Below are 72,089 nucleotides of genomic sequence, written 5' to 3' on the forward strand. Positions count from 1 at the left end.
CCACGGGCTGTGCCTAGCTTAATTAGCTTCATCTGTGATTTATATGAGGAGTGACAACCATACCAATAAATTAAGGTAGAGAACGATAGAATGAACTAAACAGTTGCAAGCCAAATAGAGAACCTATTAAAGCATCAGAGCAATAATTGAAGGGCAAATTTGGGAAATTTGTTCCTTGGAAATATTTGAATGTAAAATAGGGAAAATTACTTCCATGTAAGTTCAAAATCCTTGCTCACATCCCCAAGTTGTCGCTGAACATCCTTTCTCTATTGTTGGGATTCAGGGCTTATTCAGGGTAACAAGCATCACTGAAAGTAAGAAGCTTGCAAAGAAAACGTAATGCTTTAAATGATTAGAATAATATACTTTTAATCACAACGGGCAACAATGGTAATGATCTAAAATAAATATAAGGTCTAGAGGCCTAACCTCTATTTCAAGGAGATATAACGCGTTAAGAGGAATTTCAAGTCTAAGCATTAAACTAGGGATGAGCATCATGAGCCATACACGAGCAATCCAAAGAGTAGTTAGCAATGCTTTCTCTTTCTTTTTTCATTTTTATAAATTTTTGGTTGACTAGTTGTACAGACTATTTCCAACAGCAGAATGTCAATACCTACAGTGGACTTCACTGCTATGCATTAGATGTTGAAAGCCCACTTACAAACATTAGAATCAACAAAAACCAGCAACTTATTCAACTCCTTTGCAAGATGAGAAGCATAAAAATATCCCAAAAAGTATAATTCCAATTCCTACAACATAACATAGCTATCAAAGACTATATGCAAAGGAGAAGCAACAAAAAGTATGGATTTGAAAATCAAACAAACAAAACGGAAATTAAGGAAAAAATATATCATCTACCATATCAGGGTTTTTCTCTCTAAGATAGATCTTGATAAACAGGCAGAGCTCCCTTCTTCTTCTTCTTGGACAGCAACACCATTCTACACCACATTCTTCCACAACCCAATACACTGCTTCAACCAGATAAAACAAATTGTCTGTTGTTGGACAATCGGTCAATGTGGTCCGGAGAGAGATTGTGTTTGCCTGTGGTTGACGGCGAAAATGGGTAATTAGCCATAATTTCCCAACTATTCAGTTAGTGGGCCCGATTCCGTAAGTATATCATTTAGTAACATCTCGAGTCTCAAAGACTCGATTTTGGGCTATAAATCGAGTCTTTGAGGCTCGATTTTTTTGTTGTCATCAGATTTGAGTTGGCCATTTTTTCCACGTGGAAATCGAGTCTTAGAGACTCGATTTATATATCGACCCTTATATCCTCGATTTGTATGTGATGTGTTCATCCACGTGGAAGTTGATCTGTGGGTGCCACCTAGAAACCGAGTCTCTGAGACTCGATTTCTAATAGAGTTTTTTCAAAAATAAATCAAGTCTAACGCCTCTCTCTCCCTCTCACTCTCGCACATACCTCTCCACTCTCTGTCACTCACCCTCTCACTCTCTCTCTCTCACGCCTCCCTCACACCCTCTCCACCCTCTCACGCTCGCACCTCTCCACCCTCACATAGACACCCTCTCACACTCGCGCCTCTCAACCCTGACACAGACACCCTCTCATGCCCGTGCCTCTCTCATTCTCATGCCTCTCTCTCTCACCCTCTCCACTGTCACTCAGTCTCCACTCTCAAGCACCCTCTCCACCCTCAGTCAGTTCTCTCAGGTATGATTTTCTTATTGTGTGATTTTTTTCATGTGGGTTTGTGGTTTTTGTTCCAAAATTATGATTGATTTGATTGTTTCGTGTGTTACTCTGTTTAGTTCCCAAGAAAATGCGAGAAAAATTTATTTGGAATTTTGTGCTGAGATTGGTGTTTGTTTTTGTAGTTTATTTGGAATTTCAAGGAATGGGTTAGAACTATTTTTGGTTCAATCATGAGTTTTGCTGTGATTTTTTTTTTCCACTCTTTTTATTGTGTTTCTGTTGTTTGGTTGTAATTGGGTGGTTGGTTGATTACTAGGAAAAATTATAGATCATGTACTTATTTTGTAAATAGAACCTCAAGCTTTTACAACTTTACATATTAGAAATGTGAAACCTTAATATCAACCATTGGAACATTTATGTAAGCTTTAAAGTTGAGCATAAAGAATTAAAGGCATTTTAGGAGACTATGATGGCATGTATCTTTTTTATTGGGGAAAACGAATTTGAATTTAAATTCTTTTTTATTGAAAGAATTGGACAATATTATTGAATTACAAAACTCTTGAAGGTTGAGACTGTGATGATGTATTTCAATTGGTTATTAATCATTCTATTGGATATTAGATATGTATATTAATTTTTAGATGGTTTTCTTATAATGATGATAATAATCACAGCCAAGGTTTATTTTGAAGCCTACAAAAATACAAAAATAAATTAAGGGTATTACTATTTTAAGGAGTTAAATCTAAAAGTTAAAGGGAAGCAACAAATTGTAATTCAAATGACTTTATCATCTCACTAAGTACTAATAGAATTGTAATTCAAATTACTTTTATCATTTCATTAATAACTAATAGAATTTATAAGCTACCAAATAACATTATCTCCTGATTTAATTGAAAGGACCAAGTGGAAAAATGTAGGCTTGAATGTTCACTACATGAGAGAAATTATAATTCTAGCAAAGGCACTTAAGACATGAGGCTGGATTTGGCTATGGGCATTCATTTTGGGTTTTTATTTTTTGCTGAATGAATAATTATTTATTGAAACAAAAGTTACTTTTTTTAGACCTTAACACTTCTCTAAGTTATATATTTTTGAGAATCAAAGCTTTTAGAAATTAAAGAACTAAACATAGTACAACATAAAGTTCACTTAATTAAATTGTGGACAACAAAATTAGGGGTTGTTTAGGGGGTGTTTGGTGAGTGTTTTCAAACAACAATTTTCAGTTTTTTAACAACATTTTACGTATTTTTATACACTTTTTCACTCACACGTATTTCTACAAAAGTTTTTAAACAACAATTTTCAATTTTTAAATACATGTACCAAACGGACCCTTAATGTCTCTTCCAATAATAGAAATGGACAAGCTAAAATTTTGGGTCTTGTGTATTTGTTGTTTTATTAGACGAATTATGAAATTTGACTTTTCTTTTTTTTTTTTTAATATTTTTTTTCTCAAGCTAATATAAAATGTAGCAGTACAAAGAAGAAAAACATCACAACTCTCACAAGCCAAGCCACAGCCCACAAGTAGTTTTTTCAACCATGGTCAGAAAGATTACTTCATTGATGGGTTAGATTAACTACTTCTATCTCTCTCTCTCTCTCTCTCTCTCTCTCTCTCTCTCTCTCTCTTACATGGTTGGATATTAGCTGAATAATATACAAATTCTATTTTTCAGAAAACCTTTTACTAAAATTTTAAAAAAAATTCTGAGCTTTATAAAAACACTTTCAGGACCCAAGAGTTTTCCTTCCCCCCCAAGCTTTCTTATAACACGCAAACTCTTTTCTTCTCTGTCTCTGCCTCTGCCTCTGCCTCAGTTTCGTTTCAGTCTCTCTCTTTCTCTCTCCAATTCTTTCCCAACACTTTCATTCTTTGTTTCTGGACTATTTTACCCTTCTTCTAGTATTCTATGCCAACTTAGTTCCTGTGGTTTTAGCTAAAATTATATACATCTTCTCAATGAAAAAGAATTTAAATTCAAATTCGCTTTCCCCAATAAAAAAGATACATGCCATCATAGTCTCCTAAAATGCCTTTAATTCTTTATATTATCCTTAAATATGTGTTGGAAGCTATTGATTCCCTTGGTCTCACCTTAAATATGTGTTGGAAGCTATTGATTCCGTTAGGGTATTGATTCCCTTGGTCTCACCTTATTGGCAATATTATTTATCCAAAATAAAAATCATAAATCTCTGCACATTTGAAGTTTCTCTTCTTGGTGTGAAGATGTTTTCCGTTTTCCGTTATCCCCAAATTAATGGAAGATAGAAGAAGTCTATTTCATCTCAACTTTTGAGGATATAGTTGTATAGACAATAATTTGGATTTGGATTTTTATTATTTCAAGTTATTTATATCTCCCACTTTCCAAGATTTTCTTGGCAGTAGGATCTTGTTAGGACCAAAAGTTGTGGAGAAGGGAATTAGCAACTCAAATAAATTTAATAAAGAAATTTTGTGAGTCATGGTACTCACACATGGTGCATGCCAAACCTCTAGTTAGTTAATAGACTAACAATTTCCTAACTAGGTTCTCTCCTCTATTGACATTGCCTGAAGAGTAAACTTGATTCCTTTAACACATATCATATTAGGTTCCTTGTTGATATATATATATATATATATATATATATATATAGTTTTAGGACTTGTGTTTGCAGCTTTAAATGTTTCATGCTTTCATTTATATTCAGGTTTGTTCTGATGCAAGCTTGCTTATGTGTAGGCCCATTAAAGGAAGAAGCAGTAGCAACAGCAGCCGCAGTAGTTTGCCACTGCTGCCTCATAAACCATAGGTAAGCACTGCCTCTCTATATCCTCAAATCCCCCTTGCCCTCCCCTTCCCACTCCTCCCCTGCCTTTCCCCCTCCCAACCTCTAAAAAAAGAATCTGAGTTATGTATGATGTAATGTTGAGGTGGTATTGAATACCCGACCCAAGATATTGTGGCTGTAATATGCTCCTGATTATAGCATTTAGGTTTGTCTCAGTTATGGTGACCATTAGGTTTGTCTCATTTATGTTGGAGGCAATGTTAAGCACTGGTTATTTGTTGTTTATTTTTTCAAAAATTATTTAAGCTAAACATTCTGATGGAAGAAACAACATGCAAAAGCTGTATTCTTGCTTTTATGAATGCTACATGTACAGTTTGTATGATTAATATAGTTAGTAAGATTGCGGAAACATGCAGATCCTTTATTCAAACATGAGCTGATGATCTCCATTGCCCTTCTCTCTAGCTGTTTGAAGAATCAAAAATTATACTGGCCCTTGTCAGGTTCTTGAATGACTTGTTTTATTAGTTGATTGTTCATCCACGGGTTTTTCAACAAGAGAGAATATAGTGTCACATATGGTTCATTGGTGTTGCTGTTGGATGTTCAAAATATAAGGTGATTTTAGTTCAACCATCTAGTTTATAGGTTTTCGGAAAAACCCTTGGGTTTCACTGGTTTAGTTGGGTTAGTTGCATTCCTGGTATTTTCAACTCCATTGGTCATATCCATTGGTATGGCCAAGGTTGTTAAATCGAGATCTTACGTAAGATCAACGGAAGGGTTCAAGAATTGTATTGTAGGATCAAATCAAAAATCATAAGTTCTTACTTTTTGTTGAATAATAATAAAAAAAGAACAATAATAGAGACTCCGTATGTTGAATAAATCATTAGAATTAAGAAATTCTCCATGAAAAAAAAAAATTTTAGTTTAATAGTGTAATTATACCTACATTGGTGCATCTATAACAAATTCTTCATTTAAGAATTGCTATATATAAAAAATAAAGTCCATTTGTGCATTGGGGATTTTATTATTTTTAGAGAAGAAAGGCAAGTTGAAGTTTATGGAAAAGGTTTGGCTTCAACAAGGAATATGACGCGTTTTGTCATGTGTAATATACAAGACTCATTTGGTTGGTTGAGTTAAGTGAATCATGTGCAATGCACATGATGATATGGATTAGTGTCATCTTTTTATTGATGGTTGGTGCCCAAGACTCCAAATATGTTTGAAGCCAAACTTTGTTCAAATTTTATTAAGACAACGAGATTAGATATAGAAAGAAAGATCTGGAGAGAACTTTTTCATCCAGACAAACAAATCATTACCTTCCTTAGCTCTTCCTGCTAAAGCATGCGTGTCCTTTGCATTGTACATTATACAAATGAGAGTGGTAAAACCTTGTACAAAGACTTGAGCTTCACTAATGATTATGTTGCCATATAGAGTAGAGCATAGTGGTAGTTTTCTTCATTTCATGAATTTTAACATCTGAATCACCTTCAAACTCCACAGGATCAACACCAATATCCATAGCAAAAATAACCGCTCAAATGTTAAAAGTCATGAAATAAAGTCATGGATATTGGTGTTGAGCATGTGCCTGAATTGGGAAGTTAATTGTTTAGTTAGTGGTGGTTAGGCAAACAGATTGTAATTTCTGTACTTGACCCCTATACACTCCCTGTGTACTAGGGTGTCCCTTTTTGATATCAATAAATCTTCTTACTTATCAAAAAAATAAAAAAATTGTTTGTTAGGACATCGATTGTACTCAAGTAGCCTAGTTAAATAAGGCTAGCTCTTGTTTGTAAAGCACTCAAGCAAGAACAAATAATAAATCCATTTGAATTGAAGGGTGTATGATAATTTGACCCATTTGAAGAGGGGTGGTTGGATTGAAGGGTGTATGATAATAAATCCATTTGAATGGAAATAAATTTATTTCTAGACTGCTTGAATGATGCATGATAAATTAGTAGCTCCTTTTTGCTGATAGTTAATTGTCAATACTACTATTTTAAGTCAAAGAATCTCACTAGATTTATACGAAGGCTATCAATTGTGGAGCTTTTCTTTTAGATTTTTTTGGGGTCTCTTGGGTTTTACTTGAGAAATTGCTTAACCTTTTGTTTGGTTGGAGGAACTGGTTGGGTAAGTATTCTTCAGATATTTGGAACCTAGTGCCATTATGTTTGATTTCGATTATTTGGAGGGAGTGTAACAGACGTATGTTTGAGGATTTGGAGAGCACAGGGAGGGGACCATGTTTTAGCCTCATTTGTAGGCACTTTGTTTGATTGGTCTCACGCATGGGGTTTCACGACTAGTGACTCCATTCCTGTGTTTATAGTCTCTTTCTTATTGAACATAAATTTTTTTTTTTCTTGTGTAATTGTTTTGGCTGCTTTGTGCTTTTTGTATGTAGTCTTTTTTTCAATAAAATTATTCTTATAAAAAAAAGGCTCTCCTAAATATTACAATCTGAAATTCATCATGTATATTAAAATGCCTGTCTAGAAATTTATTTCCCTTTCTTCCTTCTTTATATAAGCATAGAAATGATGTTTCTCTATATATATACATATTTGAGGTGCCATACCAAGCATTTTTTACCTTGCAGGAAAAGGCTTGAAAAGGCTTCACAACATAAGCTTTTAGAGAAGGTAATTTGTTAGGACATAAGTGTTTCACTTGTTAGGAACATATGTCACTACTTTATGTAATTGGCTTATCCTTTGACAAAACGTACTTTACTTGTATTTAGGTAGATTTAGGATGTGTTTAAATACTTCAAGAAACCATATTTCAAGATCAAGTGTTGAAGCCTTCAAGTCTATCCAAGAAAACAAGTTGATAGTGCAAATTCATTCAAGCTCGACAGCTGACTCGACAGCTACATCTATCGAGCTTAAGAAAGCTGTTCAAAGACTGGTGTGCTCGACACCTGCTCGACAGCTTCTTGACACCTCCTATCTGTCGAGGTTTAAGAATTTCATAATTCTATCTGATTTTCTTGGAATCCGTGAATATGTCTTTGGGTTTTCTTTTCTCCTAACCCTAGACATATAAAAGGATTGTTTTAAGGGCCGTTAAACAGTTCACAAGTTACACAAGCATTGAGCAAACTCTGTTCAAGCAAATTGTGACTGGAGACGAAGTTTTTGCCCTAGTTCATCTCTTTCTCTTGAAGAAGTTGTTGTGTATGTACACTGTAGGGTTTTGTGACCAAGCATCTTCTTGATCTTCATCGTGTGGATGAACTGAAGAACTTTGCAACCAACAATCTTCTTAGTTGGTGATTGAAGTCACGTACTGGGATCCACGCAATTGGTTAGTCACGTACTTGGGAGTCGTGCATCAGAAAGGGGAACTATCACTACAGAACAAGTCCAATTGGGTATTGGGGTAAGGTTTCAACTATAGGTTGGTAAGGTACTTGAGATTCCTTTACTTGTAACCGCTTGTTGTGATAATAGTGGAGTTTCGGGAGTGGTGATCTGAAAATCACCCGATGGGGTTTTTACCATTAGGTTTTCCCCATTCGTAAACAAATCACCGTGTTATTTATTTTCAGCTGCATAATTAGTTTATTGGTGATTTGTTTGTGCTACCACGCGTTTGCATGATAAATTGATTAATTAACAACTTGACTAATTAATTAATTAATTTCTATCACAATGGGTCATTCAATTTGTGGCCTATCATAGTTGCATAGTGATATTGCAGGTAATGAGGATACTATGTTGCCCCATTTCAAATCTTGGCTGCCATGTTTGCTTTGTTACCTTTGTTCATCTGCTTTACTATATATTGCTGTTATTGAAGATTTTTTTTTTGTCTTGGTATTTAAAATTTGCATTATATTGTCTTATTTTTAACATCTAATTCTTCACTTCTTCTTCATAGTTTTCACATGAATCTACACAGGCAATGCTGCAATGTTGAAATGTTTTTATGATTTCTTACATTATGTTTGGTAGGATGAAGTGTAGAAATGAGATTTTTTGTAACTATTAAAATATATATTACTTTGGGGATTTTGGTAACAAAAAAATTTTGTTCTAAAGTTGGAAGGATACCAAATTTGCTATTGAAAAAAAAATCTTGCAGTCTAGAATAGTAAGTTGCTTTTCAACACAGTACCTATGTTCTTGAATTGAAAATTTTAATGCGTATTAAAATACACATATTTTAATAGTAGGAGGCCTTGAAGACAGTACCATCACACTGTGCATTATAAGAATTTGATTAAATGTACGCTAGGTTAATCAAATTCTAGAGCTCTGTCAAGATTCGACTTCAATCCATCTGTTTCACAATGTTCTTTGATATTTCTCATTTTTTAATATTTTTTTTTATTATAGTTCCTGGCATGGTGTTTATGGTGGTGGTGGTGTGATGCCGTGATGGTTTGATCTTAGGTTTTTTATTTTGGTTTGGCAGTGGTGGTGCTATGCCATGATAGATTGATCTAGTTGTCTAATTTGGTGCGGTTGTGTTGTCTTTGGTGGTGATGGCAACGGTGGTTGTCTTTGCAGTGGTGGTAGTTGTGCTCGGGTTTAACCTTGGGTTTCATGGTGGTGTTGTCTTTGGTGGTGGTGTATAGTGGTGGCTATCTATGCTGAGAGGAGAGAGAAAAAATAATTCTAAAAATTGAAGTAAAAAATAGAGTATTGAGTCTGACGTGTGTGCATTAAAAACATAGATAGCTAAAAAAAAAAAAAAAAAAAAAAAAAAAAAAAAGTAGAGTTTCTTGGATTAGTTTAGCTAAAAAATCTGAGGAGGCTGATGTAAATGCGCTTAGGCGTATACTCTTTTGTTCGTTGATATATGAATCTTATTGCTAATTTTTTTTACCCTTCAAGAAATGTTTACTTCTACAGCTTAAAATAGTTGTGTAAAGAATTTTTTTTTTTTTAATTGTAGTTCTTTGTTATATTATAATTAACTTTAACAAACAAAGTTTTTTTCTAAACTAGTTTGAAAATAAACTCTTCAAACTTTTTATATATCTTTATATTGAATGTAAATTTAAAAAATATAACTGTTAGATTGAATGTTCTTATTATATCATTCATGCTTGCAAAATTTCAAGAAGATCAAAGATTAATTGCTATTTTATCAAACAAATGTTAAAATTTCAAATTTTTGTGATCTAATATTGTATATAAAAAATCAATTTATTGATCGAATAGTAAATAAAATTCAATTTGGACGAAATTTGATATGTATGTTAAGAACATGAGAAATATGAAATTCAACGGTTAAAATTTTAAATTTAATACCAAAAAATAAGTTACATGAGAAGTTTGAAGAGTTTCACTGACAACAAAAATCTCAATGTGTAAATGGGACCTTACACGTTATGATTTATGAACCAAAGAAAAAGCACCTACAACTGATAATGAAGCCACCAAAAATATCGTAACATTTTATATAGTAGTATTACTACTAGTTTGTTTTTTGTGTTATGAGTTCAGTGGGTGTAAGAAAATAATATATTAAAATATTTTTGGTAGTTTATAGCATCACCTACCTATTTGGATTTTCCATGATATGAATACTCTGCAATATTGTTGGCAATTGATTATGTGACACATGTTTGAATGTTGATAACCATTGAATCAAGCCATAATAAAAATCTTAATTGACAAATTGTTTAGATTTATTGCTTAATTGGTTCAGAAATAGAAATTTGATTGCTTTATGTCACTAAGCAAAATCCACGGAAAAAAAAAAAAAAAAAAAAAAAAAAAAAAAAAACAGTGAATTAGGAATAATGGTGGGCAAAAATGGCCCATTACCATCAATTTTGGAAATAATTTGCTCAGAAACACTGTTTCCGAACTATATAGCAATCTACCACTTTTTCGGGCCTATAGCGGCGTTTTCCTGAAAAAAATTTTTATAAGTCCCATAACAGGTTCAAGGGGCCCTATAGTGGCGTTTTTAAGCCCTATAGTGACGTTTTTGGGCCTATAGCGGCGTTTTCCTGCAAAATTTTTTTTGTAAGTCCCATAACAGTTTCAAGGGGCCCTATAGTGGCGTTTTTAAGCCCTATAGTGACGTTTTTGGGCCCTATAGCGGCGTTTTCCTGCAAAATTTTTTTATAAGTCCCCATAACAGGTTCAAGGGGCCCTATAGTGGCGTTTTTTAAGCCCTATAGTGAGGTTTTCGGGCCCTATAGCGGCGTTTTCGGAAAAAGTGGTATTTCCCTAATTATTTCCGAAACAGTGCTCTGTTGCTAAATATTTCAAAAATTAATGCTAATGGGCCATTTTTGCCAATAATGGTGTGTGTTATGTACTTAAACAGTGAAAATTATTTGCTTTTTTCCTTTGAACAAGCAAGAGTATCTTGTTCTTGAGAAGAAACTTGGTATGTTCAAAAAACGATTTCACCATTTAGAAAACACCATAAATTTATATATAGAGTAATACAGCAAAGACAAGGTCATCAAATGCTCTAACAAATTCATCATCAAATCAGCCTATAATGGAAGACTATTGTATAGTCTATGACTCTATTGTACAGTCCGTGACTCTATTGTACAGTCTGTGACTTTCAAATCAGACCATATCATCCACCCAATCTTAAGCAAAGCTCTTAGTCAACACGTTGTTGAGCAGATTAAAGAATTTGCGAATTCAGATTGATATTGTTGCTTATCTTCAAATCCACTACTACCACCATAAGTAGTTTCCCTTTTTACTGCAAAAGATTTAGTCCTAGCAAATATCATCAGTCCAAATTAACAAATTTATATAGTCCTCACTTAAAATCAGTATGTGTGGTATAGTCAAGAGCGTTTCGTACATAGCAACTGTCCATTTACCTCAAACAATCAACTTCCCAAGCCCAACAACCCACCAAATATGCTCCTCGTTTTCTCCCCTTGGTCTAGGCACAAGGAAAAAAAAATGCAGTACTTTGATCACCCAATGCTAGGTCTGGATTCTTTTAGACTACTTACTATTCAGAAAATTTTCAAACAAAAATAGTAACCTACATTCCAACTATATACCACATTACAATGCAGGGACAGAATTTCAACAAGACAATCCGGCATTTCGTAAACTCTGAAAGTGATACAGAGAGAGAAAATGGGAGCATTTAAAACTACACAAGTAAATAGATTAGTTAGTGGATTCACACAGATAGATTGGAAACAACCAATCAGCTGGAAGGTCTTATGTCTTTGAAACATAAAACAATGAAGCCAGCTGACAAGCTAAAAAATTCCTGTTGTTAATGTTCTATTAGAGATCTTACAATCATCTGAAGTGGCTCATTGTTTGCCATACAAAGCTCTAGAAGGTCGATGAGAAATTTACGTACTAATGCCTATAAATATTAATTTACAAGCCCAAACAAAAAGCCTTGACATAGGTTCTACGTGCTCTAGAGCACATGTTCTCACCATGAAATAAGTGTCATATCTAATGCTTTACCACATAACAAATCCATCAACCTGGTGTAGACAAAATTATTCAGCATACCTTACTTGCAATTGCAGAAAGGATATGCCTCAATTTTGTATCAATGTCCAAATCCAACAGAATTGCTAACTGCACCGAGCAACTTGAAATAAAGCCCCCCCATTGTGCACTCTATTTGCTTCACTATGCATTCGAAACAGCCCCAGAACAGCAAATTTACAAACTGAAGAATCTTTCTCATCAAAGTATTTTTTGGCTATACATTGAACTCTACTGTGCACTCTAATGTGCACTCTATTTGCTTCACTATTGCTTAATTGGTTTAGTAATAGAAATTTGATTGCTTTATGTCACTTAGCAAAAACTGGGGAGAAAAATAAACAGTGAATTAGGAATAATAGTGTGTGTTATGTACTTAAATGTGTTTTGTTGTGTTGCCTATTTAATTCAAGTTGTTAAATGAGGAATTTAGTAATGCATTGAAATTATGTTAATTTGGGATAAGTTCTTCTTCCTTTTTTTTTTTTTTTGAGATAAGGCTATTCTCTTCTGTGTATATATAATGTTTCTAATAAATAATAGCATTTTGAATAATCATTTTTTTGTTTTTTTTTTTTTTTTTTTTTTTTTTATTGTGAATGTAGATAAATAGAAGTACTCTTTTTTTCTTATTGTGATAGTAGACATAAATAGAATTTCTTTTTTGTGTGCGCATTGGAATTTATGCTTAAAAAATCTCATTTATTTCTCTCTTTCTTCCATTATTTTTCATGGCAAAAAAGTGATGATAGACAAGTGGACTAACTAAGAATAACAATCAGTCAACCACTTGTTTAAAAGAAAGAAAAGTTGGGCTTTTGTGATCATTCATTGTGCCATTCCTTTTTTTCCTTCGAAAATTGAGCCAGCTTGGTCCCCATTAATTGGACAAGTTTGTCGACTAGAAGAAAGCAATTTCATCATATGCTCATCAATTCATCATCGACCATACAAATGAGGGGCCCTAGTGTTTAATACTATTTTTTTTTTTTTTTTTTTATATACGCCTAGTGTTTAATAGTTAATACTCTATCAAGTAACTACAATAAGAATATCATACTAATCAACAAACCAAAAAAAAAAAAAAGTAAGTACAATGTCAAACTTTGTTATTTTTGCTTGCATATGAGGATGGGGCTTGATTAATTACTCATTACCAGAGGAAATGATAATTCTTAAAAAGGTACTTTTAAGGAGTGCCTTAAAGTATAGGTTATGAAATTATATACTCCACTCATTCATGAGCTCACATTTTGATCGAAGAAGGAAATGTAGTTGTTAATAATTCATTAATTTATAGGCACGATGTGATTGTGTAGTTTTTCTTTTTTCAATATATGTACTCCAATTTGATTTTTTATTTCTTGAAAAAAAGCTCCTTACCATTGCCCTTAGGGCATTTATTCTCAAAATCATTTATCAAGCTTTATTTGTAATTCAAGCTATGCAATTATTGAAAGCTAGACACAGTACAACGAATTTAATCAAATAACCAACACAACATCATCATCATCATTGTTGATCTTTTGGCTATAATTTGGTCTAACATAGAGTACTTGTTGTAATATTGCGGTCTATAGTAACCCTTGTGCAATGTTAATACCCTAGCCGACTTAATATATATTCATATACATACATACATATATATATATATATATATATATTGGTGCTGCGGCAATTCATTTAGGGAAAAGTAGAATTAAATTGGGGTTTGGGTCTAGAGTGCTTGTGTTACTATTGTAATCTTCTTATTTTATAGTGAAACTTTCTTTGTCACCGCCAGTGGACGTAGGCATATTGCATTTATGACTCGTGTCTATTTTTCTTCTCTTTTCTTCAATCTTGCCTAAATGGGTTTATTTTTGCAACAATCATCGTTAATAGAGAAATGGTAAATAATCAAGAGTAGAATTTGATGTTTCGGAAATGGAGATTTAACTATTTGTACAATTATTACATGTAGCATGGTGAAGTTTAGATTCTGATCCAGCCAACTCCTGCATCTTGCTTCCTCCCCTTCTGTTGTGTTAACTTTTGTACATCTCTAATCATAAAGTGACATACAAAGCCTAATAAGTTATGTTGTCTGTGGCTTCTTTTTTAAGAATCTTTCTTAGATTGTTTTTGTTTTTGTTTTCAATAATATCTATTACATGCTAACTGCTTATCATTTTTGTGCAGTATGGCTACTGCAAATGTTGGACGGATTATGCAGAGCCTAGACCCATTGACACGTCGATGTTGACACAATAGGCCAACCATCGGTCCGAAGCTATTTGGAATGGGCAGGTAAAACGCAACACTAAATCTTTAACTAATGTACATGCATTTAATTCATACAATGTACACGCTGCAACTGTCATATATTAATCCATGGTTCTGTTATGTGCAGGATCCAGGGACCCTTACCTGCCGCAGCCGTAGTTCAGAGTTCTCCAATCAAGAGCCAATGTTGGACGACTGAGTTGTTAACATCATTAAGGCATTTGGTTTGGAGGGACTCCTCTAGGTCCCGGGTAGAGAGATTGATCATGGCCTGATAACGGCCTTACTGGAGCGATGGCGTCCTGAGACTCACACCTTCCACATGCCACATGGTGAGGTCAGCATCACATTGCAGGATGTGGAGGTTCTTCTCAGGCTTCCTATTGATGGTGACGCTATAACAGGGAGCACGCAGAAAACCTGGACAGAGGTGTGCTGGGAGTTCCTTGGGTTTCAACCTATAAATCAAGAGCCGCATAAGCAACTCACTAGCCAGAGGATTCTCATCAGCCGACTTTTGGAGCAAGTTGCTGGTCCATTGCTGCCTAATGCTGAAGAGGATGAACTGCATAAGTACGCACGATGCTACATTCTAGCGTTACTAGGGGACACAATATTCGGGGACAAATCCGGTGATAGAGTGCATCTAATATGGGTACAGCAATTGGAAGACCTTCGCAACCCACAAATGTATAGTTGGGGAAGTGCTTGCCTTGCACGGTTGTATCAAGAGTTATGCAGGGCAAGCGATAGGGGCACCAGTCGGATCGGTGGGTGCTTACTGTTGGTCCAGTATTGGGCATGGGCCAGGTTCCCCTATTTGTACCCGGCAGTTGAGCGTGGCCCGCCAGTGGGTGCTTACGGTCCTCCAGTGCGTGGTCCACTGTCCCTGAAGTAAGTCTCTCTTGAATCCTATCCCTACTCCCTTTATTTTGGACAGACTACATCCTCTCTCCCAAAACCCAATCCATTTTCGTTTAACTAATTATTATTGTTTGGTGAATTTTTTTTTTTTGGTGGACTGGCCAACTAATTGTTTTTTATAAAGGCATTTTTGGGCAACCCTTGATGAATTAAAAAATGTTTGAAGAGGTTTGGATGCTGTGAAAATGTGCTTGGCTGTGAAAAAATAGTATTTTTAATATTTGTTTAGTGATAACTGATAACTTCTACAACTTTGTTTGAATTTTATAGGGCATTGTATAAGAATATTGCACAACTGGTCTACTAGGTATTGTTACAGATGTGGTAGTAAAATTATGGAATTAAAGCAATATACTTCCTCCTTGATAAACCCAATTTTCTGTCAATGTTGCAATATTATCCAAAATATTGATTCTGTGTATACACAACATACTCTACATATTTTATGCCAAGTTTGTTGATTTCAGTGTTATTCCAAATTGGTAATTCTATCAAAATGAAGTTTTATGAATATTCTAACACAATCTCATGTCTACAAGGTTTCATGCATGTCATGTGCATGCACCCTTGGTTCTTCTCAATGGGTTTTCCACACTTTGGACATGGCTTGGTATTGATTACCATCCATGCTATGACACTTGAGCCTCAGAACTATTCTTCAATTGCCACTTAGGCACAGTCTCACAATTCATGTAGCCTATGCGCATCATCCATACAATTCCAACAAAACCCATTGATTCTATTTATTTATTTTAAAGGCTTCTAGGAATTATTTATGTCAACATAAATAAATTTTAAACAGAGGTTCAATATATATGATTACGTTAATATACTCTAATTTTGTGACTGTCATGTGACTTGTATGTGCTCTGTTTTTTATAAGGACTGTTGAAGTGGTTCTAGTGATATTATTAATTGAGTAAATATCTATAAGATTATCTTAGTTGTTATATGTGATTACATTATAGATTTAATCATAACATTATCTTAGTAGGAAAGTTCTAGATATTGATCCCTTATTCTTGATTGTTGTAGGTGGTTGTGGGTCCCAAACAAGAAACATAGGCCCGCCCACATCTTCAGGGATAGGTATCGTGAGCAAATAGCTTCAATGTTGCCAGGCCAGGTATAAAAATGCCCTGTTTTACATGTTTAGGAACAATCTTATAGGTTTGGTGAATTTTCAAATATAAAAACTGTTGCCTAATGTGTTGTGTACTTGTTTTTTGGCTGTTATAGGTGGTGTGGCAGCCATATGAAGCTGAGTTAGAGGACCTTCCGCCGTGGTGCATTGCAGGGAGGGCCGTGTGGATGGCAACAGTGCTGCTTGTATGTTTCCACATAATAGAGAAACATACACCAGATCGTGTCGTTCGTCAATTTGGGATGATCCAAGAAATTCCCCATGATGTTGACACTGATGAGTTCCTTCATAAAATTGATTTGAGGGGGAAGGTCGGTGTTAATTGGATGCGGAGACATGTTGTGCATATACTCGACTGGGGTAATCGCCTTCAATGGCGTTTTGAAGTAGTGCTTGGTGATATGCCTCCACAGCATGAGTACTTCAGCTGGTTCAACAGGGTAACTTGGAGGTTCACCGATAGGCCCGGTGCTAAATTGACTATGATGGTAAGTTCCCCATGTCTTCTACATCTTACCATACTTCTTAGCATGAAACCATTGTTTACAGAACATGATATATGTTACTACTTTTCTGCTTAGCACTTGCTCTCCTTATAATTTGCAATTATTACTAGCAGAACCAATTCAGAACCAACATTTATTTTATTATCGATTGGCATTGTTGATGATTTAGGCATTACTAATATATGTGGGTTTTCCATATGCAGGTTTCACTTGTCAACCGTTTGTTGAGGCATCACCTAGTGGGTACGGAGGACCACAAGGACATTACTGATGTGTTGACGGCAATGCACCTCCTTGACCGTGTACAACCTCCCATCCCTAAGGCCCCGAATGAGGAGGCAACTACTTCTGCAGGCCCAAGCACTACTGAGGGCCCAAGCATGAGCATAGCTTCGGCCGGATGTCCCTCTCGTCCGCCTGTTGCTACCCCTCGGGTTGTCCCTACCCCCAATTCCTCTCCATCCACCTCACATCCATCCCCTAGCCCTACCATCCCTTCATCCACCCCACATCCATCCCCTAGCCCCAACATCCCTTTACCCATCCCACATACATCTCCTCGCCCCACTATCCCTCCACCCACTCCACGTCCTTGTCCTAGGTCTGACATTCGTCTACCCACCCCATCGTCATTTCCCGAGCTGTCACCCATTCCATCCTTTGACCTGGGTATTGATCCAACCACACCTAACATGCAGCAGGAGCCACCCTCCCACAGTACGTCTATTGGCCCTTCTTCAGCCATCGACCCACCCCATGTTCAAGTTGAGCAGGCTGTTAGGTTACCTGCAGTGGCAGAAGTTCTGCCGAAACGCATATCAAAGGCACCTCCTTGTAGAACAGGGGGGCACAAACATGGACACAACACTGGGCCCAAGGCATCTGACAAAGGATATGCAAGACCTACTCCTCATTATACGAGACAACATAAGGTCCAAAAAAGGTAACTCAAATGATACCTTTTCAAAGTTTATTTTACAATATATGAGTAGCTAAAAAGCATTCTTTGTTCTGATGGTTAGTTCATTATCATGGTTTGTTCACTTGTTACTTTCATCAAGATGATGATGCTATGAATAGGCTGGAAGCACTGAAATTCAAGTTCAGCACAATAAAAGCAGCAACAAATAACTTTTCTAATGCCAATAAGCTTGGAGAGGGCGGATTTGGTTGATTTTGAAGTGGCTAGTAATGATTCTAACTTATTAATTTGTGATGTATTTAACTGCGGCCAGTTAGAGGGGCTGAGCCTCATGAAGTTGGGGAGTTTGAAAATGTGCTCTATGATTATGTTGTTTATCAGGACCTTATCTATTTTTGAACTTTGCTCTGTACGTAGGGTCCAAGGAAACTGATGAAAAGGCTGATAAGGTTCTAAAGTTGGATATTTTTGGATTGTTGGACTCCAGAAAATCACTATCGATGGTAAACATTTAGATTTAGACCATCGATAGTGATTTTCTGTGGTCCAACAATCCAAAATATCCAACTTTAGAACCTCATCAGCCTTTTCATTAGTTTCCTTGGACCCTACCTCTGAGGTCCACGAAAATGGAGCTTGAAGAATTAGTTTCTGAAGATGTTGGAGCTGATCTGAATGAAGGTTTTCATACCTTAATTGAAAAAAAAAGGTATGCTTGTTTCCCAAATATTGCAACCTTGAATTAGCATAACGAGATTTCTATTTGAAAAATATTGAAAATTTTATCTTTATATATGCATTTATTTTTGGGTTGTGTATGTGACTGATGTAAGAAGGCGACTCTTCCCTTCCCCCCCTCTCTCTAAACCAGATTTGGGCTTTGAAACCTTCATTGGTGATCTTCTTGGTTGCATAAGAGACAAAAATATTCCACTTCAAAACATGCATTTTAAATGGTTTATTACACTCTCTTTGCAACTAAACTGTGTATTGTGCATTTATGGGACCAGTTTGGACTATGGTAATGTTTTGGTTTTAGAGTTTGATATATTTTATTAGGTTTTGTTGAGATAGTTGACCTGGAATGAGGGGTGGACTCACTAAGAAGCTGGAATAACCTACCCTAGATGGGTGGGATTTCATCCATGGAGTCATAGTTTTGGATGTATGATCTACTGTGGTTAATACTGAACATGGGATAGATCCCAAGGGATACATTTGTTCCCTTTCGCCAATTGTTTCACTCTGTTCTTGGTTCAGATGCCATATTTACACATGCATACCCAAGTGGGTGGGTCATAAATAGTCTTTAACAGGCATGTGAATCAGTGACAATATTGGTCTGCCCAGTTCACGCTGATCTGTTACTGTGATGATTTCATCGAAACTTCAATATTCGTGGTGTGCAAATAATTAATGTTGGATTTATGTAATGAAATAGTGAAGTGAATCGTGTTGTTGCCTTCATTTTCTGTGTCTTGGCAGTATACACACATATTAAACTTCAACCCTCACATGCCTAATTTTTTATAGTAACATTATTAATAATATTCTTCATTTCTTTCCTTTTACAGGTTCACATTTCTCTCTTGAAGACTAATACTTTGGCTACTGATTTAATGGCTACTGCATTGGATATGTCACTTGGTGATCTTATTACAAATAGAGGTTCCCGTGAGAGAGTTAGAGGGCGAGGTAGAGTTCGCCGTGGCCGTGGACCAGGCAGGGCCCCTGGTGGTGGAAGAATGCCTGGGGCATTTTGTAGAGGTCCTCTTGCAGTGAATCCTCGACCATCACCATACAACATTGCGAAGGCAAGCTTAAAACTGTGGATGTCTATACATATGCTTGAGAATCTGACATGCTTAAACAATCCAAATACAAGAGGTCATCTAATTCAGATTTAGACTCAAAAACAATTATTCATGGAGAAGCTCATTATGACTCAGCCACTAAAGTGCTTGCGCTGCGGTTGCGTTTGTACCATTATCTCTTCAATTTATATGTACTTGTGGGGTTTTTGGGGTTATGCTTTGGGGGCTTTGCAACAGATCACGTTCATTATATTCGGAAGCTTTTTGGTGGTGTCAATAAGCTATAAAGCTACTTCCTAGAAATGTAAGCAAAGGAGCTTGCTTTAGGTGAAATTTTGACATGGAGCTCTCACCAGTAGCATAAAACTACTAAACAATTAGTGGGGTTGATTCTAGAAACATCTATAACTCATACTATATAGTTCCAATCACTTTAGTGTTTGATGACTGGTTCTTTTCACCGGGAGTCTGTGATGGATCCTCTTGCAATGTGGGGAATTCTTTGGTGCAAGATTTCAGTTCGTATCCAGTTCATGGTGTTTTTGCAAAGGAACTTCCTTCGCTTAACTTGAGAACTGGAGCTCTCAATCTTATCTCTGCACCGGTTTACATGCAGTGGGTCAAATCCTTACTCCTGTCTACCACTCATTAGCTTAAGTTACAGATTTCTGATTAATGGATTGTTTGAGCACGTTTCTAAGACTCGATGCTACTCTCTTAGCAGTTTCTTTTATGTTTTATGGGAATTTTGCTCATTTCCCATGATCTTGAAGAATGGTGAAATTATGCATTATCTGGTCATAAGCTTAGCTAATGTGTCCTTTTCATTATCTGGATCTTTTTGTGTGCTTTCATCAGTCTGTCCGCAGAACCAGGAATTTCCCATGGCAGCATGATTTGTTTGAAGAGAGCCTTAGAGCTGCAGGGATACCAGGGATAGAAATTGGGACAAAGTTATATGTTTCCAACTTGGATTCTGGAGTGACTAATGAAGATATAAGGGTATGATTCAAGCCATATGTTTTCATCTTAAGTGCTTTCTGTAGAGGATTTTTCTTGAAGTTCACTTGAAGCTTAATGTGCAACTCAGGAACTCTTTGCCGAGATTGGGGAACTGAAAAGATATGCAGTTCATTATGACAAAAATGGTCGCCAAAGTGTAAGCATTTATGTTTAGTACTTGTAACTTCTATTATTTTTTTAATGCCAATTTTATTTTCAAGTTAGGTTTGATGTCTTCCTAGATCATCTGACTCCGTTGTAGTGGCTATATTTAATGCCTATAGTGTATTAATTTATATATTATATAATATTTTAAGCAAAATTACTCTTTGCTCTCTAGCAAATAGATATTTTCTTTGCATGCATTTTTTTGGCTATTTTGCGGATTGCATCACCCATCAATTTATAATTTTGACACATGTTACCTAATATTGGAAAGTCATTTGGAATCAAAATTTTGTGTGGTTAGAATATTCGTGTGACCTTAAAAAAATGATAAGAAGTGATTAACGTTGCTAATGTCTCTATGAGAAACTTATTGTCATAAACTGGAAGCTCCTCCCCTTATAAGTGCTAGGTGGAGGTTGAGGCTGTGGGTTCAAGTCCCATTGCGTGTGTGTAACTTACCAATAAAAAATAATTAGCTTATTGTCATCAATTACTTCTATATTACATTGTTACTCTCTCACGAGAACCTCTTTTTAGAAGCTTATTGTCATCAACTAGTTCTAAAAAAGAAGCATGCGTAAAATATTATTTTCATTCTACATTGTCATCAGCTAATTCAAAGGAAGTTGTGACTGGATAAAATATTATCTAAAAGATTTGGCTCTCGTGCCTATTCTGATGGAAGTAGTATTGATGCCCCCTTCTGTATAAGCTTTTTTTTATTATTTTTTTCCTTGCTCATCTTATTTGATCGTCTTAATGTATAACGTTGTTAGAAAATATATGAATAACTTGGTTCCTTAGTGAATCTTGTAGGGAAGGGAAGAATTGGAGAAGAATATGAAATAATTTGGGCATTGTATTGATATTCTAACTTAATTAGAGAAGTTTTTCCTATGGCTCTGAATTTAGTTGTCTTAGACCCTCTTATGTGTGGGCTTCATCTTTCTCTCCTAGTCAAAGTTTCTAAAATCTGTGTCTCCAAATTAGGAGAAATTATAAGGTTCACATGGTGGACAAGTAACGTGGTCCACCATTCCATTAAAAGTCTCACACCTGTTTAAAATTGCTGAGTTAGAAATTTTTTTTAAACAGAAACTGATTACTTACTCAGCAATTTTAAACAAGTGGGAGTCTTTTAGTGGAATAGTGGACAAGTGACATGGTCCATCAAAGGACTGTATAATTTCTCCCAAATTAGGGCCTCTAATCCAATTAGACCACAGAAGACTCCAAAAGCCTACAAAAGCATACTCTTTATAAAGGTTATTTGAGTTGAATTAGCAAAAGCATGAGTCTTCAGGTTCATTATGCACATGGTTGCCAAAAAAAATAAAATAAAATAAAATCGATACAATGCCCAAAGGCTCATTTCACACATATTTGCATTTTAGGCATTATTATCTCTTGGTCTGATTTGAGTATTTGGAATGATTGATGCTCCCTCTTTGATGCCTTCAATTTTTATATGATTCTATTACACGAGTTTCATGAGGTTATGCCTTACTGTAAAAGTCATCAGCATGAACCATGATACATTCCGAGGTACTTAGCTAATAGTTGGTATGCTATCATACTATAATGGTCCTTCAAGTACATGCATAATGTGTCCTCAGTATCATAGATGTATAGTTCTTTTTAATTTCTATAGTATATGGCCTGTTGGATTAGCTCTACTATGGCATTTTTGATATGTTTACTGCCATTTGTCATTGTTGTTGGTATACAAATGCTTTCTTGTGCTTTATGTGTTTTGCAATGCCATTCATGGTTGCATGCTATATATTTATCAGCTGTGATGAACTGGCATAAAGTTGGATTGTTGTTTATGGAATGCAGCTTTGGTGATTTTATCTTGTTGATTTGTCATATATTATTATTTTCTTCTGTTCTGTGGTTGATTAATGTAGAATTTGTTAGCTTGATATCATACTTTGGTGGTTATACTCCAGTGAGTAAAGTGTAATCTGTGGTACTTGGTTACAGGGTTCAGCTGAAGTTGTGTATACCAGAAGAAGTGATGCCTTTGCGGCTCTTAAGCGGTATAATAATGTTCTCTTGGATGGAAGGCCCGTGAGGATTGAAATTGTTGGTGCCAATTCAGATGTGCCTGTTTCAGCTCGTGTGAATGTTACTGGAGTAAATGGAAGGAGGAAGAGGACAGTTGTTATGACGTATGTGATCATATCCCTCTCTATGTTTGAATACAAATGAGGGAAGAGTTATTTATTTATTTTTTGGTTGGAGTTAAAAATGACAAAATGACAGAAGAGTTAAATAATTGAAATTGTATGATCACCAGTGTGCTAAATACATTTCCATCTGTTTGTTAAAGGTTTTAGGGTCTGCTTGAATTTTTGGCTTGGTGAAACCTGCAACGATGTAATTTTTCCTAAGTTTGATGAATTCATATTGTGGTTGAATCTATTAAATGATTCGAATTATACATGATGTCAATAAGTTTTATGTCTATTTGCATTTTCTTGTTGGACGGTTTCTTAGAATTATCTGTGGATAATTTGTTTCAATAATGTTTCTTTAATGCTTTTTTTTTTTTTTTTTTTTTTTTTGAGAAAGAACTTATGAAATTCCATTAACGTAAATGAGTTACATCCAACTGTAAAAACTGAACAATATGGGATGGAATATCCTCCATCCAAACTTGAAAATCTGGTATGCGTAAAGCATGTTTGGCCAGATTATGAGCTACACTATTGCCATTTCTCTTAACATGAGAATACAATACTCTTCTAAATTTTTTTCCATACTCTTTCACATCTTCAACCAGCAGACCCCACGGCAGTAAATTCTGTTCTTGTGCCTTCAACACTTGAATTAAGTTCAACGCATCACCTTCAAGGACAATATTTTGGAAGCCCAGCTCGTGTGTGAAGGACAGAGCCTTCAATGCAGCCAAAGCTTCCATATCTTCTGCCTTGAACGATTGATTTAGTTTCTCTGCACAAGACGCCAAAACAGCACCCTCCAAGTCTCGAATCACTACTCCCACACCAGACAGCCTTGAGGATTCGGCATTTGCTCCATCAAAGTTTATTTTACAGTCATGAATCTCACATTTAGACATTTTTTTAAAATATCTTTTTTTATCATTCCCCCCCCCCCCCCCCCCCACCCCCCAAGTAGTTTTAAGTTAACTGTGTAGGGTTATCAAATATTCAATGATTTACTATGTGTGTGCGATTGGTGAGTTACACCTACCCGGTGGGTTTTGAACTCTTGACCTCACTTTCCACGCATTCTTGTGGGAGGAGTGCCATTTGGAGCTAGAGCTCATTGGCTCTTGAAAATACTTTCATTTTAGATATAAATAGTGCTTGCAGTCTGGTGATCATTTTGGTATAAAACTGAGGCAATTCTTTTGAAAGAATTCTGAATCAGTTTAAACAAATCTACTTTGGTTTCATACCCCCACCCCCATATTAATACACAAAAAGGTTGTGTTCATGTTGTATTGTGCGCACAGGGGTGATTTGCACTTGATGTGCTATTCTTGTCAAGTCAGCCATGATGGATAAATATTTGCAAAGCTATAAAACTAGAGTCTACAGTTATTTTTCCATATTTATTTTATTTACTAAGACTGTTGCAAGTTGTTTACAGAAGCTTCAATTTATGCAGGCCTAGGGTGGGTCCAATTGAAGGCTCTGCTGCAGTTAAGCGTGGCTCTAGGTAAATCTCTGACTTAATTGACCATTCTGTACCTAATTATTATTTATTTAAAGTCCGTCTAGTGTACCTTATGTTTTGTTTACATTTTGCAAATTGGAATAAGTGTCATAAGCCATGTTTTACCTATGTTTGGCTGATCTCAAAGTTCAAACTGGCTCTCAAGCCTGGTTTAAGCTTTTTTAATTTTTGAAACAGTTTCATTACATTTAGGATATGGGACCTTGTTGAGCAGTTAGATGGGTCCACTAGTATATTCCTCATCAGCATCCCGGTGGATGCTTGCTCGAACAGTTTCTACCAGATACTTTTGTGGTAATTTATTTTTAGTCATATCTGAAAAAGAGATTGTGAAAGCTGTTCTACAGTGTGGAATTTTGGATGTCATTTTCTAGTTGGACTTTGTCTTCTTGCTGGTATGAAGATTAGAACTTAAGTAAACTTAGATCCTATTTGTGTGCGCAAGGTGGAAGTTCTGTTATGCCAAACTGCATAAAAGAAAATATTCACCATTGAGATTCCTGTCATAGAATAACATCTGAATTTGGTTTCATTTTCCATGTCTTTGCATTTCTTGGCATGCGGAGTTATTGGCCGCCATTTTTCAGCATTTGGTTTAGTCACTTGCAACTGACTTTTACATATTTCTGGAACTTCTTGTAGTCAAAGCCGACGTGGGGGTGCAAGGGGTGGCCGTGCACGGGGTCGGGGTCGGGGCCAAGGTCAAGGTCAAGGTCAAGGTCAAGGACGAGGTAGGGGCCGGGGCCAGGTCCAGGGCCAGGGCCAGGGTCGGGGTCGTGAAAAGAATCAAGCAGTTGAGATGTCTGTGGATGAACTTAATGATGACCTGGATAACTATCATGCTGGAGCAAAGCACATTTGAGAGTTTCCAAGCCAAAGAACTGTTCTGTGGAATTAAATATATTAATATTAGTCAATTTTAGCTGTCAGCTGTACAAATTTGGTTATTTTGTTGGTGACTTGTGTCTGTTTTCGGCTTAATGCTTAGATAGAGCATGCAGTGAATTTTCATCACAGGATATGTGTAGCGTAAATGAAGCTGCTGGATGATTCTTCATTCTCTAGTCTTGGTTTTGTTCACAAATTTATATATAACACTAAACTGATACAGCGTCACTACAAAATCAATTGGGAAGTTATTTCACATTCTTCTGGTATATCTTAAATTTGCTGAATATCTCTATTGGATCTGGATGGACAAGACACCCATTGATTAGCAGTTTTATGAATTGGTGATATTTGCCACAATTCCTTGGTTACTTCCATGGCCAAAATTAATACAGAACATACGAAGAAAATCTCATCAGCCCCAAGGCACCCAATCATACACATTGCTGATCAAGTTTCTTAATTTTTCATTTGTTCAAATTTATTAATTGACTTAAATGAGAGTTCAAGATATATGTCTGTTAACCCAAGAAATATTAGAAGGATATTTTGGTGTCAAACATGGAACATACAAAAAGAATGAGAAATGCCTTTTTTTTTTTTTCCACAAGTAAAATATGTTTAGTAAAAATGATATATTAAAAATGACATGCATCATACGAAATATCCAAAATATAGAGTTTTGAAATTAGTTCTCAAATTGGAAAAAAGAATATATATTCCAGTGGAACTCGAGTATCTGATACTTGATTTCCTTAAATGGAAATCGAGTTTCAAAGACTCGATTTCTATTGGGATTTTTTTTTTTTTTTTTTTTTTTTGCAGCTACTCCTACAGCAGTAAACCAGAATTAGTTTTCCCTTCCCCTACAGCAGTAAACTAGATCCAGAACACATCACATGGGCAACGGTAAACAACTAGATACAAGCATATGATAGTGGTCAAAGGGAGAGTACATCAGTTGCAAACAACCGAGTTCAAATAGTTACTATTCATGGGCATTATAGTTGCCCTCTTAGCACACAAAAACATTCAATACTAGCTATCATCGCTTCAAAGGAAGGCCCTGTGGTTGAACTTGCCAAAGTAGTAGCTACTAATGCCAAAGTAATATCATTGCTGGCATTATAGGCAAAAGCTGCACAACGCAACTAATGTAACGAGTACAATGGATAGCAAATAGTTTAATTACAACAACATTTAGCAATAAACAAAATAACAACTAAGTCAATACAACATAGTCTACATAGTCACCTAGCACTTGTCCATACTGATACAACATACTCTACATAGTCACCTAGCACTTGTCCATACTGATACAACATAGTCTACATGGTCGCCTAACACTTGTCCATACAGAAGATAACCACAAGTCCCACGTACAATGCCATTCCAAAATCGAGCCTCCACTCGCCTGACAAACATTAAAATATGGTCATTAGTTTCCAAATGCGAAGAACAAAAACCAAACGAAATTATGAGTATATTATATAAAAACAGTGAGGGCACTTGCCTAGTTTGTAGCACTACCACTTGTTGAAGCCCCACGGGAATTGGGATAGCTTCTGTGGTTATGCCCCTCTTGATGACACACTTCGCATCGCTGCCTCGGTTGAATCTCCCTCAAGTCCGGATCTTCCCTCCGGTTTCCCCATTCTCGCCGTAGCCCATCCATTTCATTCTTTATTCTTGACGTCACAGGACGACCTTTGGCCCGCAACAGTTGTGGGTTAGGCACTCACTGTGGTCCGCGAACATCCCTCCACAATGACTCTGAACTTGGCACCACAAAATGATGTGAATATGTGTGAATTGCGTTGTTAAAACTGTAACATGGGTCAATATAGCTGGTCGCATCGAGGTGCAGACCTTGAAGAACTTTAATTGCATGTGAACACAAGGGATCTTCAAGTTATTCCACTTTCCGTAACCACATGTTCTAGTAAATACGTGCACTTCATGACTGTGGTTTCCCCCTCCACCTCTATGGTCGTTGTACAGGGTAACCACTTGATATACACCATCTTCATGATTAAAATTCCTCAGAGTGTGTCCTGCAATTTTCTGCTCATTTTTGTTATAGATCTCCATTGCATAATCACTCCACACCTTACCTCGAGAGAGATCAGAAGTAATTTGTTTATGTCGATCATGGAAATATGCAACAAGTTTGCACCAAATGAACTCAACCATTGCAGCAATGGACAAACCGCGGGCACCTTTAAGTACCCCATTAAAGCACTTAGAGATATTGGTTGTCATTGCCCCGTAACGTCTTCCACCATCATGTGACTGGGTCCATTTGTCCAGATCCTCACTCACTAGATATGTGTATGGCATATAACGTGCAATCTAGTGATCAGTAAGGTCTACACCCCTCAGTAAATTAATCTCAACCTCCTTAATGGTTTGCATTATGGGCTCAAATTTAGTTTCATGAGTCGCATATCCAGCTTTCAAGGCCAATGCCTTTAGAGTCGGGCCATCAAAGTGTGTGTTGAAGTTGCTAGCAACATGTCGAAGGCAATATCGGTGAAATACCTGTTCTCTTCCGTCCTGACCTCTAGGCCACTCTCGAATGGCGCATTTGATACCTTTATGTCGGTCAGAAATAATGCAAATGCCCTCGTCAGATATGGCTTGCTCTATCGAAGTCTTGAGATACTCTAAAAACCACCCCCAACTAGGCCCTGACTCCTTATCCACAACAGCAAAGGCGATAGGCAAAACCTTTTGATTAGCATTGGTTGCCATTGCAATTATCAATACCCATTTGTAATTACCATACAAATGAGTCCCATCAATACTGATCACTAGCCTGCAATATTGGAATGCAGCAATGCATGAAGCGAATGCCCAATATACATAGTGCAGTAACGCAGTACCTTCGTATGGCCTAGGTATGGTGTGATAACTATACTAGGTACCCGAATCCTAATCCAATTATGCCAACAACAACTTTCGCAACCTTTGGTAGGATTCCTCCCAATCCCCAAATATCTTAGCAATTGCCTTTTGTTTTGCGTCCCATACTTTATAGTAAGAAAGCTCATGCTTATACTTAGTATGTATGATCTCCCAGAGCTCATCAATACGAGCAGTGTGATTTTGTCACAATTTTCCCACAATTTTTGTTGCAACAAAATTAGAATCCATCATTTTACCGTCTCTTCGCAGGCTAAAGGGTATACAAGTGTGTGGACCCATATAAGACGTGACCATCCATAGACCATTAAGTTTAGCCTTCATGAATGCCCCAACGTACCACTTGCAGTTGTCGTCAACGCATACAGCGCACAACTTAGTTTTGGTCGACCTTCGGATTATAAAATTTCTATTATCATTTGCTGCGTATATTATCAATGCACGTCTCACCGCCTGTTTATCTGCAAAAGTCAACCCTTTACAAAAATGCATCCCATCTTCCCAAGTAGAAGCAAATGGTATCTAAAGACGTGAAGGATCAACCATATTTTTCCAAGTATTTGCGTAGAATGAGTTGGAAGGAGGTCTGTAGCCAGTGGTTGTATTTGTATCATGCTGGACACCAATATCATCGTCTGCATCACCTTCATCATGGTACTTCATATTTTCCTCTTCAAAATTGGGAACGACTTCATGGTCATCCACATCATTCTCAAAGTCGCCTCGCTCAATCCTCTCTTCGTACTCATCCACATCATCAATATTTTCACCATCATTCGCAGCATGATCTTCGTCTTCCTCCTCTAAATGTGTCTCTTCAGGATGGAGGGTTTCACCACTATTGGCAACATGATCTTGAGATGGGAGCGTATAACCTCCCATTGTATACCCTCTCATTGTAGTACATCCATCATCTAGGGCTATAAATTGTAAAGACATAGTTGTTTGTTGCACCACCTCAGTATCAACTTCTGCAAGCGGCTCCGAACTTACGTACAACTCAACAGCATTTACTTGGGGCATTTTCTGGATCCTATTAAACATCATCTTTATATGCTTGTCTTCTTTGATCGCCATATACCCATAATTTATCCGTTCATGAAGGACTTCTTGTGGGTAACGATAGATAATCTTGATGTCATACCAAGCAGGGTTCAAATTCAATTCGTCCATTATTTTCCTCTTCAAATCATTCAACGTCTTCAATTTACAACGTATCATCATGTAGTAGCATTCAATACCCAGCCCTTTAAATGGGAATCCATTAATCTCTCCAGGATTGTCAAAGGGTCCACCGTAGTATACATTTATATTAATATTCTTCAGAGATTGTGAACCTATTAGAGAGTCAAGTATAATATGTTAGTGACATATTTTATCTATTTCGTTTAACATCAATTACAAAACCTTTTCTATCTACTCAAAGTACAAAAATTACAACTTCTCACCCCACAATTGCATATACTCACCCCACATCACATACAAACACAATCAATCATTATCATTTCATACTCAAACAAATAAATAAAGTAAAGACAAAACTCACCCCCATTACAAAATTTCAACTCAGCTCTAACAAAAATATAAATAAAAATATCAAACCAAACAACAAAAGTCATGAGGATGTGCAAATGAATGAGTGCAATTATGCAACATCATCATTCCAGTGCAAGAAAATTCATGGCATACCCTATTACACTACTATTAATGAAATAACATAGAGCAGGGTTCATCAGACCAAAAAAAAAAAAAAAAACACTAATGTGAATATGATCATGAGCAATCAAAATTAGACATATCATCTAATTTCAAAATCAAGGCATTAATATATAGTCAAATATACCAGATGTGATATACAAACTCAAATTTACTCCAAATTATGGAGAAAAGGAAGCAGATAACTTCACCGAAAGCTAGCAAAAAGACTTCCTGGATCATGAATAAAAATATATATATCTTTCTCCTCACTTTCTGAAATATATATATATATATATATATATATATATATATATATACCCATGATAAAAACCTAACAATATTCAATGATTTTCATACTCAAGCAAAAAAAAAAAAAACTAAAGAAAAATATCAAACCAAACAACAAAAGAAATTCATGATACATACCCATGATAAATTTATAAACTACATTTTCTGTTATTTTATTTTATTCTCAACTAAATAAATGAGTTTTTCATCCATCTATATTTTTTCATCCTTTAACCAAATAGAGCCTTAGGGAGAAAATTTGATATTTTTAGAAAGTCTTAATAATAACAAATTTTGTTACTCAACCATTAAAATAAAGATAAGCTTTCTAATTGAGTTGAATTGGCTAATAGGATTTTGAATATTATGATCATGTTCTCAAAATTTTCACTGTGTAATGTCCTTATATTCATTTTGGCTTATTAGATGATTACACCTTTGAAAAAAATCACCTACCAAAAAACATTCAATAATTAGACACTTGGCGTGAGTTTAGATAGTGGCAGATGAGCGTTTTTAGCATTTACATTTTTGACTAGGTCTTGCTGCACTGTTCACGACCGAGCCAAAAACACAAATGCGCATACCAATGCATTTTTAGGTCCTACGTCACTATTCACACATTTATAAACATTCTATTTGCTACAATGTTTTTAGCAACAAGCTTTCAGTTTTCAGTAAATAAACGATATCTAAACATACCCTTGTAAGACACGAAAGGTACAACCCCATGTGTAGTTCCTTTTCATTTCTAAAGATTAGCCATAATGTTAAAAAAAGTCATACTTTTTTTTAAGGGAAAAAAAAAAAAAAAAAAAAGTCATACTTAGTACACAAAATTCTCACTTTTGTGGAGCTTGAGAGAGATTATAGTATGGTAGACAGTCTTATCCCCAATTTTACTTGAAAAAACTAATTCTCAAACTTAGACCCATGGCCTGTTGCTTTTAGTTAAAGGCACTTGCCATCACACCAAGCCCAACCTCTAAGTATATGATTAAAACAAAATTTTAATTAAGTAAATTATAAAAATGAATGAGTGCTAGTTTAAGACTTCTTTAGCATAATCCAAAAGCTGTATAAAAACTAATTAATATCCTAATTTCAGAGTAAGAAAAGGCTAATGTTATTACCAATATTTCAATAATAGCCTCATATAACAATGAATAAGATTGGTACTATTTCAAAAAATAATTAAACAAAAGTTTGAATTATTTTTTTAGTAGTAAATTACACATCAAGTTACAAAATTTATGTAATAAAATTTATAATATCTCTACCATCATTCTTCAAAATAGCATGGAAATAACATGATTAATCTTCTTTTATAACATGCTTGGCAATTGTATTTAAAATAAACTCACAAAACCCGGGGCAGTTTTGGGAATAAATATAGAAGAATCAACCGACATACCAGAAACCGCATTGAAGAGCCAAAACAAGTGACTGTTACGTGAGTCCTCAAATGAAACCATCAAACACTACCAACACTAGAGAATCTGAGTCTTAGCAACAACTACTACCAAACTCTTTATAAATACCAAAGCCATTCTTACAGAAACTTTCATCCAAAACCTTCATAACCTCCTCAGTTTTCTCTCTACTAACTTCATTCATTATAGTATATTTTTCATTTACTCTCTTAAAATGGCAAAAAATGTGGCTGAATCACCTCTTGAGAGGAATAACCTGGCTTCCCTTGACAACAAGCTGGCCATGGCCAAGCGCTGTTCTCATGGTATCTTTGCTTTACTTTTGTTGTAGCTCTGTGGCCTTGGCAAATTTGATATATGTTTTATTTTTTTGGGTATCTCTTATTGTATGGCAGATTATGTATGTATAGGATAAAATTGATTTGAATGTGTCATGTGAGTGATCTCATAAATTTATGCATCATGAGATTCAAGTGGAGTAAATCTTTCATTGGTTGAATCCAAATTCCAAAGATATCACTGTGAAGTGGGCTTAATTATGTGATTAAGATTTAGTACTTCATAGCTCCCATAGTTCCAAATACCACTCTAGGACCTTTTCATGCTAAAGATGAGTTAACCTTTTTTGTGGTAGCTAGGGGACCATTCTCATATATCCTAGATCATTTTTTTTTTCTAGACACTTTAGCTGAGTATTGCACGAAATTATTAGACGGATAATTTGACTGATCTGAAGGATTAGTTTGATGTTTTGAGAGCCATATGGAATGGTGCAATGATTATGCACACTACTAGATGATATGATAATGCACCTTTTAGCACTTCTCAAATTTTTATTTTAGAGTATAAGCTGATTCTAATCCTATTTTCTTTTAAAAATGAATATGTAGAGGGTGTAATAGCGGGAGCTAAGGCAGGGTGTAATAGCACTTCTCAGATTGTTTAGTGCTTACTTGTTTGAGGGTACAGAAGGAGAGGAAAAAGGTGCCACACACACAAATCTTTTTCTATGGTAACAAATTTTGTGTAACATATATATATATATATATATATATATATTTTCATGAAGGTGGTGGTCCAAGGATACTGTGGCTATTGTGACAGGAGCAAACAAGGGGATTGGGTTTGCTATGGTGAAGAGATTGGCACAACTGGGATTGACTATGATTTTAACTGCTAGAGACATAGAGAAAGGGCACAAAACAAAAACTAAAGAGAAATATCAAAACCAAACAACAAAAGTCATGATACATACCCATGATACAAATATATCTTAACACTATATACACTAACACTAGCAAAATCCACTAACACTATATACACTAAACAATCAACAAACCCTTACCTGACATTTTGGATGTGCAAATGTGCTGAGATTGTTGTATGAGTGAGAGGAGGAGTGAAAGAGGAGAAAACTACAATGAGTATTGATGTATCCCCTGTTGAATGTGTGTATGAGACCCAGACAAAAAATTAGATCTAATATAGGGACCCAGACATGATTGCCACGTGGAGTACTTCTTCACCACAATTTGAAAATCGAGTTTCTGAGACTCGGTTTCACTTTTAGCAAACCGAGTCTCTAAAATTTGATTTCGATGTGGCATCTACGTGGAATGTTGTAGCATAGATATCGAGCTTCTGATAGTCATGTATAAAAATCGAGTCTATAAGACTCAATTTTCACGTGTACAATCAGCCACGTCAGGAAGCCTAAGAGCATGAAAACCGAGCCTCAGGGGCTCGGTTCATAAGGCAAAAATCGAGCCTCTGAGGCTCGAGATGTTAGAAAATTATATACTTTCAAACAGTGGCCTACTAACTAGATAGTTGGGAAAAAGAAATTAGTTACCCAGATTCCCCGTGGTTGACTAGTATTTCTTTGGCCCTCAGCCTTTAGGAAATTTTATTTTGATTCTAAATAGATTTTATTTATTTATTTATCCCATATTTGTTTAAGCACATGTTAATATTATCCTTTGTCATTAACAAAAACGTGATTAACAAAATTAGAAAATTTATGGCATGTTTGGTAGGAGAATTTTTGTTTTTGTTTCTAAAACAGTATAAATTTTTTTTTATTAAAAAAAAAAATTGAAACTGAAACTTATTTTCAAATAATATTTTTTACATTATATGGGATTGGCTCCTTGTTTTAAGAATAATTTTCAAAATACCGAAAACAAAAACATAATGTTTGAAAGAACATTTCTTTTTTGAGATTTGTTTAAAAAATTCACAAAAAGGAGCGTATAGAATATGAATATTACTTTTTTATTTTTTTAATGTCATGGGAGCAAAATTTTCCCTTTGACAAATGTAATAATTGGGGGGATCAATACCAAGACTCAACGTTGGGTTTTAAATACGACCCAAAGGCTATTGAAAAACTTTGGAAAGATTCCATTTTTATGCTTTTCACCTAGGCTAGGCCTAGCAAGGATTACGAGAAAGCCCAAAATGATTCATATAAAACAAATGAAAAAGCCCACTTCAACAAAGAAATAGCAAAGCAGTAAAACATTTCAACTGTAAAATAAAATACAACAGTGTAAACCTCCAGCTGTTAGTGATTCCACAAATTGAGAAGAGTGTTTACATCACCAAAATCATCATCAGAAGGGCCTATTAAAAGAGAATCCTCCATTATAATAGCACAAGGGAAAAATTCTATAGTCACAAATACATTATTGGCTTTAATTAAAAAACTATTGACAAAGATTATAGGTTCCATTATAATAAACTTGTGTGTAACCTCGTGTATATTCACAGGTAAATTTAAAAACAATCACAATTTTATATATATATATATATATAAATTAGAATCTAATTGGGATTTGAAGATGATGAATGGTTTATGGAGAAGAGATCTTAGGAATAATCAGGACAAGTCTTTCTAATTGAATAAGTCCTTCTCTTCAGCATCTTATCCACCGACGTCAAGCTGATTTTTTCCCAGGACAGAGGGCCACTTATGATATTTATAGTTCAAGAAATCTTACGTTGAAAAGGCAAAGTAGATACATTAGTTGCAGAGTTTGATCTAGATTATCTAGGGAAAGCTTTTGACAGATTAGAATGTTGTTCAATCATGATATCTTAATGTCATAATTTTTATGAGCTTACATCTTTTTTCAGATTACTTATGTCCCTAGCTTGGGTGAAAGGTATTTGCAATCACGCCACTAGAATACCAAATATATATATATATATATATATATCAATAACAAGCACCAAAAAACACTACAAACAATCCTTTCATCATGATTTCAAGTTCAAAAACCAAAAGCAGTAAAACCCCCAAAACCACCAAAGAATTCACCATCTCTCTTTAACCACCTGCCTCTTCTCTCACTCCCGCTTTAACCACCAGTCTCACTCTCATCATCTCTTCCAATGAAAGCACACAATTCCTCCTTAACAACACTAACTCAACATCCATATCCCCCTTCTTCAATTCCTATAAATGAAACCCTTTCAATGCCTCAACTCTCAAGCACTAGCCAGCAAAAATCCGTTATAATTATCAATTAATAGCTAGCATTGATTGATCAAAGTTCTTTATGTGTTCCATTACTTTAATATGATTGAACCACAAATTATTTTCGAAATATTTTACAAACTATTAATGTGGCATGCTCCACATCAGCTATTAAATACATGCATCATTGTACAATAACAGCTAAGACTAAATTACTCTTCCAATGGCTACCCATTTTAGAGAAGACCTTGCTAGTTTTGTTAAAGAAGTTTTAGGAGACCCCACCAAGTACAAAATTTCAAACTATGTCATGGTCATAACATTTATTAATTTCCACAATTAAATGTTTGCTAAAAATTAAAAATTCCAAACATGCGTAACTAAATGAATTACAGTAAACATTAAAAAATATTGTCTGTAAATCACATCTATCACTTTTACTTTTAGTTAACTTTGTAACATGGTAGAGTGCTCCTAACTGTCCACTGCAATGTTGTCACAGGTATGAAAGGAGACACCAAAAAAATTGACAAATTTTCATGATGGTAACAGAAATTGCTTTCAATGCAGTATCTATACATTCATGCGGTTAGTCCAAAGTCTTTTGGACTCTAGAATTCCAGTCAGGTTTCTGCGATTACTTTATTTTTTATTTATTTATAATCCTGCCACTGTAATGACCTCAGAGAACTTATAATTTATATCTCATGGCTGGAACTATATTCCTGATTCACAGCAAGCTGTGAATCTTTAGTCTTAGTAGTAACTCACAACTCACCAGTTAGAACTATGGCTTTGATTGGGACGTTATCTCAAAAATCTTGTCATTGGCACTATAATGATGAGACATTACAATCTATGTTTCTAGTTAATTCCTTCATTTAGGAACTAGGCATGGAGTATGTGTCCAGAACTAAGATGTGGGTTGCAGGATCTTCCTAATTTGATAATTTATTTTTTAAATTATTATCTTTTTTACTCATGATTATTTTTAGAAGTATGAAAAGAGAGAGAGAGCTTAGATAGCAAAGCAAACAAGTCTAGTCAATGACTAAAGGGGTGTTTGTTAGTGTTGTTTAAATAACAGTTTTCAATGTTTAAACAACATTACATGTATTTTCACACATTTTTTCACCCACACGTATTTCCACAAAACAACAACAACGTTACTAGACACCTTTTCCCAAATGTGCCCTAAGTGTCAGTTAGTGCCAAATATGAGTAAATTCCAAATCAACTTTCGAAACAAAGTTAACAAACAACATCCAAATCTCCTATCAAAATAATAAATAAATAAAAATCCTAAATCAATTAATAGCATTAGTGGATTAGTAACGATGAATAAAAACTAAAGACAAATCATGCGTTGATAGGCAAAGAAACGTTAATAATCCGTTTATTAGTAGTAAAATCAATTTAGAGAATGGCCGGTACTGTTTCTTCTTTGGGGTTTGTTTAGTTGCCCTGGGTTCTTGTGGTTGATTAGTAAGAGAAGAAGCCAGATAAACCAAAACTGAAGCGTGATAGAGAGAAGCAGAGGCATAGAGAGAATTTTGTTTTTGAGAAGGAGAGGCGCATAGTGAATAGTGAATACTGGCTTTTTTCCTTCTTCTTTTTTTGCTTTAATTTTTAGGATTTAGTCATGAATTTAACAAAGTCCATACTATTAATCTAATTAGGTAATTTTTATTTTTAAATAATAAAAAATAAAAAATAGGGTTAAAATGGTAGTTTAACAAAATTTAAAAAAAAATACCGGTGAAACTTTTTTTTCCTAAAAATTAGCACACTTTCTATCTAAACATGAGAGGTGCTACGTCTACAATATTTTTACAACAAATCATAGGTGTTTAATTGCTATTGGTTCAAATTTGAAACTAACACTAAGATTTCTCTATCTTTGGAATGAAGGAAAGAATGGGTTTATAGAGTAACGGTGGAGAAAATATGAATGAAATAACATTTAATGAGAGTTAACAAAGGATCAAAGAGAATCATGAACCTAGACTCTATTTCAAACTTTGGGGAATCTGGTGCATTAAATTTGGGGGTTGGTAGGAGTGATGAGTAAGAAAAATGTTTAAATTCTTGGTTTTTCCCGTAGCTCCTATAACAATCTTTAGAATTAACTTCGAAAAATCATATCTGTCTCAATTCAGATTTGAATTGTCTCATTCTTGTGCTCAAATTGAAGCCCTAGATATCTAGTTTTTGGCTCACAAATTCAAAATATTATGAAAGATATCGATGAAATGGTGAACAGAGGTTATTTGTTGGAAAATAATTTCAGCACAACCTATATATCTATATATATAATAATAGGTGAAGCTGAGAAAAACTCAAATTAGAATTCCAAATTAGAGTTCCCAATTTTGTGCCATGTGTCTAGATTTATGTGGGGCCCACACTATAATTAATTATCAATTTAAGTTTGTGTCATATGTCCACTTAAGTTTTTTTTTAATTTTTGTGTCAAGTGAGTTAATGAGTACAAAATACTAAGAATCAAATATTAATGAACTATCCATCAATATATATATATATATATATATATATATATTAATGAACTATAAAATTTAAAATAAAAAAACTAATAACATATACTCAATAAAAATCAGTACACATTCTATCTTATTAAAAATTAGAAAAAAAATTATCATAAGTAGTATTAAATTATAATATGTGACTAATTACGTTTACTTTTTTTTAAATATATAATTTGACTAATTATTTATATTTTTATGATAAAAATTGTATTTAATTTAAATGTATCCATACATATACATGTGTTACACGCTATTTTTTAAAAATAATTTGACTAATTATTTATATTTTCATAATAAAAATTGTGTCTAAATTTATGCGGGAACCAAACTATAATTATTCACTTAAGTTTGTGTCATGTATCCACCTAAGTTTTTTAATTTTTGTATCAAGTGAGTTAATGAGTGCAAAATATTAAGAATCTAATATTAATGAGCTATGAAATAAAAAAAGAAAAAAGAAAAAACAATCACATATACTTCTATAGATGTAATAATAGGTGAACCTGAGAAAACTTAAATTTGAATTCCAATTTAGAGTTCCTAATTTTGTATCATGTGTCTAGATTTATGTAGAGACCACACTATAATTAATTATCCACTTAAGTTTGTGTCATATGTCCACTTAAGTTTTTTAATCTTTATGCCAAGTGAATTAATAAGTGCAAAATACTAAGAATCTAATATTAATGAACTATAAAATTTAAAATAAAAAAACTAATCACATATACTCAATAAAAATCACTACACATTCTATCTTATTAAAAATTAGAAAAAAAAAATTATCATAAGTAGTACTAGATTATAATATGTGACTAATTATGTTTACTTTTTTAAAAAATATATATATAATTTGACTAATTATTTATATTTTTATGATAAAAATTGTATTTAATTTAAATGTATCCATACATATGCATGTGCTATTTTTAAAAAATAATTTGATTAATTATTTATATTTTTATAATAAAAATTGTGTCTAAATTTATGCGAGAACCACACTATAATTATTCACTTAAGTTTGTGTCATGTGTCCACCTAAGTTTTTTAATCTTTGTATCAAGTGAATTAATGGGTGCAAAATATTATGAATCTAATATTAGTGAGCTATGAAATAAAAAAAGAAAAAAATAAAAAACAATCACATATACTCAATAAAAATCACCACATAACAAAAATTACTACACATTCTATCTTATTAAAAATTAGAAAAAAAAATGATCATAAATATTATTAAATTTAGGTAAAAATTTTAATATGTGACTAATTACGTACATTTACTTTAAAAAAAAATAATTTGACTAATTATCTATATTTTTATGAAAAAAATTATGTTTAATCATAAATGTAACTATATGTATGCATTAATGGATGTGTTACATGCTATTTTTTAATAATAATTTGACTAATTATTTATATTTTTATAATAAAAATTGTGTTTAATTTTAAATGTATCCATGTGTTTGCATGCGTTACATGCCAGTATATATATATATATATATATATATATATATATATAAGTAAAGCTCAGAGAAAATTCAATTAGATTTTAATTGGATTTTTAATTTTGTGCCACATGTACCTCCTAATTTTTAATTTTTGTGCAAAATTCAATTAGAAACCAAACTGAGAGTCCAATTTTATCCCACTTATCTTGTTATTTTTCTTAATTTTGTTGCAAAGTATTTATATTGAATTCAAAAACCAAGGAGTCAAATGAAACAAACCTTAAATGAAACTCTAGAGAAGAGGGAAAAAACAGAGAGAGATAAGAGAAAGGGTCAACTCTTCATTAGCTTCTGTATATATTTAAATTTCAAACTCTTTATGTTTATACAAGACTCTTCATGTGTATCTATACAGAACAACCCTATAAATGAGATAATTCTATAGTCATGAGCCTTAACCATAGTATGGTAAGGCAACACAATAACAATTTGTTTTTAACTTTTACACAAGGCCAGCACAACACGTAGTCAACTAAGTCTCATTGAGAAAATTGGAGGTGCTTATTCTGATTTTCCATTTTTTTTTCTACGATTTTTTTTTTTTTTTTTTTTAATTTTTGGCTACTAATTATGTTGTTTTCAAAGTGGTTCCGTTGTTGAAGAAAATGGAACAATCACCGCCTATTATGGTGATGGTACAAAGACGAAACAACTTTTGATCTTCACTCCTTTTTTTTCTTTTTCTTTTTTGGGCCTAGATAACATATATCCACTTTTGGTTCAACATTTGGAGAGAGACATCAAAGAGGCAGAGGTTTGGAAGGCCTATAGAAATATTTGTTTTCATAGTTTTACACTTTTACTCCTACTTCCTAACATTTTCTTTTATTATACAAACTAACCTCAATTCACAAGAAAATGCTTGAAATCATTATTACCCTTTTTGTTTTCTAGGTTGTTGGATAACTCTTTGTTTGTTTGTTTGTTTGCTTTTCTTTTTTTTTTCTTCTTCTTTTTATTTTTTATTTTTTTTATTTATTTTTTTTTTTATATAAGTTGAAATGGATATCTACTGTGTTACCAATTTGTTAATGTTGCAGCTAAGAATTTGACTTAGTTTGCAATTCATCAAAGTTAATTTTGCAGCTCTAGAGCAATTTCCATTGTTATATTTCAAATAAATATATTATTGTAATGGGTTGACAAATTTTTTTGAATATATCGCTGAAAAAGTGGTAGAACTCTTTGTATATTTAAAGAATGCATTTTTTCACACTTTATGTTGCATTAATATTTTTATTTGAGACTTTAAAGACAAACTCGAAAGGAGTAAAAGAAGTAGTCGTCACTAATCTTTTTTGAGTGAAGACTGAAGAAATCTAATCTTCTTGGAGTGAAGAAGTCTATGGAGTAAGATCCATCGGCTTTGATTTTTTATTTTTTGTGTGTGTTTCTTTTATTTTGGAATAAATAGATTCGTATAGTAGAAAATTTATGTTTATCTTATTTTTGTATACATAGATCTGTATAGTAGTGAAAGATTGATGAAATATAAGTTAGGTCTCACATTTGTTATTCAAATATTAACAATAGCAACAATACTATTAGTAATCAACATTTTTTCAAGAATAATAATAATAATAATAATAATAATAATTTAATAATCCTACAAAAATATTGACACAATTATTCAATTTTTCCATTTCAATTATAGTTCAATGTTTCTGTGCGTAAGCACGGGTTACAAGCTAGTCTATATATATAATAATAGTTGAAGTTGAGAGAAACTCAAATTAAAATTCTAAATTAGAATTCTAATTTTGCACCATGTGTCCTAAATTATTTATTCTTAAAGAGTTTTATTTCTTAATTTTAGAATTAAATGTGGAATCACATCATAAATATTTATCCAAATGAGTTATTAAGTAGAAAAACCAAAGAGTCTAGTATAAATGAATCGTTTAAAAAAAAAAAAAAAAAAAGTGCTTCACAATAATTTAAAAAAAATGGAAAATTTACATTTTATACTTAATAATATCTTTACAAAAATTTTCAATTGTTCATAATCACATATAGTCAGACTCAAATTTTTTTTTTTTTGTTAATTTGTTTCTCTAATTTTTTTTTGATAATATTAAATATATAAAATTGTTCAAGATATTATTAGAAAAAAGAATTGTTCAATATGAATGTGTAAAGTTAATCGGTTAATATATTTAATATTATTAAAAAATTAGAATAACAAATCAATAAATAAAAAAAAGTGGTAGGGTGGCTCATGATTCGGTCCACTTTGGTCAAGTTTTTTCTAGTTTGGTCTATTTTGGTCTATTTGGTCTAATTCAGCTCATTCAGTCTACTTTGGTCCATTTCGATCTAATTCAATCTGATTCAGTTCATTTCGGTCTATTTAGGTATATTCGGTCCACTTTGGTTCATATCGGTCTATTTCGATCCAATTTGGTCTTCTTTAGTATATTTGGTCCAATCTGGTTCACTCTATTTTGGTCCTTTACGATGAAAAAAATTTATCAACACTGGTTTAAGACAAGGGACATGATCAATGAACTTAACACATATCATTTTTTAAGACAGATTTCACTTTTTTATTGGGCTTAGAAACACCAACTAGGTGAAACATCTTTTTATTGATTCAATCATCTTCTTTGGTTTATTCCTTATTATCCTTTTTTTTTTTTGGTAAGAAAGTTCCTATCATTTTATGAAAACACTTTTTTTATGAATATTATTCTGTATAAGGAACCTGAAACAACAAGAAGAATCCAATGCAAACAAGAATGAACATTTATGTCTCTTTTCTTTTGGTGTGAACTTGTGATGGCTAAGTATTATACTATTATTAAAATAAAATTAATAAGACAAAACCTGATAGGATAAAGACTTGTATGGAGGAAATGAAAGGAAAGGTCAGGGCTGAAACAGTGGGCGGGCTGGGCTGTGAAATTTTTTAAAGGTAAAATAGTCTTTTTGTTATTTGGTGAGGTGTCAAAGATATAAGCCATTAGATTAAATCTATGGCTGAGAATTTAGGTACTGCAACTGTCCGGTTAACACATATCATGTTTTTGGACAGGTAGAAATACGCCAAGTAGGTGAAACATCATATACCTACCTTCTCATCAAAAGAGAGAAAGGGCTCTGAACGAAGTTCGAATTCCTTGCTTCGAAGCTAAGCCGACTCCAAACCCGAAATGGGTAAATCAACATCCTCTCTGCTTCTTATATGCAATCGTTTGATTATTAGATTAAGCCTTCCATTTCGTGCTTTTCCTTCTCATTATTGTTCTACTATTAGAGAAAATGCGAAAACCCCATATCAGAAACGGAATCAGTTGTTGAAATCTGTGAGAGATCACTGCAAATTTGGAACCTTTAAGAATCTTGATCATGCCTTAGGTCTGTTTGATACAATGCTTCACATGCACCCTTTGCCTTACATTTTCAATTTTAATCAATTGTTGGGTGCGATTGCAAGAATGAAGCATTTCTCTAATTCAACGAATGGAATCATTCGGAATCTCTCCCAGTGTTTATACTCTCACTGTTTTGATTAATTGCTACTGCCGTTTGAGGCGGGTCGATTTTGGGTTCTCTGTCTTAGCAACATTTTTGAAACTTGGCTATCAACCTACCCAAATTACTCTAAACACTCTTGTTAATGGTCTCTGTTTTCAAGGTAATATTCCTGGAGCTGTGAGGTTGGTAGATGAAATGGAGAACAAAGGGTACCAACCTGATGCAATTACTTGTGGAACAATAGTAAACGGTCTGTGTAAGATTGGCCAGACTGGTGTGGCTATTAGGTTGCTCAGGAAGATTGAAAAAAGGAATTTTGCACAAACTGTGGAGCTGTATAACACAATCATTGACAGTTTATGCAAGGACAAATTGGTAACTGAGGCTTTGAACCTTTTGTCTGAAATGATGAATAAAGGCATTCAGCCAGATGTTGTCACTTACAATTGCGTAATTCAAGGACTTTGCAATTCTGGCCGGTGGAGGGAGGCTGCAACCTTGTTGAATGAGATGGAACAAAGGAAGATCATGCAATGTGCGAAGCTTCAACATACTGGTGGACACACTATGCAAGGAAGGGCTGTTGAGTGAGGTAGAAAAAGTTTTTGAAGTGATGATTCAAAGAGGCATTGATCCTAACCAAGTCACTTACAGTCCTTTGATTGATGGTTATTGTTTGCAAAACCAAATGGATGGGGCAGTTAAGACATTAAATATGATGGTTGAGAAGGGTTGGTCACTCGATGTGATTAGCTATAACATATTGATCAATGGATATTGCAAAAGTAAAAAAATTGATGAGGCAATGTGTATCTTTCATGAAATGTCCAACAAGGGAGTGATTCCTAATGTTGTGACTTACAACACTCTTATCGATGGGTTTTTCAAAGTGGAGAGACCCCGGGCTGCACTGGAGCTATTCCATAAGATGCAAGCTTGTGGCCAACATCCAAATCCCCAAACCTATAACATCTTGTTAGATGGATTTTGTAAGAATAGAAGAATTGTTGAGGCAATGACATTGTTTCAGGAGATGGAAGAAAAAAAGTTGGACCACAATATTGTGTTTTACAACATCTTGATTGATGGTTTTTGCAATGTTGGGGAACTTACAATTGCAAGAGAAATCTTTAGCGGTCTTTTTGCAAAAGGGTTGCAACCTAATGTTCGGACTTACACTATAATGATCAATGGATTTTGCAAGAATGAACTAATTGATGAAGCAGGTGAGTTGCTTGAGGAAATGGATAGCAACGGTTGTTCACCTAACCATCACACATACAACATATTAATCCAAGGGTTATTGCAACATGGTGACACAGCAAAGGCAATGAAATATCTCAAAATGATGGTTGACAAGGGATTTTCAGCAAACGCAACAACTACTGCCATGTTTATTGACTTGCTGTTGTCTAATCAAGTAGATGAAAATATTTGAGAGCTGCTTCCAAAGTCTGGGTGAAGGTTATTTAGTTTCTCAAGATCAAAGACAACTTTTATATTTTAACCTATCACTAGTCATTATGTGAGTGGTATATTTGCTTTGAGTAAAATTCTATACTTCTTACAAGATGGAATTTCTTTTCATTTATGTGCCCAAGATTGTTTATTCCTTTTACTGTTCAATCTTTTGTTGCAATTTTCTTGTGCACGCTTGTTGTTGCTAAACCTTTTGACTAGCCATTGGGTGTATTATATTGCCCTCTTAGGTGGATACTCAAGAGTCCTAGTTTGAGACTAGATTCATAGATCTTATTTCTTGTACTAGTTAGCTATACTATGTTCCAACCATTATTGAAAGTTTTCCAATCATAAAAACTAGTATTCCAATTCAAATATAGCCTAAATATCAAACCTTCAATAGGTATCCTCCTCTACCCAAACCAACCCCAAAATTCTTAAATGCTTAGTGATTAGGTTCTGGACCAAATTATATCTTGAATCAGTTTCAGTTTTACAAAAGTAATCCAGTTGTAATTAGCTGATCAAATTTAGTCTTAAAACACGTCATGGGTGCTTGCAACTTAAACTATTGTTTTAAAACAACTATGGATTGAGTTGTCAGACCTATGCAATATCAATCAGTTTAAGATATTTTCTGTTTCACTTTCATATCTTTTAGTTTCCTTTTGTCAAAATGCTAGATGAAGTTTGTGTCAACCCTTACTAATTTTGATTCCTGTCCTATTTGCACTTACCACTATTTGAGTGTTACTAGGGGTTCTTGAAACTTTATTCATTTGAGGGTATATAGGATAATAGTTTTAAAGTAAGAATGCCATCATTAGTAATTTTATTTCTTTTATATCATACAGCAGTAGTGAAGCAAATAATAATTAGTTTGGCGCTTTGTTTGCTTCATGCCTCCCTCCCTTTGGGATAAAGCCATCTCTACAATGGAGAAAATTTATTGTTTTACTTTGTACTGTAATCATATAAACATATTGACTAATGATTAATGGGACCTACTAATGTTAAAGTGCATGGGAAATATTGAAGATTTTTTTTCTTTTTTTTCTTTTTTTTAGGTAAGAAAGGCTAGAATTGCCTTGTAGACATGCCAATCTGTCCTTATTCTAGAAAATGATAGTAATAGTATGAACTATGAAATCTTCAGATATTTCCTCTTCTGTAGACAATTGACTAAGGGATGTTAAAACCAAACCATGTTTGGGGATGGTATTGAGTGAAAATGGTTAAGGTTGTGGAGGTTCAATAGTTAAAGAGAAATCTATTAATTTGTTTGGAATATTTGTACAAAAGGCACTACTTATTAGATCTGCAAGAAGGAAAAAAAATAATTATACTAAGCTTGAGCCTTGTGTTTTGGCTTGGAGATCATTATCATAAATATTGTACATCACCTCCATCCCTACATCAGTGGAGGATAAAACTGACTAATGGGGGTAATGATAATTGTAAGGAATATCTTGATTTTTCATTCATTTTTGCAAGGGAAGTTATAAAACTTGTGGTGTTTTTGGTACAAATCTGTTTTTTAGTGAATGCTCATCAATGTTGAGGCTGTCCCAGTCTTCTGCATAATTTTTATTTTTGCACTTGTAGGGAAGCCTTTGATAGGCAACAATAATTTATAAAGGGGAAGCTAAATCAAGGCCTTGTGAAACGTATGAGCTGACAAGGTATTCTGTTAGTGTCAGATTGTAGATCAAAGAATAAAATATAAGCAGGGCTAGGTTTTGTTTGCAGAGATCGAGTAAGACAAGAATTTTAGCTAGCTACTAAGGTGGCGATCATCTGTTTGGCTGTGAAAGAAGCTCTGGAGGCAACAAAAAAGGAGGGATTTATAAGTTTATTACTCTTCTAGCTAATGTTGAAGCAGTGGTCTTATGGTAGAATACAAGGCTTCCTAGATAGCAAAATGCAAGTAGTCGTGATGGATGTATGAAACAGAGGCTGTCAAATGGAAGGAATATGGTTAAGAAATTAGAATGTTCAAAAACTACAAGATACTTGGGGGGCATGTTTTGGGAGTGGCTATCCTTGATAATGGGTGTCATTGTATTGGGGCTATGATGGTAGGCTATCATCTAGTCATGCTGATAAAAATATTCAAGAATTGCTTCAGAAGTTTGTGTGAAGGATTTTTAGTTTATCAAGATCAATATCAGGGACAACTTTCATATTTTTACTCATCACAACTCAATATGTAAGTGACGTGTATTGGCTTCATATAAAACAAGTTGATATATCTTTCCATCCATGTCCATAAGACTATTTGTTCCTTTAACAATTTCATCTTTTGTTGCTATTTTGTTGTGCACTCATTTTATTGCTTTGAACCTAATTTCACCAATATTGTTTTTTAAATTTTGGTTGATTGGCAGTTGCTAAGTGTTATCCTGTAAAGTGTGGCATTTTTGTAGTTATATGTCCATTGGCTACTAGAATTAATGTGTTTGAGACTCACATCTAGTGATTCCCTTTCTGTGTTTATAGATTATCTTCTCTTATGTACATAGTTTTGAGTTTTCTTTGTACTTTGTTTGCTGCTTTGTGTCCTTTTTGCATGAAGTAGTCCTTCTATTTTCAATAAAAATTTTCTTATTAAAAAAAAAAAAGTCTAGCTGTTGCATGTTAAAATGTAATTCAATAAACTATATATTTTGCTTAAACGTTATATATTATTCTCTATGATAGGGTGCTATGAATGTCTTACTCATATTTCTAAGCTGAACGTAGCCTACTTTCATAGGAACCGATTTAGACTAGTGTAGCTTGAATAGCTTCTCAACTTAAGGAAGTTGCTTCTTTGTCCATCAACTAGAAGATAGGAAATTTAGATTTCATTCTGGTACAAAAGTAACATGATAGTTTGTTGATCATGAAATCCAATGTCAATATCTTTTATGAATGTGGTAGATGCTTTAATGGAGCAGCAACAAGACCCCTACAAAAGAGAAAAAGAAACATGAAAACTGTTTTTTATTTGGCATGTAACAGAAAAAGTGCTGACATTGGAGCTTTATGCTATGGTTGTTTTTTACTTTTTTTGAAAAGTTAATGAGTTTTATCTCAAATGACACTTCCTCCTCCTTTAATTATGGGATGGAGGGTAAGGTCTTGGGTTCAACTGTTCAAGATCCACGAGGTGTGTGTTTAACTTATCAATAAAAACAATTTGTTATTGTGAGGAATAGATTTGGCATTTTGTAATGTTAAAATTTAAGGAAGACTAGTTACTTAGTGAATAGCTTATTTACCTAGCAGTTTACTAGCCATTTAAGTAACCTCTTATGATTGTCTATGTAAGGGGCTCTAATATAATACTCCTGGTTTTGGAATTTTTTAGAAGAATTGCATGCAGCTTGACCTTTAGGTGTGATACTCAAGAATACTAATATATACTTGGTTCATAACTTCATATAGCTTCTTTCTCACTACAGCTAGCTTTACTATGTTCCAACCATCATTCAAAGCTAACCTATCACAGACCGCTAGTTGTCCAAATCACATGTGACCATCCAGATCGGACTTTATATGTGAAAGACCCAATATTTATTTGCCAAATGGACGATTGTTGCGTGTCACACAAAAAAAGGGTTTTGAACAGTTGTGAAATGAAAGTAGGGAAAAATGGAATTAGTTTGATGCTTTTATGAAATGATAGAAAGTTTATTTGCAATTGGTGATATTATGTGGGAAGGGGAGGAGGTACTAGTTGAGCTTGAGCTCATTGGAAGGAGAATTGACAAGTCTTTGTAAGTATTTGGACTTACATCTAAATTTTGAGAAAAGATCTGTGATGTTTAAAGTCGATGGACAAAATCTCTAACAAACTCCACAACTGGAAGGCCAAGCTTTTAACCAGGCTGGTAGGCTAACTCTAATTAATCCCCTTTATATCTTTTCTTGTTTAGAAACTCTTGATTGGAAAACCTGTGAATTCTGATGGGGTCATATTGGCAGTAAAAGGAAAATTCCAAAATCCTCACTACAGCAAGCTTTTTGAGTTGAAAAACTCGATGCTTGACTTGGAGAGGGGGGGACCTTGGGTGTAGGAGCAATGCTGGGTTTTATAATTCCAAAATTCCTTTCTATATGAAACACTTAGGGCCTATCTGGTAGTGTGTTGAAGAGCCTTCTAAAGAGCTTTTAAGTTGAAAATGATTAAGGTTGTGGAGGTTCAACAGTTAAAGAGAAATCTATTAATTTGTTTGGAATATTTGTACAAAAGGCACTACTTATTAAAATTGCAAGAAGGAAAAAAAAAATTATACTAAGTTTGAGCCTTGTGTTTTGGCTTGGAGATCATTATCATAAATATTGTACGTCCATCCCTACATCAGTGGAGGATAAAACTCAATGGGGGTAATGATAATTGTAAGGAATATCTTGATTTTTCATTCATTTTTGCAAGGGAAGTTATAAAACCTGTGGTGTTTCCGGTACAAATATGATTTTTAGTGAATGCTCATCAATGTTGAGGCTGTCCCCAAGCATCTACTCACATGCATGTAAAACACTTATATTTATAAATAATAAATATAAAAAACTGGGTAATATTTTTGTACAAATTTGTGGTAAAAACTAAAGTTTGTTGTAAGACAGAAGTGGACTGGGTTGTTAACGGCATCATTGTTTTCTGGTTTCTCTGAGTTGTTACAGGCTTAATAGTTCCTAGATTTATCTTACAATTGTGTCACCTCGGAAATACTATCCATATTTGGACTTAGTGTATGTTTTAAAGAAATCTTTTTCTGAAGGGATCTATTGTACTTCTGTAAAGAGATTCATACAAGTTGAATACTGTCCTCTACATTTTGGTTTGAATAAAAATAGGCATAAATTTGTAACTTCCTAAGTTGCTCTCTTGCTATTAGGTAAACACCATACTGCTTTCTTGATATGATAAATCTATGTCCTCAGGTGTTCATATTGTCTTAATTATTAACTGGTAGAGGGGTTATACTATTACTGTAAATCATGCTCAGAACCCTTTGGAGCATATATTAATGCATGATGACCCATCTATTGCTAAATATACATTTTCTCGAGACTACAAATGTGGTATAGCTGGTGTGAGTCTTAAATTTTGACTTTAGTATGCTTTTGTATCATCTACATTCTATTTTTAGTGTTGGATTTGAAGCTTAATTTCTCCATAATCTCTCTCTCACACACACCCACAACCACAGTATTCATGTGCCTAAGATTTATTTCCTATTCTATTAAGAGATGATATTTAAAGATTTTGATTTTTTTTTTCTTCGGGAACTCAACCCTGCAGGCATTGGTTGGAGAAAACTATGGAGGAAACTTGCATATGTCATTGAAGGATTAATGCTACACTTATTGTGTGATTCTCTGCTTGATTAACCTCGTTCCAATGTCCAAGCAGTGCACTGTGCAATTCATGAGGGATAATTACCTTTAAACCACAAAGCAAAATTTGGAGAGTGGTAAGATTTCTTGAGAAATATACTTACGAATTTTCTTAATGATTTAAATATATTTATATATATATATATATATATATATATATATATATGTATATGAGTTTATCAATGCATTCCCTTGGTCAGTTTTCTAATCATTCTAAATGTATGTGCATCATACATTGAAACTTGAAATTTTATGTTGCAATCATTAAGGATGGTGCTTTTGTGGTGGAAATACATGCCAAGATTTACGGAGGATTATGTCCATTCTATGTACTCGGGGTTGGCTACGTAAATTTTATGAATCTTTTTGTCTCTCCACTTTATTTCTGACTAATATTTTTATTATATTGAAATCTTCATGTCCTACCCCATAATATTTTATTCTTTACTGATGTAGGTTTTCTTTTATTTTTAAATGTAATCATTTACTTTTATTTTCAGATTCAAGTGGAGAAGCATTAAAAGAAACTAAACATGGATGTTTAGTTACATGTAACCTTTACATCATTATGTAATTTATAGAGTTGTGATTTGTATTTTTTATATTAAAAAAAAAAAAGTTATTGTGATTTTTTCCCCTACTATTCATCAAAATTTTTATCCTTTCCCCCCCTCTTTGTTAAATAAATCACTAAACTCATCTGTGGTAATGTGATTTTAGCCATCAAAATCTTTTAACTTTTAGCTTTAGGGATGATCAATTAGCAATTGCTCAACTGGCACTTCCTTCTCCCATAATAATTGGTTGGAGGGTGAGATTGTGGGTTCTAGACCCAATGAGTATGTGTAACTTACCAATTTAAAAAAAAAAAAAAAAAAAAAAAAAAAAAAAAAAAAAAAAAAAAACAAAGCTTTAGAGATGCAAATGAGCCAAGTTGAATAGTGCTAGTTGACTATTTATAATTCAAAGACCTTGAGCTAAATTGTTGCCAACAATCAATGCTTAATTCAGATTGTTAAAGTTTGATAAGATAGCTAGATCTGCTCGGTTTGTTAAAATCAATCACTGATAGCTTGTGTCAATTTTTTATTACTGTGTATTTAAAATTCAAAAGATCTTAGAATATAGTTGATTGTACTCTATATTTGATAACATAACCTGTCAATTTGAAATACATGTCCTTTAAGCCTTTTTTGTTCACACACACACACACCCTGACTTTTACCCTATTCAGGGCTTTTTGTTTCTATAAATCTTATAAAATTTTGGATGACAGAAAACCATAAATTGGAGGCCTGTATGAAAGTGTTCTGCTTGCGAGCCTATGAGCCAGACAAGACAGTTCAAGCATTGAGTTCGTTTTCGAAACAAGCTATATTAGGCCCAAGCTTCAGCTTCATTAACTTCATAACTGGGCCTAATCCAAGCATAACAGGTTCACATTCCAACTCATGAATAAATTAAGTTTATTATATTTGTAGGTAAAATTAGAGACCTTAATTAAATATTTTTTTTGTCCTGTTGAAGTTCCTGAGACAGAGATGGGACCTCCCTGATAAGATTCTTACACCCTCTTGGAAACATTTACAAGGTTCGTCATTAGGCTTAATTGTGAGTATTTGAGTAAAGACATGTTCTAAATTACTCAAAATGCTGGATACTATGTGATATCCAAGATCATCTTATTCATAAAGTGCATTTGAGTAAAGACATGTTCTGAATTACTTGAATTTTTTTTGCTTACAGTTCTGTTGGTGTTGAAGTGCATGGCAGTTAAGTTATTGGAAATACTTGATTGTAGTAACTTGTGAATTGCCGCTGCCTCTCCTGCTTCAAATCTGCACCTTGTGTTGAAGTTCGAAAATCTGTGTATTTAATACATGAAAGTCCTGTCTGAAATTGTGAGCTCTGGTTCCATTTAGTTTTGTTGGGTTTAATATTTTGTATAGTATTGCACAGGTCGTAAACTAGAGGTGAAGTTAGTTACTCATTAGTTTCCTCATATCCGCTTGCTCTCCTTAATTGGGTGATTGCAGGCACTTCAAATTATCAAAAAATGAAAGAAAAAAAGAAAAGAGCAGGCACTTCGGATTGTATGATTGCCAATAGGGCCAAAAGGCTCTGCAGTAAAAAGGATAAAGGTAGGTTTTCCCTTGCTCAATTACTTGTAAATATAAATCTTGTATTTGACTCGGGCATGATATGATTATTGTTGTTAGATTTTGAAATCCCATAATGTATATTACTTGTATTAGTTTGACTCAAGTGTTATGATGCATGTAAAAATTAGACGTATCGACATAATTTGACTATGGGATTCAGTTTTAATTGTCTCAAATTTTAACATACTTTGACATTTGTTCCATTACGGAATGAAATAGTAGGTGTCATATTGTTGAAATGTAGACTCTTTTGTTCCATTATGGATTCAGTTTCAATGCCAAAACATTGCATGCAAGTTACGACTTACATTACGTGTCTTGATGACTTTTTCAATCTTTACTTGCGTAAATACTGGTTAGTGTGGCTTTGGCCTTTGACTTTGTACAAACATTTCTTTGTTTTTTCCCATGTGTTCATCACTTTACACAAATAAAAGTGCCCACGTGTTTGTGGTCATTCTACTGATAGACACCTATGATTCTCTCTCACCAAATTCTTGGCTTAAAGGTGGTGGTGATATTCTTTACCTTCTTAAGGCTGCGTTTGGTTCGTGTAAAAGCATTTCCGGAAAATAGATATTTTCCGGAAATGCTATTTTCCGGAAAAGAAAATATTTTCATGTGTTTGGTTGCATTTTAAAAAAAATTTCGGAAAATATTTTCTGATGTTTGGTTGTGTTCTTGAAAATACCATATAAAATACATTTTCTCCTTGTTGCTCACATTTTCTCACATTTTCTCGATTACCAAACGAATACATTCCTCAAATCACAAACAAAGCCCAGAAAAAATCATCAAATCCGGACAAACGAAGGCGAGGTCGCAATCGGTGAGATCGCAATCTCGATCGGCGCCATCGGTGAGATCGCGATCTCAATCGGCGAGATCGCGATCTCGATCGGCGCGATCGCGATCGGCGAGATCGCGATCGCAATCGAAGCTTCGCGCGATCACGATCGAAGCTTCGTGCGATAGCGATCGCGATCGACGCTTCGCGCGATCGCGCGATGCGTCGATCGCGATCACGATCGACGCCGATTGACATCGCGCGAAGCGTCGATCGCGATCACGATCGACGCCGATCGGCGCGGTGTCTAGATCGGTCTCTCTCTCTCTCGCTGCGAACGATCTCTCTCTCGCTGCGTTTGGTCGTGTGTTTCAGGTGTTTTGGCTGAGTGTGTTTCTCTCACAGCTACGGAAATCGTTTGAAGGTAAAACAAGTCTGTAAAATGATTTCCGGGTCAACAAGCGTAAATTTTGGTCAAACGGAAATGATTTTCCGGAAAATCTATTTTTCGTAGCTGCCAAACGCGTGGATTTTACGGAAAATAATTTCCGGAAATGATTTTCAGTCAATTCAAACACAGCCTAAGTTACATGATTTTGGGCAAAGATTAGCAACTTAGATCATGGTGAGGACCGAGGAGGGTTAAATTAATACTAGCAACATTATATTTTAAAATAATTATATTGAAAAATATGTGATATTTTTTAATTAATGAATTGAAAAGAAGAAAAAAATTGAAAGGAAAGACATAGACAAGAAATCAATACCATCAACTCAGATTTTTCTTTTTCTTTTTTTGTTTTTTTAATAAAATTTTTATGTTTTATATCATTGCTAATGTTTTATGGTGAATGGTAAAACATGTCAATTTTTTAGGGGGTAATTGTAGTAAACCCACCTGTGGTTTGATCCAAATTCAAATTGCCTATTCGTGGTTTGAAAAGTATCACTTTGCTCACTTGAGGTTTGCTCTGTTTTTCTCCTGTAGTCCACCTCCGTTAAAAATAAGGGTAAATATGTATTTTTACTCCCATTTTATATCTCTCTCCTCCAAAACAAAAAACACATACAAAAACAAGAGAAAACGAGATCAAAAAGTTAGGGTTTGTAAAAATTAATTAAATCTGACTCTTTCTAACCTTTTCACCATGTCTCTCTCTCTCTAATTATTTGCTGACATTTGATTATTTGCTGCTTACCTTACTTGGAGTTTGAAGTTAAGCTATATGTGTTCAATCTAGCTTAAGTTGATTCAGAATAGGTTTATCATTTCGAACCCAGAGCTGTATACATGAAATCTAAATAACCTCAGTCACTAGTCAGTGTAATTGCAAAAACTAATCATTGACTAAAAGCAAAATGCAAAATTAATTAAGTTTTTCTGCCACTATTCTTAAGCTATATATGATTGGTATTTGGTGGTTAGAGATATAATATTGATTTTGGAAGGACTAGGCTCTAGAGCTCCTCCTATTTGGCCAACCGATTTGCAGGGTGTTGTGGCATTATGGGCTTGCCACACCAGGGGTGCGATGTTAAAGGTGTGTATTAGATTGGGGGCTTCCCACTTACTTTGCACAGTGAGAGGCGTCGATCTTGTTGGCTTATCAGAGCAACAAAGGTCCTTTGTTGTCTCACGAGCCCTGCTGGTCCATCGTAGGTGAAGCTTCCATTTGAATCGTTGATAGTTGGTGGATGATTATGATTTGCATTAATAGTAATTCTTTGTTGTTACCATTGTGCTAGAAGAGAGAGATGAAGAGGAGAGAGAAAGACACAGTGGAAGAGGAGAGAGAGAGTCAAATGTTTGTTATTAATTTTTATCAAAACATAACTTTTTGATCTTTTTTTCTCATGGTTTTTTTTGTGTTTTTTGTTTTGGGAGGAGAGAGACATAAAATGGGAGCAAAAATACATATTTACCCTCATTTTTAACAGAGGTGGGTTATGGAAGACAAACGGAGTGAACCACAAGTGGGTAAAGTGACACTTTTCAAACCATGAGTAGGTAATGTGAATTTGGGTCAAACCACATGGTGGGTTTATTGTAATTACCCAATTTTTTAGCTAGGTGGGCATAAATCCTATATGAAATGCAAAGTATGTCTATGTATACTGAATTATTTGTCCCATTTTAGTGACTAGTCTATTGTCAAAACATTAAAATGCTCATTTGAGGGTTACTCGTGTTTGACAAACCTCTTAATGTGAATATAGATTTATTGTGAAAATATGTGGTACACGTACTTACCACATAAGATTTATTGTAAAAATATTATGGATGTAGCAATACTATTATTTTTGTTGAATTCAAATTCTTGTGATTCTCAGATCATATTATTTAACATTTTTATTAGAGTGATCAAAATAAGTTAATATAGTATATAATATTTTTTTTAAATATATATATATATATATACATTTTTTTTAAGTCAGTGTGGTCATTGAATATATTAATTTAAACTAATTATTTTTATATATATTTTTGCTAAGTTAAAAAAAAAAAAAAAAAAAAATGGCGAGTGAGGTTTGTCCTATGACCACCCTCACATACAAGTGGAGCTGCCACTGTCAATATGAGCATCTACTAGAACAGCACGGTTCCCCACACTTGCCTTTACATAAACTCTCTGTATTTCTATTTCATACGTGCATGCACATTTTGGATAGGAGAGAAATGGGAATCATAGTGGTTTTTTCTAGCTTCTAACCTTCACCCTAGCTAGACATAATGAGAAAGCACTAGCTGCATTGTGTTAGTTTATATTAGTGAGAGTTTGGTGGTTTGGTGGCAACGGAAATTCAATTACTTTCCGCACATGTATATTTATTGCAATGACACTAAATTGTTTTATTAGTTGTATAAAGACAGTAAAATGTCTTATTATATAGTTGGTAAAGTTTCTTGACGTTACACTTGAATTTCAGAGTTCTCTTATATTTATTGAAATAACTAATGGAGAGCTTCCAAATTTTAAAGACAATGAATATTAACTTAATTGGTAAAGTCTTTTAATATTACACAAGAATTTTCAATCAAATCATACTTTTGAAACGAAAATTAATAAAATTTCTTATTAGTTTGTAAAGTTTTTTGACATTATACTTGAATCTTAAAATTCAACTTTATACTAAAATGGCTAGGTTGGAAAGCCTCCAAATATTAGAGGCAATGAAATGATAAATTTATTTTTCTTTTGGTGATATACATAAATCAATTTCCTTCAATGCAATGATAAATATATTGAGAAATTAAGAAATGAGCATTGAGTTGCTTCCCAATGTAAGACTCTAATGAGACTAAACGGATTAAATAAAGAACACAATTATGGCTTGCTAAGAAATTCTTTGGAACTGGTTCAATTGACTAACAGGCCAAATGCATGCTCAAATTTCTACTATGATTGCTTAATGAACAAACTTCACTTCTTGATATCCCTTTTTATAAGCAATTCAGAAGGAAAATTGTATGAGTATCAGAACTTATCAAGAAAGCTGAAGTTCGCATTTTACATTTTTACTTCAAATATTTTATATAGAGCTGATACTCATGAGATGCAACACTGATATCGAAACTCAAAATTTTATTTCCATCATATCCAACTCAAGGTATATGAGCATTGAGAGAAAAACTATGCCAAAGCACCAAAGTAAATTAAATAGTTAATTCCAAGATTGATAAAGGATACCTCTAAAATGTTTTTTTTTTTTTTAAATCCTCATCATCAAGCAGCTAGCAAAGGCATAAATTAATATACCAATATATTTATATATGCACATACACATATGGAGGGATAGCTAAGTAACGTAACTTACATTAATTATATATAAAAATTTAAGATTAGTGACTCACATGTGTTTGTAGAAGACAGTTAAGGGACCTATAACACCAAAATAGAAGCCCACATAACAACCGATTGAATGATAGAACCCCCCTCATAAGAAGATCTTAAACCCTAAACATCACAATGAAATTCTTTGACCTCTCTCTGCAAAAATAACGCCTCTCCCCAACAACCAATCACCATTAGTTCCCCCCAATTAACTCTCCAATCTTTGCACATTAAGACTTAGCTTCTTGACAAGAAAACTCACCCATAAACACAAATTACACAATATTATTGCTCTCATTGGATATATATGATATGTAGGTTTGAGAGACAAGGAACCAGATCCAAGCTTGATGCATCTGAATGATGATGGCAATGGGGTCCAAAACAAGTTTAATATTGGATCACCTAGGCAACTAGGCACTAAGGCGTGACCAACAACCAGCTTTCCATGCAATAGCATAGCCACATGTAGAGCCAGGGGCCATGGACCCCTAAAGTTTGAAAGATTTCCCACGCTATGTTATTGTTAGGGACTTAGTGAAAACTTTTAAAAGCGATGTTAATTTTACTATGGTTGTTGCACACAACCATACACACTTTTATTTTGTATTGAATTAGTTTTGAATTGAAATTGTGACTTAAAATCACAATTTCAGTACAAAATGAAAGTGTGTATACGGTTGTGTAATAATCGGTGTACACTAGCATTTAACAATCTTTTAAATACAACGTTGGGTTTATTATAACTTAAAATTTGTAATGGCAAAGATATAGTCATGATGGAGTGATCATAATTGGTGGCCCCGGATGTTTGTTCATGTAGTGACAAAAAAAAAAAAAAGCTTTCTTTTTAGCTATTGGTTTCATCGATTAAATTAAATAAATATTAGTTAAGCGTCCTCTTCATTATACTTTTAAGTTCTTTATTTCTTTTGTTTTAACGGTCAAAAATAAAAATAAAAATAAAAAGGTAGGAGGTGACTGGTGAAAGACTTAGACTTTGTTTAGAGTCTTTAGATGGGATCACAGTAGTATCCCACTTCAAAACACTAATGGCCTCTTTGGATTTGAGGGGGGAGAAAGAGGAAGTAGAGTAGAGTTGATCGGAAAATAGTCTAATATCCAACTAACTCTACTCTACTTGTATCTACTCCCCCTCGATCTAAACAGGCCATAAATGTTCTTTTTTTTTTTTTTTTTTTTTTTTTTGAGAAATAATTATAATATGCTGCTAACCTCGCAGCTCGAATTCTTTCCCCCCTAGAATCCCAAGCACTTTGTACATGGGGAGGTGCCAATTCAACTACAAGGCTTTTGGCGGCCATAAATGTTCTTTATACATTAAGTTCTTATATATGATCATAACATAAGTATAGCAACTAATCTTAAGCCTATAAATTAATGAGTCGAGTTGAGTATTAGTAGTTTATGATTGGTTCATTTAATTTTATTTTGAACATATATTGAGCTCGAACTTATTGCCAAATCAAATTCTTATTGTTTATTTCGTTTCCTTGTTGAGAAAACTTGATCAACATATTCTTTCTCAATATATATATATATATTAAACAACAAGATTTAATTTTTTTTAGTCTTAAAAAAAAATTTATGCTTGAAATTAGATTTATCAATCTTGTATTGTTAGAATTAAATTTATAAAAAAATTAGATCATCAATCTTGAATTGTTAAGAATTATACATAATTTTTACTTGAAAATTGAAATATTGGACTGTTTATATTATCAATAAATTATAAATTATAATTTGAAATCTTATGATTACAAATTTATACAAACCGATCTTAAGTCTATATGAGTATACATTAGTACATGTATACATATAATTAAATATATAATGTTATATACACTCAAATCAAATCTCATACCCTTTTTCTCAAAAAAAAAAAAAAAAAAACAAATCTCATACCCACGATCTTGTTCATGAATATATTATTAATGTTTGAGCTTGATTCGTTTAATAGTTGAGTCTAACTTAGGTTTAAACTTAGCCTATTTGCTGAAAGAAATGAACATAACCAAAATTTTCCCCAATTGAGTTGAGTTAGAACTATTCATAAACAACTCAATTCAATTCAGTTGTAGCCCATCCTTTATATTTTCCATCTCATTTTTTAACACGGAACGAAAATGCAGTAAGGCCGGATAAGTTAGAGATTAAAAAACTCTAGATATATACCATACCACCTTCAGATTACAACAATTGGCCCATGAGGTTTGCAGGTTCACATTTGATAAGCCCACATTGTTGGCTTACTAGGATTGTGGTACAATCTTTAAAATCCATATTTTTTAACAATCTTTAAAAACCATATTTTTTTCTACCAAGATAACATTAGTTCTAATATTAAAAAAATTGAAATGATAAATATAATCATATGCCAATCATCATTCTAGCTATGAAACTTTCACTTTCCGTTGCCTTTAGTTAATGAAGGTTTTCATTGCCCTTAGATAATATGTATGTTTACTGGCTTGGATGAAGATCCCATTATTTAAAAATATGAAATTGTCGATCATCTTGATTTTCAGTTTTTTTTTTTTTTTTTTTTTTTTTTTTTTTTTTTTTTTTTTTTAAGTTTTTTAATTTTCAGTTTCTAACTTGTACTATAAATATATTTAGGACATGGACACATAGTAAAACCATCACAACTGGACCATGAAACAATCTAATTACTTTAGCATTATGCATAGTCCAGTTAAACATTCTATATCAAATTTCAAAATGTGTTACTCGGTAAAAACTTTTCTCAACAATTATTAAGCACAAATTGGAAAATGCTGAATATTTTGGAAATCAATTCCATGTGTTGCTAAGAACTTGAATCTCCTGCATGATATAAGAAAGAGGGGGTGAAAAAAAAAAAAAAAAAAAAAAAAACCATCCTTGCGTTTTGTTTCCCCTTTATATATGCTTAACAAGATTGTTGAGATATCTTGCCTAGCCCATTTTTTTAGAAACGAAGTACTATGTTCACAATATTTTCACAACAAATCTTAGATGATAAGTTATTATTAATTTTAATTTTTTTTTAATTGGCACTAGGTGTCTAGAGCAGAGCCTCAACTAATCCTGGGGTTGCACAAGCCCTTGGCAAGGAGTTTCCTGCAAGTGCACCTCGGGTGCCTAGCCCATTTTTTTAGAAACGAAGTACTATGTTCACAATATTTTCACAACAAATCTTAGTTGGTAAGTTATTATTAATTTTAATTTTTTTTTAATTGGCACTAGGTGTCCAGAGCAGTGCCCTGACTAATCCTGGGGTTGCACAGGCCCTCGGCAAGGAGTTTCCTGCAAGTGCACCTCGGGTAATTCAAGGGGCAATTAAATTCCCCTAGTCCAATGGCCCTAAGGGAGTGAATGCACACATGATTGCTAGAAGTCTAGAACCCAAGATATCCAGTTTTCACAACTCGTCCCAGAGTACGCCTGACCAATGCACCACACCCCTCGGGGTTTATTATTAGTTTTAATTTGAACTCACTATTAAAATTAATTTTATATCCACTACTAACAACCAATATTAATTTATCATTTAAGATTTGATGTGAAAATGTTGTGTAATGGGGTGTTTTTTTTTTTTTTTTTTTTTTTTTTTAAATGGTTCTAACAGATATCTCAATAGTCTTGGGCTGGATTTGAGATTGAGCAAATGTCAAATAGCAACTCGTTCATTAGGCTAACTTGGGCCGAGCCTTATTGAACTATTGGGTTTGCTATATTCCTCTCTTATTTTCTTTTCTTTGTTTTTCTTCACATACCAACGCAACGGCAGAATATATATATTCTTATGTCTAGGGAGCAACTATATATTTTTTGTTGGATATATTTCAAAATAATTTACTTTTGTGATTATGTAAACAAGAACAATGCACAAATCTAATTATAAATAAGAACGTGATTAAATTCAATATATAAAAAGAAAATTATACAATAATTAAATAATTCTTGGATCAAATGCGTGAATAATGAATGATGTAGAATTGATCAAGTCTTGTGTTTGACAGAATTTCTTTAAAGCAGATTTCACCCTTCATACATTCAATAGTACTTAGAGACTCACATATGTCTACCTCTCAGGATAAAATAATCAATAACACATACAAGAAGCACTCATGCTCAACAAACTAAATTATGTCTCTTTCTCTCTTTTTGATTCTATGTTTATGCACAAAAATATATTCTCTTAGAGAAAGTTTCTTAGTAAAAAAAAAAAAAAGTTTTTATGAATGAGGGACTATTAATACATACATTAATAGTCTTGTAGAACTGATCGAGTCTTGTGTTTGATAGAATTTCCTTAAATCATATTTCGCCCCTCACACATTCAATAGTGTTTAGAGACTCATGGACGTCTGCCTCCCAAGATAAAATAATCAACAATACGTACAAGAAGCACTACAAAATCCATGCTCAATGAACTAAATTATGTCTCTTTCTCTCTTTTTGATTCTATGTTTATGCACAAAAATATATTCTCTCGGAGAAAGTTTCCTAGTAAAAAAAAAGTTTTTATGAATGAGGGACTATCAATATATACATTACACTTGAACAACTGTTATGCACAGACTTATTGACTAAAAAAATAAAATAATATATTAGTATTTGGACTAAGCCCAATCCAATGTCCAACTCATGAGCATATAAAATCATATATTATCTCTTTCCTCTCCTTTGTGGGGCTCAATGATTTTCACCACTTTAAATCCATGTTCAACTAAACACATTAAGAGTCAATTTCTTAATATTTTTAAACTAATATAAATAATTCCATAAACTCTGGGAACATATTTTCTTCTTTTCGTATCTTCTACCTTTGTGGGCACTAGGGAAATTACAATTGATCATTGAGGAATTGACATAATAGATAACATTCACGAAATATGTTATGAAAAGAAATCTATAGAGCTATGAGTTTCATAATAAATCAAGTTTTTGTTGTTACATAATGAATCTGGAATCAAATCTAGTCTAGGATATTTACCCCCAAAAAAAAAAAAAATTGTTATTTTTGCTTTATGGTAAAAAATAATCATTTTAGAGCATACATTATAGGTTCAAATCTTATCATATATGTGAGTTTCTATTAGTTGAACTAGTAAAGTTTATTATCATTGAATAAGAGATATGAGGTTCAAACTCCAAATAACTTATAAATCGATTGGTGTTTTCATTTGATGATAAAGAGTAATTATCATGAAGAGAAATCTTATCCTAGTAAGAATTTAGTTTCCCTGGTTTTGAAAAAAAGGCTATTCATCTTATTATGGCAAGAATTTAATTTCTTATTCTTCATTTTTATTGCAAATATCGAAGTTATATTTTTTCTTTAAAAAAAAAAAAAATCTCAAGAAACAATACATTTTGATGTGCATGAAATATATACAATAAAGTACTCACATATCTACATATTTAGCCTTACTTTTATGTTATTTTGTGACTGATTATATAACATCTTTGTGTTGTAGGTAATAAGGGCTTTACATGCAAAGTGGGGCTAGGCCAATTGAATCAAGCCAACTTACATCCAGCCAGGCATGAATTCAAGAAAAGACTAACCCAATTAAATTTAAGTCCAATTGGAGTAAGGAATCAAAGGAAATTTGCACCAAATCCAAGTCCAATTCGGATTAGGATTCCAGACTACACATCAGTTAGTATTTTTGGGATAACTTTTGGCTCAGATGTCCAATCGAGATTATTCAAGTTAGGCTGGAACGTTAACTTAAAGGGCTACAACTTTGTAGTTTACCAAAGTCCAAATTCTGACGTTAAATGGGCCAAAACCGTCGGTTAAGTGAAGCCTAAAAATCTGGTATTTTCTCCAAACGGGAATTCAACTTGTAATAGGATTCTTTAACCTATTTAAAGGCTTTTTAGGGCAAAATTCAAGGGGGCTGAGGCTAGTGCTAGGGCTGGGGCCTGTACATAGAGAGTGCGGCTACTTCTTTGGTTTTCTTCCATGACAGTTAGTTTTATTTTATTTGTCTAGTTTAATGTTTAGTATTTTATTTTTGTGTTTTAGTTCAATTACTATGAGTAGCTAAATTTATAATTAGAGTTGAGGATGAAATCTTGTTAAGGATTATCAGTAATATTTATGTGATTTGATTTTTCTCACAATAGTTGTTCTTTATTGATTTAAATTATTCTTTCTTCATATCAATTGACTAAGATGAAATTCTGGATATGAGTTCAATCATGTTTTTCTCATGATTTAGGATTCGTCTTAATTAATTGAATGCTTGGTTTATTAATTCTTGATTATAAAATTGGATATCGCTTGTGATTTGTCTGTCAATGGATACAATTTATGATTTGATTTTTAGAATTTGATATATCTTGTGATTTGTTTGACTACGGATACAATTGATGATTTGATTTTATACTTAAGAAGCGAAGAAGAACATGCTTTAGATTTTTAAACATAAGTTTTAATGATGATATTTTCCATGATAGCAAGATTGATTTCTAGATTATCATGTAGTGAGTTGGGAAAAATTAATGATCATAAATATATGCTGATATGACTTACAAGGTGGATTCCAAAACCTTAATTCCTTTCCTTTGATTGTTTAAATCTTTTTATTGCTTTATATCTTTTGCTTAGTTTAACTATTTGCTTAATTTTATTATTTGTTTAGTATATTTAATTGCAAACAATCAATTTTTATTAAACTAGATTAGGATTAATTTGGTTAAGGTTTAATTAATTTTCCTACGTTCATACAAGTCCCTGTGGGTTCGACTTCGTTCTTGTCCAACTATACTTTAGTACGGTCGTACACTTGCGAGTATTTTAAAATTTCACAACACATTTGTTTACCAAATGTGTATGGTATTTGAACACGGGATAAAAATGAGTAGTTTTTATGTGAAGAAATGGGTTTTTTTTTTTGGAAAAAGGTTTTTTTTTTTTTTTTTTTTTTTTTTTTTTTTTTTTTTAAACATAATTGTATTTGATTCAAATAGATAACAAATTCAAATAGGTATCAGAAATTTGAATATAAATGAGAATAATGGTTTTTTCCCCCTTTTTTACGTGAGATAGTATTACTCTTTTTTTTTTTTTTTGTAAGAAAAAAAAAAAACCAAAAAATATGTTATTTCAGAATTTGTATGATATTTTGGTATGCCAAAAATTGAAGATAAAACAGGAGAATCCTCTTTTTAGTAGTAGTAGTAGTAGTAGTAGTGTATAGACACACACACACACACACACACACTAGACTCATCACAAGCGCTTTGTGCGTGCAATAATACTCTTTTTATTTTATTTTATTTTATTGGTTTAGTGTTATAATACTTAAAAGTGATATATAAATAATTGTGTGTATTTATTTATTTATTTTTAAAGAAGGAGGTAAGGTAATGTGGAATAATGTTTAAAAATGAGATAGAGAACTATAAGAAGTTGAAACCAACAGGACATTTGAATTTATTGATTGGGATAAGAATTGTGATAATTGGGACAAGAAAGATGATATACGTTAGTGTGGATAGATGAGGATTTGTGATAATTGTATAGAAGTTGGATAACAAAAATTTTGGAATGTTTTAAAGAATTAAAAAACAAAAAACTATAGAAATTTCGGGGTAAGAATGAGTAGTTTTTATGTAAGGTAGGGTTTTTTTTTTTGGAAGAAGTAATTTTGTATTTATTTTATAAAGATAATTGAAGTATTTGAATTCAAATAGATAACAAATACAGATAGGAATTAGACATTTGAATATAAATGGGTGGTGAGAATAATAGTTTTTTTTTTTTTTTTTCCTTTTTGTTCGTGAGATAGTATTACTATTTTAACCTTTTTTTGCTTTCTTTTTTGTAGGGGAAAAAAATTAAACTAAAGGGTATGTTATTTTAGAATTTGTATGAGAATATTTTGGTACGCCAAAAATTGAAGGCGAAACAGGAAATCCTCTTATTAGACTTATCACATGCACTTTGCGCATACAATAATGCTTTTATTTATTTATTTATTTGTTTTTTGGTTTAGTATTATAATGCTTAAAAGTGATATATATAAATAACTGTTTATTTATTTATTTATTTTTAAGCAGGAGATAAGATAATGTGAAATAATGTTTAAAAATAAGAGAATCTTAAGAAGTTGAAACCCAATGGGACATTTGAATTTATTGATTGAGATAAGAATTGTGATAAGTACAAAAAATTGAGATTTGAACAAAAGAAAGATGATATACATTACTGTGGATGGATGGAGATTTGTGATAACTATATAGAATTTGGATAACAAAAATAAAGAATTCAAAAAAAAAAAAAAATGAAATTTCAGGATCAAAATGAGTAGTTTTTACTTTTTACGTGAGGTATTTTTTTTAGAAGAAGTAATTTTATATTTTTATATATATATATATATATATATAAAGATAATAAAAGTATTTGAATTCAAATAGATAACAAATACTTATAGGAATTAGGCATTTGAATACAAATGGGTGGTGAGAATAACGATTTTTTTTTATTTTATTTTATTTTTTATGTGAGATAGTATTACTGTTTTAACATTTTTTACTTTTTTGTAGGGAAAAAAAAAATTAAACTATAGAGTATGTTATTTCAGAATTTGTATGAGGATACTTTGGTACGCCGAAAATTGAAGATGAAAAAGGAGAATTCTCTTATTAATAGTGTGTATATATACATATATATATATATATATATATATATATTAAATATAATATTTTCAAACCAAATGGGATAAATCGGCTTTAAAAAAAAAAACCAAATGGGATAAATCATAGGGCAAAGGTTGCTAAAGTACCAAACTAAACCAAACATTTTCCTAAGATTTACAAATGTTGCTTCCAAAAAGAGGGGAAGTGGGGGAAGACCAATTTTTTTTTTTTTTTTCCTGGAGAATCAGCAAAAGTTCTAATATTTAAAAAGTAAATAAAATAAATATAACAAGCTGTTCTAGAGGTCATGATCATGATTCATGAATAATCAATCACCACTCTAGCTAGCGATGCAACTCATGATTTTCCAATTCCCATTGCCCTTAGTTAATAAAAGCTCTCCAATTTGGTAATTTCTAATGGGAAATTTTATGATAAGGGTTTGGATTCAATTGATCAACCATGTAATAACATCCCATCAAACTTGTCTAGACTTGTCATGAGCCTTGTAACTTACTAGTTGGCACCTCATCCATGCCTCCACAGTTTAAATCACCCCTCGCCTCTTGTAACTATTGGAAAAAAAAAAAAAAAAAAAAAAATCACCTGGACTTATGCAATTAATTCCAAGCAAAGTCAAGGTCTTTTGTTAATTAGTTAGTATATCCTTAATTCTAGTACTATTATGATCAATTCCTTGATTGAGCATAAATCAAGGACTACCAATATGTCCTTGATTTTAGTCTCAATCAAGGATCCCTTTTCCTCCTAGGTCAACTATTCAAGCCTAAACATTGAGGCCTTCCCATGTATATTCGGTTTTACAGAAGTACTTTAAATACTCAGGTCAAATATAGCTCTTTCATACATTGTTTCTTTTTCTCTCTGCGTCCTCATTCATAAGCATCCGAGCTTTTCTTATTAGTTTTCTCGTAAGTGCAAGAAGCACTGCCTTGAATTAGTTCAACATGTTTAGGTTAAATTGTATACCAGCATCTATCCTGGCAAAGATGGATACATATAAAATTGAAATAAATGGTGAAACGGTTAAGGCAAGTGTGGTCGATGATCCTGCTATGGTTGGTACTAAGATAGATGAGTTGGAGCCTTGGTTGCAAGCTTTAGAAAGTCGTATTGTAGGACTTGATGTTAAGCTTGACAACGCCAAGTTCGTGTTGGTTCTTTGTGTTGGGACTCGTTGCCTAATCTTTCGCTCACGCATAGCAGAAGTTCCTCCTGAGGCTCTTAGGGTGCTTATGGCTGATAATACTATTTGCTTTCTGAGTACCAAAATGGCTGACATGAACTTATTTAGCTTAAGATTAAGATGTAGTACAGTTGTTCAACTTGGGTACTTTGCTTCTAAGTGTCTGAAGAAAGCCCACATAAAAGATTATGGATTAGTAGAGTTGGCATGTGAAGTTGGAATAGATATAAAGGAATCAATTAGTGAATGCCCTGACTGGAGTGCTGAATTTTTCACACTGGAACAGATCAAGTATGCAGTGCACGATGCTTATACAACTTATGTCATTGGGAAAAAGCTGTTGAATATGCTCTAGTCTAAACTTCTAAGAACATGTCAACAATGGATTTGACAACATTGTATGCTATATGGGATTGTGTTTTTAAGAAATTTCTGTGTGTTTGGTAACTTTGGTTTATATCAATGGATCTAAATAATGTTTGGCAAAAATATCATTTTGATCTTTATATTTGGGATTATAGTCAATTAGGTCATTACATTTTAGTAGCATTCAATTTGGTATTTTTTTTTTCAACTCGTAGGCAATTAATCTGGTCTTTGCCGTCAACTCACTAATAAAAAATACTTAAAAACACAACTTGTATATTTGGCACACTTAAAGATAACTACTGTGACTATTAAAATAATAATAATAATAAATTTTAATTTACATTAAATAATTCCATATCAACTTTTAAAATAAATTCTAAACAAAAACTATAAAAAAAAAAGTCACTTTCTACTCGAAACTTCTCAAATTGTAAACATCTCACCACTAATCGATCCCCTCTTGCAAGGTCTTACTGGTCATATCACCTCTGATGCTCTACTCTACCATTATAAATTGCATTTCATCTAGAGTGCTAGATTGGGGATTCTACAAAATTTCCACCAAGGGTTTCATGAAATAGTCCCAGAGTACTATTATTATGATATATATTCAGATATTCTTAAGCAATTGACCCCTCTAACATAGAAAAAAAAAAAAGAAAAAAAAGAAGAAGCAGTCCTTAAAGAAAAAGACACCAAAAAAAAATAAGGAAAACGAACTTCCCTGACCCACCAACCAACATATCATTTGTTCTGAATTTTGTATCCTGTCCCACTTTTAACGTTTTTTACCCATTTCACTATTCAAGCATTTGAATTTCTTGCTTGTCTCATAAATGAATATATATGATAGATATTAATTTTAATAGTAGTTAAACGAATGGTGAAATGCAGTTAACATTGTTTAGTCTTTTAGATAGGAATAGGATGAAGCTTTTTACTTCTTCTTTTTTCCTTTTTAGAATCAGATAGGATGAAGCTAAATTACCTAATAGTCAAGAACAATTCAAGAAAATCTTCTTCTTTTTTTCATACAATTCAATTAGTGGGTCTCATATATATATAAAAGTACTTAATCTTCTTATATTGTACCAAAAACCTAGAGCCTCCAACCCTTCCTTATATTTTTCTTTCTCCTCTATCTCTTGACTTTTTAATGGTTTCAAAATATGATTTTTTTTTTTTAATAAACTCAAAATTTAAATACTTAAAAGGATAGATAAATAAATGTTGAATTCTACATATTTTAAAAATAAATCAAGATGGTGAAAAATATATATAATTTTACAGGTATTTACTATACTCTTAATACTTTCAGTTGAATCTATTTTCTAAGTTTATTTTAATGAATCTGATGGTGTCATAAATAATCCAAGTCCATAACTCGTCCATATGTCTCGTCCAACTAAAGAAGCTACAATAGGCGGTGAAAATTGCAAGTGTACTGGCGAACCTCGTCCATACATGGACGAGCAATACCTCGTAAGATCTACTTATCATTTATGAACGTCAAGCCTTCCAAGATGATCTCGTCCATCTTCCACTAAAAATGGACGAGATCATCCTGGAGGTCTCGTCCATCCTTACTACGGATGGACGAGTTCATCTGCCCACCCGACCTAGGTAACTTCCACAGCGGTTATGGAAGTTACTCCCAATTCTCCGGACTCCTCAACATTGGGAACGGTTACTAAACAGATAACCGTTCCACACACACACACTATATAAGGCTTCTTCGATGAAGGGTAAGGGTATTCAGACACTTTCACTTTTGAGAGAACATTTCTTCTTAACAGAGAGTTCAAAGTAACTAACTTGATCATCGGAGGATTTTTGGCCGGTCCCCACCGGTCCCCTCTGATTCTGTGTCCTTTGTATTACAGGAAATAGCCCGAAGATCAACGTTCGAGTCCTGTCAACCCACTGATAAAGAGGGAATCATCAGAATCAATTAGATGTCTAAACTTTATGTATTTACATTACTCTCTTCTTTTAATTGTTAATAATTATGAATTCGTTATTTTTGTTTCTTTATTTAAATGATACAAAACATATACTTGTAATTACATTTGTTTACAATTGTTTATTTATTTATTTATTGTTAATTTGTTGTTGATTAACATATTTAGAATATTTTTACTTTTAATCTTGCCCCCCTCTAAACTGAAATCCTAACTCCGCCACTGCCTGTAATTGTTGGATTTGGGATGGACATGTGAAGCTTGTAAGCTCCAACTAGGGTAATAATTTCATAACCAACATGCCTTTAGTCAGATCATGTGCATGTTCTTTTCCTTATAAAATAGGATAACATGTAACTAATTCATAATTTTGAATTTTGATAGCTAGTTCATAGGTATTCAATTTTTCTAATCATTATCTATAGGATGAAGTTTAGCTACAAAAATTGTTGTAGCTTTAATATGATTAATATTATTACATATTTAAAAAATCTAATCATTGGATTGCATGTTTTTTACGCTCTTAATACACATGTCAAATTTTATGCCAATCGGATATTTACTATATAATTTATATGATTACATTTTATGCGTAATTTTAAACTACAAAAACTTGCAATTTAAATAATTTATTGATTATGTGGTTATTGATCTTTAATTTTCTAGAAATTTTAGGAGCATGGAGAATATAATTTTGTAACCTTAGGTTACAACCAATTTTATAACTAACTTTGTCATTATCTATATTTGTTCAAAGAGAAATGATATGTCTACAACATTTTTATAACATTTTTACAACAAATCCTAAGTGGTAAGTTGTTACTGATTGTTATTGTTGAGGCAAAAAAGTAATCTTAGTTTTAGTTTCAAATTTGAACCAATAACAACTAACCACCTGTGATTTGTTGTAAAAATATTGTGGACGTAGCATCTCTCTTGTTCAAATCCATTATTCCATCTATTTTTGTTAAAATCATTGATGAAATCAGGCACATGAGATACATGCACTCACTCAAGAACCGCTATTATTATTATTATCAAACTCCTTTTAGTATCAAACTATTCTCATTGGACTAATTTCCAATATTCCATTAATCATTTTAAAGGATAGTGTATGGAAGCATTCATAGTGAGAATAATTTCCAATCCATTCATGATGGGTTTTACCCTCACTCTTGGATCCCAACTATTAAGTGCGAGTTTGGGCTTCTTTCCAATTAAAATTATAATCTTTTTCACAAATGTGAGTTTGGGCCTCATTCTAATGAAATTTATTATTTTACGGACATATAAATTTATAATCTTTTTCACAATTTTTGAGTGATGATCTTGTTCATTTAAAATATTCGAAGTTTGGTAGCAATGAAGCGTATGCTTTGCACGTGCCAAGTGAGTTTTGTGGGTATTTTTTTTGTTTTTTAGAATCATGCCTAGTGTTGCTACAACATGTTTTTATTATTATTTTATTATAAAAATATTGTAATTTTATTAAAAAGAAGATAAATTCAAACATTTTGAGCCAATACAGATACAATCATATTAAAATTTTCCTCTATCCAAATTACACAGTGGTCAAATCTCTTGGCATATTGAACTAAGATATTTCATTTGTTGGTTGCCTTCCCTCTTTACATGTGAAATTTTCACAAATCTACAATCTTGTAACCTCTAGCATATCCCTGAGATGATGTTGTAAATGGCAATTGGTGGGCTGTTTGAGCTACTTCCTCCAATGTCTTCCTCATTAGATTACAGCATTAGGCCCACCAAGTTTAGGAACATAAAATAAAAAATAAAAAATAAAAACTTTATAATAGACCAAAAGTCACCAAATCAACCATGAGAAGCCCACCATATTCGTTTACTTAAATTGTGATTCCAAATCCACTCAACAGATCAAAGTATACAACTACCTATGCCTATGTTGCTTAGCAGCTTGGATAATTTAATTGGGATGAAGCTTGAAAAAGGAAAATTTTGAAACTACTATTAATTTTATTTTTAAATAAAATTTATAAATTGATGCAACAATGACACATAAACATCATAAAATAAATCTCTTTATTGTTATTTATTGTACTTAATTTGTTAAATAATTGATACATTAGTAAGTAAGATGTATGTAGTATAATTTATGATATTTCTAGCATTACAAAATATATATATATATATATATATATATACATATTTATTATTTTGTTAATAAAAATTAATCATACTCATTATCATATTAGTTTGTAATATATTTCAAGTACAAAAATTAAAAGAAAATACGAATCTTCACCATCACTGGACTGGAGATCAAGAATGATCATAAATCAATCAATTCCCCTTTTCTAACATTGCAACTTTTGACTTTCCATTGCCCTTAGTTAATGAAGGCTCTCCATTTTGCAATGGGACTATGCTATATGTATTATAGGTTGGATTCATTTGATCACTCAACTCAAATAAATCCCACCAATTCACCTAGACTTTCTTATGCAATTAATTCCTAGAGAATGCAACCCTTGACTCCGCTTATAAATACCTATGACCGTGCAAGTTCTTTTGTTATGAGTTTTCTTTCTAGTGCAAGAAGCACTTGTTTGAATAAGTTCAACATGATAAACCACTTACCAATGTCACTCTTATCAAAAATGGGAAATTATGAAATTAAAATACATGGTGAAAAGGTTAAGGTTAGTCTAGTTGACGATCCTGCTATTGTTGGTGCTAAGATAGATGAGTTAAAATCTTTTTTACAAACTCAACAAAATCCTATTGTTGGATTGGACTTTAAGTTTGTAAAGACTAAAGAAAATTCATATAAAGGAAAGATTTTGGTACTGTGTGTTGGGACTCGTTGCTTGATAATCCAATTACACTGCTTCTGCTTGACCTTTTTTCCTAGAACCATTGCGCAGTTTCTGTCTGATGAGACTATTTGTTATCTGGGAACCGGAATGAGTGAGATAGTTCAAGAGCTATACCACCACAAATACTATTATCTATATCTAAGCGGTACAGGAGAGATACCTGTAAATTGTAAAACAGGTGTTGAAATCGGCTATTTGGCTGCTAAAGTTCTGAAGAAAGCCAACATCGAGAAGTCTAATTTAGTATCTTTGGCAGAAGAAGTTGGAATGGATATAAAGCAGCCGATCAGCCGATGCCCTGATTGGAGTGCTATAGTGTTCTCAGATGAAGAGATCAAGTATGCTGTATACAATGCCTATACTTCCTATGTTATTGGGAACAAGCTCTTGGGTATGCTCTAAGGTCTAAGACTCTTGGGCCATCTTGTCTTGTCTATGGGTTTGACAGCTTTCTATGTTTTGTTAGTATGCACATTAGAGCTATGCTTCATGTGATTTGTGTAATTCAAACTATTTTAATGAAAATTTTCTGCTTGTGTTTGGTTTTATTCCATGATATATAATAAATGTTTATTCTGCTTCAATCTTCTCTATTAAATCCTTGCAGATATTTTGACTCTACATGCAACAAACTTGCCCAAGCTTCTGTATACTATAAAGAAATCAAATTATGTAGAGGCGCACAATTGAATCGTTGACAGCGGCAAGAATAATCTGTAATAGAATGCAAAACTTTTT

At 33.2% G+C, this 72,089-nt stretch overlaps 3 protein-coding genes and 2 long non-coding RNA genes across 5 annotated transcripts; all 5 read left to right on the forward strand.

The window, feature by feature from the left end:
• Positions 1-1,630: 1,630 nt before the first annotated feature.
• On the forward strand, positions 1,631-7,153 carry LOC115978833. Its single transcript, XR_004088879.1, has 3 exons — positions 1,631-1,699; positions 4,435-4,504; positions 7,116-7,153. It is a non-coding gene; the product is annotated as an uncharacterized LOC115978833 (long non-coding RNA).
• A 12,158-nt stretch (positions 7,154-19,311) lies between these two features.
• Positions 19,312-25,490, forward strand: LOC115979148 (THO complex subunit 4D-like). The gene is made up of 6 exons (XM_031101114.1): positions 19,312-19,548; positions 20,407-20,550; positions 20,639-20,707; positions 22,705-22,892; positions 24,358-24,408; positions 25,069-25,490. Exons 1-6 carry the CDS (start codon positions 19,354-19,356, stop codon positions 25,286-25,288), a joined length of 867 nt encoding a protein of 288 aa, XP_030956974.1. The 5' UTR covers positions 19,312-19,353; the 3' UTR covers positions 25,289-25,490.
• Positions 25,491-42,307: 16,817 nt separating this feature from the next.
• LOC115979610 (putative pentatricopeptide repeat-containing protein At1g12700, mitochondrial) lies at positions 42,308-45,754 on the forward strand. The gene is made up of 2 exons (XM_031101663.1): positions 42,308-44,192; positions 45,734-45,754. The coding sequence occupies exon 1, from the start codon at positions 43,173-43,175 to the stop codon at positions 44,103-44,105; it is 933 nt and encodes a 310-aa protein (XP_030957523.1). The 5' UTR covers positions 42,308-43,172; the 3' UTR covers positions 44,106-44,192; positions 45,734-45,754.
• A 248-nt stretch (positions 45,755-46,002) lies between these two features.
• Positions 46,003-51,464, forward strand: LOC115979611. The gene is made up of 5 exons (XR_004089112.1): positions 46,003-46,337; positions 49,419-49,590; positions 50,790-50,948; positions 51,041-51,104; positions 51,260-51,464. It is a non-coding gene; the product is annotated as an uncharacterized LOC115979611 (long non-coding RNA).
• Positions 51,465-65,966: 14,502 nt separating this feature from the next.
• LOC115980397 lies at positions 65,967-66,518 on the forward strand. The gene has a single exon (XM_031102645.1). It carries the CDS (start codon positions 65,967-65,969, stop codon positions 66,516-66,518), a length of 552 nt encoding a protein of 183 aa, XP_030958505.1.
• The last annotated feature ends 5,571 nt before the right edge of the window (positions 66,519-72,089 follow it).

This window comes from Quercus lobata, chromosome 3 (genome assembly GCF_001633185.2).
Source record: "Quercus lobata isolate SW786 chromosome 3, ValleyOak3.0 Primary Assembly, whole genome shotgun sequence".
Lineage (NCBI taxonomy): Eukaryota > Viridiplantae > Streptophyta > Magnoliopsida > Fagales > Fagaceae > Quercus > Quercus lobata.

Excerpts from the sequence above, each read along its gene's own strand:
- LOC115979148 (XM_031101114.1), top strand. The coding sequence starts at position 19,354 with ATGGCTACTGCATTGGATATGTCACTTGGTGATCTTATTACAAATAGA. Across the intron at positions 22,893-24,357 it reads AAGAGGACAGTTGTTATGAC|GCCTAGGGTGGGTCCAATTG; the intron begins GTATGTGATCAT and ends CAATTTATGCAG. Across the intron at positions 24,409-25,068 it reads GCAGTTAAGCGTGGCTCTAG|TCAAAGCCGACGTGGGGGTG; the intron begins GTAAATCTCTGA and ends AACTTCTTGTAG.
- LOC115979610 (XM_031101663.1), top strand. The coding sequence starts at position 43,173 with ATGAGATGGAACAAAGGAAGATCATGCAATGTGCGAAGCTTCAACATA.
- LOC115980397 (XM_031102645.1), top strand. The coding sequence starts at position 65,967 with ATGGATACATATAAAATTGAAATAAATGGTGAAACGGTTAAGGCAAGT.